At 41.4% G+C, this 72,089-nt stretch overlaps 1 long non-coding RNA gene across 3 annotated transcripts; it reads left to right on the top strand.

Annotated features, from left to right (window-relative positions):
• The first annotated feature begins 13,666 nt into the window (after positions 1 to 13,666).
• LOC103791554 (uncharacterized) lies at positions 13,667 to 48,353 on the top strand. Of its 3 annotated transcripts, none has more exons than XR_004739857.3 (4): positions 13,667 to 13,694; positions 18,198 to 18,305; positions 41,356 to 41,474; positions 42,290 to 48,353. It is a non-coding gene; the product is annotated as an uncharacterized LOC103791554 (long non-coding RNA). The 3 variants fall into 3 exon arrangements; XR_004739856.3 differs by having other exon boundaries at positions 41,325 to 41,407; XR_013532604.1 differs by having other exon boundaries at positions 41,325 to 41,474.
• The last annotated feature ends 23,736 nt before the right edge of the window (positions 48,354 to 72,089 follow it).

The following is a 72,089-nucleotide window of genomic DNA, read 5'->3' as shown; positions in this document are numbered from 1 at the left end:
TATAGGTTCAATGCTATCCCCATCTAGCTACCATTGACTTTCTTCACAGAATTAGAAAAAACTACTTTAAATTTCATATGGAACCAAAAAAGAGCCTGTATAGCCAAGACAATCCTGAGCAAAAAGAACAAAGCTGGAGACATCATGCTACCTGACTTCAAACTATACTACGAGGCTACAGTAACCAAAACAGCATGGTATTGGAACCAGAACAGAGGTTTCAGAAATACCACCACACATCTACAGCCATCTAATCTCTGTCAAACCTGAGAAAAACAAGTAATAGGGAAAGAATCCTCTATTTGATAAATGGTGTTGAGAAAACTGGCTAGCCATATGCAGGAAGCTAAAACTGGATCCCTTCCTTACACCTTATACGAAAATTAACTTAAGATGGATTAAAGACTTAAATGTAAGACCTAAAACCATAAAAACCCTAGAAGAAAACCTAGGCAATACATTCAGGACATAGGCATGGGCAAAGACTTCATGACTAAGACACCAAAAGCAATGGCAACAAAAGCCAAAATAGACAAATGGGATCTAATTAAACTAAAGAGCTTCCGCACAGCAAAAGAAACTATCATCAGAATGAACAGGCAACCTACAAAATGGGAAAAAATTTTTACAATCTATCCATCTGACAAAGGGCTAATATCCACAGTGTATGAGGAACTTAAACAAATTTATAAGAATTTGTACCCAGCAACCCCATTACTAGGTATATACCCAAAGGTTTATAAATCATTCTACTATAAAGACTCATGCACACACATGTTTATTGCAGCACTGTTCACAACAGCAAAGACTTGGAACCAATCCAAATGCCCATCAATAATAGACTGGATAAAAAAATGTGGCAAGTATACACCATGGAATACCATGCAGCCATAAAAAAGGATGAGTTCATGTCCTTTGCAAGGACATGGATGAAGCTGGAAACCATCATTCTCAGCAAACTAACACAGGAAGAGAAAACCAAACACCACATGTTCTCACTCAAATGAGAGTTGAACAGTGAGAACACATGGACACAGGGAGGGGAACAGCACACACCAGGGCCTATTGAGGGGTGGGGGGGGGTGGGGGGCTGGGGGAGGGATAGCATTAGGAGAAATACCTAATGTAGATGGGGGTTGATGGGTACAGCAAACCACAATAGCACATGTATACCCATGTATCAAACCTTCACGTACTGCACATGTGCCCTAGAACTTAAAGTACATTAAAAAAAGCCTGGCAAGCCACCAATAAAAATGCCACTAAACAGAGTTATATAGTATTTTTGCCATGCAGATACAAAAGAACTAAACCTCAAAAATATAGATAATAGTAAAATAATTAGAAGATGAGTTTTATTTATGAACTTTGTTCTTAATATCACAATTGTTTAATTTTAGTAATTACTGTGTCACAAAAAATTTCAGAAATTCTCACAGAATTTCTGAAAATTTAACAATTGGATTTTGGGAGGTGGCAAGAATTGGCCCTGACCCTTCCTGCATTCACCTCTGTTGCAGCCTGTGCCCAGTGCTCTGCCAAAGCTGCTTATACTGTTGGTATCCTCTGCCACCTTGCACCTTGGTGACCTCCATCAATAAGCACAGCAACACCTACAAGTAATCAGCCACCTCCTCTGTGCCATGTACCTTGAATGTCCAGTCATCCTCTACAGCTGTGGCCTTGGGTAGCCTTTCAGCTGTTCTATGTCTGAATCTCCATGTCCTGCAAAAGCACTCCCCATGCAAGGTGCACCCCAATTCTTCCTGCACTGCCCCTTCTGCCTAACTCAAATCCTTGCTCTACTCTTCCCGAGTTCCTTCCTACTGGCCATGTCACTGCTGTTTTCTCAACAATCAGAGAATTGAAAATAATTTCCAATTATTTTTTCTGCTTTAACTCTTAGGTATTATGCTTTGGGACAGAATGGCATCTGTTGTCCTCTCAGTTCCTTTCCAGGGCATCCTTTACCTTTCTTGGGGGACTCATTATCACAGTGCAGTGTCCCTGCCCCTTCCCTTCATTTTCAATTTGAGATGCACTACTTAACCACTTTCAGGCGACATGATTAGAGGTAACTGGCTCAGCTTTCTATGAGGTATGTAATTCAGTGATATACCAAGACTCCCCACGTGTGTGTTGCAGGGGGAAAAATGGCAGAAGACACCTGTCACCATATTAGGCCAAAGTCTTTTGGTTACAAAACAACTGGCTTAAGACTAAAGGGATTTATTTGTTCATAAAATTTAGGATACCCAGAAGCGAAGGTGGCTTCAGGTAAAGCTGGATTGTAGGGTTCAGATGAAAATGTAGTAATTTGCCTTCTCTATCTCATTTTCTATCTTTCTTTTGTCCATGGGTCTCATTCTTTCCTCCTGCAACCAAGCTTTCCAGTGGGACCAACAAAGGTGCATATACAGCAACTCTAGGCTGACATGGTCTCACTCAGCAACCACCATGGTGAGACAGCATCTATCTTTCCATGCACAGAAACCAGAGGACTTGTATTGGCACTGCATGGGTCATGTGCCCAAGCCAGCCCAATCACCTGTGCTCTGGTGGACCCAGCATCTAGCAGGGGAAGACAGCAGCAGGTGGAACAGATGCTGTCAGGACTCCAACAACATCCCCTTGTCCTTTCCTGTTGTGGTGCTCACCTGCCACACAACCAAGTGTTGGACTCTCTCTTTTCCTAAGGGCTCTGCTGCCTGGCCTGTTTGCAAGATTGGTCAGAAGAGCCTGGGATCAGCCCTCCATCAGGGAGTTGGTATACAAAGACCCCAACTTTCTTGCCCCTCATCTGGGCTAGCAATAGGCTCATACTTTACATTGCTCCCCAGGCTGCCCCAGCAGGTTTGAGCTCCATGCTCACAGTGGTAAACAGCTTCAAGAAACAGCCTTTATTGGACTTCTTCCTACTCCCGTGTCAGGCCTCTGCTCTTTTCCCAGTGTCTACTTGCACTCAAATCCTTGTCTCAGGGTTTGTGTCTGGGAAGACTCAAACTAGAAGCAAAAGAACCCAAGTTCAGCCCCTCCAGGGTCATGTGGAGTGGTGTGAGGCACTTTCCTCAAGAAAAGAAGGCACTGAACAGAGTAAGGTAACAGAGGCTTACAATCCCTGCAGCCATCCTTACGGTCCTGGCACCAAGGCCCTTCTCTTCCTCTCCCGCTTTCAGGTAAATGATAGGATCCACTTCCAAGACAATCACTTGGTCTTTTATAGCATTCCAGGTTCCTAGACAATGGCTTCCAAATTAGTTCCCACTCTCCCTTCCCTACCATGGAGATACTGAAGCCTGGAGAGGCTGCTCCAGTCACCCACAGGAGTCCTTCTAGGCTCACCCATTCTTTTACTCCAACTTCAGACAATCAAATAAATGCTTGATTTTTCAGATGTTCTAAAGCATATTTTTTAGGAAATAGATAGGGAGAACTCATAAAACTGCTATTTAGGAAATGTGTCTCTTAGTACTGTGTTTCCCTTCACATTGCCCTGTGATTGACTGAGATACCCCTAAACTGTTGGTAAACCAAGACTCATTGGTAAAGTGAGGACAATTCACATACATTTGCCCCTCTGTGTTCTATGACAGAACCTAGGGTTGTTTTTTTAAAAAGAAAGACATTTCTGCTTATTCTTTCCAGGGATTCAAAATAATTCATTTTTAACAAATATTTTTCTATCAAAATTTTCTTTCAAGTCTCATTAGCATTCATCAGAGAAAGCAAAGCCCAAAGCAAAAAAATCAAAACCAGCCTATGATTTAACTTTGGGTAATTTCCTCCATTTCTAGACCTCCGGCCTTTGATACCACATGATATCCCACATTGGTTCAAAGAAATTCAGAACTTCCTGCATACATGCAATGTTCAGAGAAACATGCATCCCTTGTAGGGGACAGTGCTTCACATAATTATACTTTGTAACAGAACCACTTCCCTTTCTGGCCCAATGGAAAAAAGTGGCACATGACATGAAAGGGTCTTATGAATTTTTGCTTAACACTCAAAAGAACTTTTTAGAATGTGATAAGTGACTTATTAGGAGTCATATTACATGTACAAAATACTAGGTGTGTCAGAGGCTGTGACCCTTTTGACTATATATAAGTCAATGATGATGTAAAGGTACTATCTGTGCCTTTGGTGATATGGTAACTTTTTAATTAGCTATATCTACTGTCTTTGGGTAAGTTGTATTTGGCATTGTGAATGTAAAAATTTAAATTAAAAAAATTTTAAGACAATTACATTATTTCTTGGAAAATGCTTTTCAAATATTTTGCATTCTTCTCTGCCTTAGAAAGAGGATGATGAATGCATTTGGACTTAGTTTGACATCTTGATGATTTAGGGTTCTGATAAATAGCCATTATTATCACCATCATCTAAGCTATAAGACAATGATGTTATCAAGCACTTTCAAAGTAGGTAGAATTGTTTGATGCTCCCCTTAAACTGTTAGACTAGTGTGCTTTTTAAGGTCCCCTCTTTCTGCTTCTTCTTCCTCTTTTTCCTATGACTCCCTAGGTGACTGTTTCTAAAAGCCAATATTTTCCTTTGCTCTAACTCAGCAGATGGTACTCACCCACTCTGTGGGTAACTCTCCCACTCTGACCAACACTATTCGAAGTACTGGGACTTTGGCAGTGAACAAGCAGAGCAAGTCTTTGCCCTCATGGCATTTACATTTTGGTAGATGATGCCTACCTATCTTTAACTCCTCTCTTTTCCTTGTCCTCATATTCCAAACTAATGAAACAAATAGAATTATGTTTACAGCATGAGTGCATAAGCACTGAACAAGGACACAGGGTCTCATCTGTGACTCATTTCATACATTTCAGTGCATGGAGCACATCATATGAATTTTTAGGTACTAAAAAAACTTCGATTCTTTCTGGTTTCTCATTAGTGTGCTGGATGGTTCGATTTCTGGGACAATAGCCTTTGAATAAATAAGCGTCATTTAATTTGATTCACCCTATACTTTGTAACACAACCACTTCCCTTTCTGGCCCAATGGAAAGACAGTGGCACACGACATAAAAGGGTCTCATGAATTTTTGCTTCATATTCAAAAGAACTTTGTAGCATATGTGATAAGAAGTGCACATCTTATTTGGCTTTGCTGGTGCACTCTGAGTTGGTTTGGCATTGAGAAGATTCTAAGGTGGAATCATGAGGTCCCCAAAGTTACCTTGCAGCCCAGTCTGACTATGCCTGTGCTGCAGCTTAGAGAGGAGAATCAGGCCCCAAGATCAAACTGTACTCTTTAGATTGTCCCATTTTGGGGAACAGCCTGGCAGCTGCCACCTGGCCGTCCCTCCTTATTTGGCGCCTGGAACAAGGCAGCCTGCCAACCTGCCACCTGAGAGCTGCTTTTCATTGCTGACTTGGTCACTGATTTTTTTTAATTCCATTTTTTTTTAATGTGTTGAAGTTTGGCCAAAAGGAAAAAATAGTCTTCAGTTATCCAAGTGATCATGCTGTGTACATAGTAGAGAAAACCTGAACTTTTTTTTCCTGGCTGGCTTTCTGACTGCTGTAAATTGTCCTCTAGCATGCACAGAGAGAATGGAGCCAGAGTTTCCAAAGAAGGACTCCAACCAGGAAAAGCTGGATACTTCTTGCTTTTTAGAGAACTGCCTCTGCTTTTCAGGCCAAACCCTGCCAACTCCACATCCATGGAAAAAATTTGACTTATTATGGTTGTTTTAAAAGGGACACTGTTGACTTCGGACAGAAGCTAGACTGCAATCTAAGGACCCAGAAGTGAGAACTTCTAAGAAGTGAGTCAAAAGTAAAGGAGACCACACACTGTCAGTGACAAAGTAAAAAAAATAAAAGCCTCTTAAAAATATGTTTGAAGTCACTCATGACATTCTATTTCTCCAAACCATTTACCTGTAATTTTTAAAAATCCCCCCCAAAGAAAGTATGCAGTTTAATCCAACAATATGAGAATTTGAGGCTTTAATATGGGAAGACAAAGGAAGGGAAAAGGATCATAGGATTCTATTTTCCTCCCTCAGAACCTAAGCTGCGTAGAGACACTCACTACTTCAGTCAAGAGGGATGCAAAGATCCCCCTGGCTAGCTTTCTGAATCCATAAGAATTCTTGGTAGTTCAAGGTATGTAACTTTTTCATGAGGGCTTAGGAAAAGAAAGGGCCTTGTGCGTCATAAACTTCTCTGCAAATACAATTAAGTTACCAAAGACAAGCACCCGTTCTGAGTTAAGACAATAAATCTTTCATCTAGGTCTACCTATATAGCATGGCAGGAAAGGAGCCTCCTACCCGGCTAACAGTTTAAGGTCCAGTAGTCTTTGAGCATGGGAGGCTAACCTTAAGCTCTTTTAAGGCCCAAAATGAAGTTGATGAGATGGATGGGAGTTCCTGCTTGCCTTACACGAGCACATAGGTTAGGGTGAGGTGGAAAAACTTTACTCCCAGGTTTGTCTCCAAATATAGTTTTCCTGAAACAGGTTAAAATACAGCTTTGCTAAGTCACATTGTAATTACATAGAATACTAAAATTTACACAAAAAATTCTGTGACTTGAACTAACATCTTATCAAGAAATTGTGTTTCTATTCATGTAATTAACGAGTATTGACAGTTGTCTCAGTTTTAGTTGCCTTTGAATATCTTGGCTTTCACTATTAATTGTATGTCTCATATTTCCTAGAGGTTAGAGCTCTTTATGGTTTCAAATACATGTTTTCCAGAAAGAAACAATGCTAACAAAGGTTCCAAGTCATAGAATTCATATTGATGAACTTTAATTTTCTTTCCATTTAGAGTATATTTTGTTTCTAAGTACAAGAAAAATGCTAAAATCTTTTAAAATTTTACCTTATAGGTGCATATCTAACTCAATAAATGGAATCTCTGGTGTAATCTCCATTTGCTGCTTGACTCTCATGGCATAGCCTAACAGTGATATTTCTGAACCAAATTATTTGTCAGTAATTTGAAAATTGTTTCTACTAAGAAGTGAAGAGGGTATGTACTAAAGAATCTTTCATTTCTTTGAGCACTGCCTTAAGCCAAACCCAATTCCACATCAAAGTTTTGTTTGGGATCTGTTATAATAGAGTTTTCTAGAAGAGGTAAGTTAGATAATTATCAAAGTGATGGTGTAAATAAAGTTTTGCCAACCAAAATCTCAAAGCCTTTTCACCTTCCAATGCTAGATCTGAGAATTTCAGAGCTTCAGTCCCTTCCTAGCACTGAAAAAAGCAAGGGTGGAAAGCAGATTCTAGGTTGGCAGATGGACAAGGGTCATCTGTTGTTCAGAAGATACGTTATGGCACATCTCAGTTATGGCTGTGCTTGCAGGGTTAGGAACGCACATGTGTAAGGAAAGCCAGTGACTTGGTGGATTGTGGTTGATGCAATCATTGCCGGTAAGGGAGGACTGCAGACCAAAAGCAGAAAAAAGCTGCTCATCCATGGCTGCATCTTCTCATTCTGGCTTTCGATTTTGTAAAGTCTCCTCTGCCTCGCTGTCACACCCTCCCTCTGCCCCCCACATATGCAACATACACATTCCCTCCATTTTTACCATCTGTGCAAAGACATAAAATCCAAATGCTTTGAGAAAGATTAGAAAATCTCTAAAATGCTTAATAAAAGTACTTAGCTATTTAACAGATGAATAGGACACTTGTGAGAAAAACACGGCTGGCATAGGACTGTCATTGCATCCCTCACCATCACGATTTTGCACCTGCTCATCTGCTCAGGCGATGCTGCTTGCAGTTGGCAATGCACTTGGGTGCAATTTGAAAGACCCACAAGTTCCAAGCATCTTTCTCTCCTGCTTTCCAAACATCATGGTGCCTTTTTGATTATTCTCCCATCTATTCATATGGTTTAAATGCAATCTTATTTCTCTTCCCATATTGCCAAATGCTTACTTCTGTCAGTCTCCATTTAAAAGTTAAACATGAATAGATTTTTACGGCGTGCATAAATGAGAAGACACCTCAGGATGTGCAAAGACACAGGGTTAGACAACTGAAGGGAGTAATGTATAAGCCAATGGGCCATAACTGGAGAGCAGTGTAAGAGGGTTGTTACCAAATGGTTTGTAGTGGGTCTGTTTGGATTTGAATACCACCTCCAGTTTTGGCTTTGTGACCTCTGTCAAAACAGGATTTGGATTAAATTAAGAAAAAAAAGTGCTGGCTACAATTTGCAGGGCTCAAGCCAAAATGAAAATGCAGAGTTCTTTGCTCAAAAAGCAAGAAACCTGTCATTAAAGGTACTAAGATAGAAAAACTTTTTCTTCTGTTGTTCTGAGCATGGGATGCTGCTGGGCGACCAGACACACTCTCACAAATACCTGAGGACCGACCCCTCCTTGCGACCTGACACATTCATGGACCACTGGTGGCTGGGCTCTCCCTCCTGCAAAGCACTAGCTGGATATAAGGAAACTGGGTCAGGCAGCTCCTCTTTTCATGATCCTTCTGTCCAACCCATGGCAGAGAGGTGATTCCCTAGGGATTACAACTTTACTTTAAAGCGACTCAGTATATGGATCAGGGGTGGGTAAGAAACTCCCCAGCAGAGCCACCTGATGAATGCTCACTGGTTTGCCAGTCCAGCATGGGGACAGTTGCTACCATGCCCCAAGACACCATGGAGCTCTTGTGCCTGATCCCCACCCTTCTTGTGCTAAATTCCTTGTCAGGGGGTAGAGGGCCTCAGTGTTTGCTGTATGGGAGCTCAGAGACAGGGCAGAGTTTGGTGCAGGGAAACAGTGGGAGACTGAATGATGTTTGAGACAAGTCGCTAAGACCCTAGTGCATGCATGCCGCTTTGTCCCATTGGACGGCACTTAAACACAAATTTAAATATAAAATTGAGGATTTTAAAGAAATGTAGAGCATTAAACTTCAAGTGCAAGGCTCTTCTGAGCATGGGACGCTGCATAACTACACTGGCCACTCACCCATGAAGCCAGGCCTGAAAAGAATACATATAAAGCTCTTTGTACAATGCCAGAGGCAGTCAGTTGATGTTTCCTCATCAACGTTATAATGTCGTAGTAAAAATTCCTCAATTTTATATTTGAATTTGTGAAGTGCTGGCCAATAGGGACATATGCTTATATGCTATTAGCATTATTATTAACTAGATGATCTGTATGGAATAGAACATTACACATTCCAGTCTTGTGTGTAAATGTGGATATGTTGGTGTCTGAGAAAGCAATGATAAAAAGAATCCTCAGTCCTAGGAGGGTTGTGACTCAGCTTCCAAGAGGGCTGTTGAGCAGTTCTAGAGCTGGGTGTGTAGCCCCACGCTGACTTAGCAACAAGTCAACTGAAGTACCAGCTATTGTTTTAGCGTGACTTGGAAATGCGAAACAAGCCACACACACATATTAGGTACAGAAAAGTACAGAAAAGTGAATTTTTCAAAGTCAGCAGCTAAAGGCAGTTCCAGTTCAGCTCACCCTTTAAAAAAAAATCAGTGATAGGATGAATATTTGTAATCATGGACCTGAGCAAAGCCTTTTCTACGTCTTATTGTTCACGTCTGCAGTTTTCTTCTGCATTGCTAGGCAAATTGACTTTGAACTGCTAATCTACAAAACAAACATTCTTTGGGTAAAGAATCATCTTGGTAGTAAATTTCAAAGTTTGCTGGAAGCTAAGTGAGGCCAGGTGAGGTGCCAGCTGTGCACCAAAGTCCCCAACTTTGAGGGCCTGCTTTGAAGAAGTCAGGTTGTCCAAAAGCCTGTGAAAATGAGTTTATACACTTTCTAAGCACATCTCCTTAGATGCTGTCTAAGCAATGTTCATTCTGAAAGCTTGATCTCCTTTTTTTGGTGCAGATACACAAGATCACAACTGTTCTGGCTCGGTTTGCACAGGCTTTTTGAATATCTGGCCCAGGAAATCCAGGGTATCAAGTGACTGCCATCAGTCTGACAGAAAAATGATCTTCCACATCCAGAAATCAGGATATGCATGAAAAAAGCTGCCAGAGAAGAAAATCCTTGAAACATCAGGAATTTCCCTTTGAAAATACATGGGAAAGGTATCTAATGGGAGGGAAGGCCTATTTTTCCCCACTGAATAATTCATTTTAAAATAACTGTCCCTATAAATGCTCGTTAGAGTTGACATTTTCACCATTAAGTTCAATGAAAATTTCCCTTATGACTAATAGAGTTCAAAAAGATTCTAGGCCAGACACGGTGACTCATGCCTGTAATCCCAGCACTTTGGGAGGTCGAGGTGGGTGGATCACGAGGTCAGGAGATGGAGACCATCCTTACTAACACGGTGAAACCCCCCATCTCTACTAAAAATACACACAAAAAATTAGCCGGGTGTGGTGGCACGTGCCTGTAGTCCCAGCTACCCGGGAGACTCAGGCAGATTTGCTTGAACCTGGGAGGCGGAGGTTGCAGTGAGCTGAGATCACACCATTGCACTCCAGGCTTGGGTGACAGAGGGAGACTCTGCCTCAAAAATTAAAGAAGACTCTGGTCTGCAAAACAGTGAATGAAAAAGGTTGCACACAAGTGATTCTGTAGTATTCTGAAGAGCTAACCACCATAACTATAGTTGAGCAACATCTGCTATATGTCAATACTGTCTTAAGTCCTTTATAGGAATTAATCCACAATCTTATAACCAAAGAAATTGTAGCTTTGAGTAACTCACCCAAGGTAATGTCGTAGCAAAGATTTGAGCCCTCCAGTCTTAGAGTACACACTTAACTATGCAGCGTAAGTTTAAATCAACGATAGTGAAAGTGTTTCATTTAAAGACTCGGCCTAAAGGAGGTACAGTAAGTCTTCAATGTTGTTGACTTGTTCTTGGAAACCGGGACTTTAAGCAAAACAACATAAGGAAGTCAATTTTACCATAGGCTAATTGCTAGAAAGTTAAATTCCTATGTCATATTTCTGGTCACAAAAACATCAAACTTTTAAAGACCAAAACCCTCCTAATTTTAAATTTTGAAATAAATGTGACTTATACATACATATAAGAAAGATTATTTATATTAGAATATAAGAAAGAATATTTATAGAGTTCTCCATTTTAAATACACAAAATATTGATCGGCCATTATTAATTCCCATTTTTAGAATGAAGCAATACTCCTGTTCTCTCTCCCTCTTTTTCTTCCTTTCTTCCTCTCCTTTTTTACTTTTCAACATCCTAGTTCCTCACCTCTACTCAATACATTCCTCTGAACACCTGATTCCTTGTAATTCTCCTGTCCCACTGAAACCTCCAATCCATTAAAAAAGACATCAAAAACAATCACAACAAAAGCAAAAATTGATGAGTGGGAGCTTATTAAACTTAAGAGCTTATGCACAGCAAAAGAAACTAAAAGATTAATGTAAGCAAGATATTTACCCAGTTATTTCAGTTTGGGGGTGGCAGGACCCTATCCTGGCAGCTCAGGGTACAAGGTGGGAACTGACCTGGACAGACCAACACCATCCCATCTCAGGACATATTCACACTCACCGCACAGATGGGGGCAGTTTAGACACCAATTAGCCTCATGCGCTCAGCTTTAGGATGTAGATGGAAACCAGAGCACCCAAAGAAAACTCAGCCAGGGGGAGAACATGCAAACTCCACACAGACAGTGGCCCTGGCTGGGAATCAATTTTTTCTCAACATTATAAGGAAATGATATTGAACCAAACAACGTTATTGGACGACCTGCTGCATTTTTAAGCCCAAATACTATAATAAGAAGTTATGTTTTGCTGAGATTTTTTTAAACAATAAAGTTTGATACTTGTATATACCTGATATATTATCTATATAATGGTCATTTCTTACAATTCTTTTAAAAAGTAAACACTGTATAGAGTTACAGCAAAAGCTTAAGCAAGAACAAATGTTTCCAGCAGTGGTGGCACCAAGAAGCACCTCTCATTTCAAGAGCACCATCTATGATGCTGTCCTGGAGAAAAATGGCTGGGAGTCAGCCGGATCATTGCAATTTCTTTATTAGTAGACTGCAGCAGAGAATGCAGAAGCTGAGAAGATGAAGGATTATAATAATCTAGCACGGAGATAATGCTCAGCGTGAATCAAGGTGTCAGAAATAGAGGTAGTGAGAAGTGGTTGGATTTCAGACGTAAAACACATTATTGCCATGAGAATTATTTAGAAGATTGAAGTGGGGTGTAAAACTAAAGAGAAATCTTGGATGACTCCTAGGTTTTTGATCTAAGTAATCAAGGTTGAAGTTGCTATGGATTGGGAAGGGGAAAATCATGGAAGAGGTAGGCTTTGGGAGGGACTCTCAGGAGCTCAGAGTTGAGCATATTAACGTTAAGTTACCCTTAGCCAGCTAAGCAGGGAGGTCAATTAAACTCTGGAGGTCAGAGGACAGGACTTGCCCAGAAATGTAAAATATAGTCTTCAGTATGTACAAGTATTTAAAACAGTGAAAGTGCATAGTATCACCGAATTGAGTAACGTTAGAAAAGTTAAGGCAGTGCTACTCAAAATACTAACTACGGATAAACATCAGCATCACCTGGGAACTTGTCAGATAGGCAATTCTTGGGCCCACCTACACCTACTGAATCAGAAACTCCTGGAGTAAGGTCCCTGCACCTTGTTGTAACAAGCCCTCCAGGTGTTTCTTTTGCTTACTAAATTTTGAGAACCACTGACGTAGAAGTTACGGAGATAGGAAGAATCTGATAAGGATCAGCCAGAAAGGAAGAGAAAAACTAGAGGGTGTGTTGTATTGGAAATGAAGCCAGAGAAGTGTTAGAAGCAGAGGAGAGTTATCTGCTGTGTCACATGCTCCTGAAAACTATCCATTAGATTTGCACATTGTCTACAGCCTGGAGGTCGTTGGTGCCATCTGTAGGTGAACTCCGGCAGAGTTGTGGACACAAGCCTGAGGAGTGGAGTTCGAGAGAGAGAGGGGAGAGTGGAGAGGACAAATTATAGACCACAAAAATAAGTCTTGGAGGGCCAGACGTGGTAGCTCACGCCTATAATCCCAATACTTTGGGAGGCCGGGACGGGCGGATTGTCTGAGGTCAAGAGTTTGAGACCAGTCTGGCCAACATGGTGAAACCTCGTCTCTACTAAAAACACACACACACATACAAATAGCCAGGCCTGGCAGTGCATGCCTGCAATCCCAACTACTTGGGAAGCTGAGGCAGGAAGATTGCTTGAACCAGGGAGGTGGAGATTGGTGAGCCAAGATCATGCCACTGCACTCCAGCCTGGGAGACACAGTGAGACTCCATCTCAAAAAATAAATAAAAAGTCTTGGAGGAGTCTTCCCTCAAAGGTAAGGAAAAAAAATAAGATAAAAGCTAGAGAAGGAAAAGGTAAGAAAAAGCTTTTTCCCTGTTCTGCCCGTTCCTCCCTCCCCTCCTTTTCCCCACCTTTCTTTTCTTTAATTCTCCCTCCCTCCTTTTTTTTCTTTTAAAGAAGAGAGCTACAAACAGTATATCTTCATAACGTTGGCTCTGACCCACTGCAGAATGCAAAGGTAAGAGCTCAAGAGAGGAGAGGAAGCCCAGGAGAGCAACGCTGCCGAGCAGGGCGGGTATAAAAGGAGGAGCCCAGGGCGGGCCAGCTTCACAGAGCATGCGTGGGCCTCTTCCTCTTTAAGAGGCCGGAAGGGGGGTTAGGAGCGCCGGAAGCAGTAGGCAAGCAGGTAAGTGCGTTTGACGCTCAGATGAGAGTCTAAATGAGGGAGTTCTACTCGGACTTCCTTCCTTTGCTGGGGTGTTTAGGAAGCAAGGTCACCAACTGAGGGTGAGGAGCATGCAAGGACGGACCTAGGGGGAACAGGTTGACAGGCAGCAAAAGGGCCCGCTGCGGGCATTCAGGTTCGACAGACTTAGCAAGCATTAATCAAAGTAGTGATTTTTCCCCCCTCTCAAAGAAGCCTTTCAGAAAAAAATTGCATATGGTGCACGTATCTCACACACATACACACACAATCATATGCAGAAGAGGGAAGAAACTCCGAATCAAACATGGGCTCTGAATTGTCATAGCGTAGGAAGAAAGGAAGGCTTTTAGTTGAAAGCATGACCTGAAAGGTGACATTTGAGCATATTCCCCAGATGGGCGTGAGACAGGAGAGAGAGACAGGATATATATAGTGCCTGCCAGCCACACACTGCACTATGGATCCACACGACGGGCTTGGGCAGGGAGTAGATCTCAGCATGTGTAGTTTGGGGAGCAAGGGTCAGTAAGAAGAAGGAGGTGGAGACAGGCAGGGGTAACCGAGGTAAAGAAGGTGGAGAAACAGAATGGGGCATGACTGGAGAAGATGAAGCAGGGCCAGGCTCTAGATGCAGGTGTTTCCACCTGAGCCCCAGTTCTCCAATTCCCAGCTGTGTGTTCTTGGTCAGGTCACTCAGTTTGAGTCTCATTTCCCTCCTCTAAAATATACAAGTAAAACACATTAGAGCATAGCATATACTAAGTACTCAGAAAAAGCTATTAATACTATTTTGAAGCAATAGAACTAAGGACAAAGAAGGGAAGCAAGAGTTAAAAATGAGAAGCTAAAGGAAAGAGGGATAAAGAAGATAATTATTAAGATGAGGAGGAAATGTAAACAGGAGAAGAGAAAATAAAAAAAGTAAATGCGAGAAAAAATTATGTGGACAGTGAGAATGAGAAACATACAAATAGGAAAACAGAAAAGAGAAATGGAAAATGAAAAAGCAATACACAACTTTATAATCTCAAAATATAAACCCAAACATATTTTTGATAAAACATGAAGGTTCTTAGAGTATCATGTCTAGCCAATACGTTTCGACAATGTACAGATTTGAATCCCAGACTTAATGTAAATATCATTAGCAAAACATTGAATTTTAGCAGGAAATTCCAGGCTTTGATTGATAAATAGCTTTGGCATCCTAAGATGACAATATCAGGATCCAATAAGCCACTTGATGGCCCATTTATAATGTTTTCTATTTTTAAAGGTCTTTTATGCCATTTCTCAGGCAATGATCAGAACACCTTGAGTATAGGATGAAGCCATTCACATTTGCAAGGTTCTGTTAGTCTTCGGATGGGGAGAAGGTTTGGAACATTCACGTCACCTGCTTTGCTCCAGCAAATCAGCCATGCTCCTAGATGTCAAATTATGAGGAATCTCAGGGGGCTGTGCCAGCCCTGTCTCTGAACTCCTTTCAGAACAAAATAGTCAGGTTTGGGCTCCTAACTGAGCCCTAAGGGAGCTAGGATAAAGGGTTTTCCAACCTTAGCACTTTGTCTCATATGCTTACTACCATGACCTATATGCTGTTTAGAAATTTCCTAAAGCTAATAATAAATATGCCAGAAATGTAGACATGCAGGATAGGTGAATTTCTGCAAACTCTCTGAACCTATCTGAACTTCATTTCCATTTAGAGCCTCTAAAGCTCAGTCAGTGCAAGCTCCCATCACCTTTCCCAGGATTCCCACTATGTCCCAGTTGATTACATAGTTCTAAGGTGTGGGGAGGGGAGAAATGAGTCTGAGCCCTGCCTGCCTTCCTTGCCGACTGACATTCTGAAATGTATATTGTTCCATCCAAACATCTGACATCAGTGCAAACAACCAAGGGCCAAGGACAGGGGTCCCACCTCCCTGAGATTCTTAGACTCAGCTGGGACCTGCCCAGTAGTGGGGAAGGCCGGGCTGAATGACCCACTGGACTAGCATCTTCCTTCCCTTCTGACTGTCCTTTCTCTCCGTCTGTATAATTTTCCCTAGTCTGGGGTAAGGGATGGTGTCAGGGGAGTGGGAAATAATTCTAACTATAATTACATAGTTATCTAAATATTTTGTTTATGTCTTGGGCCTAGGTTTCTGAATGGGAGATGCTAAGAGTTTGATTCTCTTGTCATCCATGCTTGGGCGGCAGCATCCCTTCCTGGGGGTGATAGAGATAAAATTCCCAGGTGTTCACACTGTTGCTGAAGTGGGGGTGAGTGGTAGGAAGCGGGGAGCAACAACCCCAAGGCTGTTTACCTCATGGTTACCCACTACATGGGCATGGATGCCTCATTCTAAAATTATTTCACCAACACAATGCCCAGCAGGCTGTGATGCTGACACTAGGATGCCTGCAGGTCTATGGTGAAGGGCCCAGATGCCCTCTAGGACAGTAGGATGGTCCTGATGACAGGCGTTTGAGGCAAGAACCCCACGCAAAGAGTGGAACATATTCTTGCATGAATTCTGGAATCCTGCTCAGAGCACAGTTTCCAGTCCTGGAGAAATTTATTTGTAAGTTTCCATGTGATGGAGTCTACCTGGGAGGCCCCATCTCACTTGGCACCATCCCACTCCAAAGAGGCCCCACTTGAAAATCTCATTTTTCTTACAACAGATGCTGGGTTTCAGTCCAGATGCCTTAGACATGTTTTTAGTGTATATGCAGTGCTGAGGCTGGGATGGAAATAGAGCCAAAAAATGGTGGGAGAGTGTATGAAAGCCTCCCCGTCCTCCTGCCTGGCTCTTTGAACATAATTATTTTCTCCAAGAAGATTGGCTAGAGATAGCAAAGGCTACAATAATTGAACCTGTAAGGAGCTAAGGCTAGCAATATGGATGCATGATAGCTTCCTAGTGGAAGATACTCCTGGGAATCTTAGCAGGACTCTTCCACCTCTGGGACAGTGGACAGCTTTGTTTGGAACAGCAGTTTTCAAACTTCAGTTAGCACAGCCATCAGCTAGGGAGTTTATCAATAATGCAGATTTTCAAGCCTCACCCTCAAGATAGTCTGGTTCCTTGTCTCTGGGTTGGGGTCCAAGAATTAGCATTTTCGGTAAGCACTCCATGTGATTCTGATACAAATGTTCTCAGACCACAGGCTAAGAAGCACAGTGGTGGGACCTCTTTGGAGGCTCCTAATGAGGAAGAGGCCAGCTATAAAGACTCCTTGGTTTCTACGAAGCCACCTGGCTATTCCCCTCCTGTAGCTAATCCCTAATCTCCAGAACTCACCTTATTCTCTACAGCCAGGTGAATCCAGATGCCTCCTATACCTGCCCACCCATTTCCCATTAACAGTGAACTAGCACTTGGGCAATTGTGAATAACATTGAGTCCACAAGACATCTCAAAACAGGTTTCTAGAAGCCAGTGTAAATAAGCAATCAAAAAGACAACTTTTGGGCTTGCTTTTCTAACTCTGAAGCACTTAATTGTCAGTCCCACACAGTTTAAGACTTGCTGATATACTGCCTGGTCTGTTTGTTGTGTGTCTTCATCTTCCAAATAAAATGTAACTTCTTGGGAATAAGCCTCAGTGTTTTCTCCTATTTCCCCTACAGCATCTACTATACGCTTGGTAATCAAGATAGGATGACAGTTTCTGACTTATAATCGGGTTACTTCCAAAGGGTCATTTTTCAGCCAGTTATCTGGATCTCGTTTCTCGGTAGGGCAATATTATAAGGGGTAGTTATGTTTCCAGACCAGCCCCCAAATGTCTATTTAATTGGCAGTATAGCTTAATAGTACTACAAGACCTAAAACCATCTACAATATTGCTTTTATGGGGAAATGCATTCCAGATTCCAATTGAAGATGCCAGGAGCTTATTTTTCTGGCCTTGGTTCCAGGACAGGCCTTGACCCATGTGTAGTTAGAACTTCTCTCCTGCCTCCACAAACATACATACATTAGACTGGCTAACTTGAGGTGCATGTTCCAAAGTTGGGGAAAGGTGGCACAAGTTCCTGTTGGGAGACCGGCTGGGGATACAGGGCAAGGTGTGCTCCTGCCAGAGTCAGGACAAGGGAGATGGAAGAAAGCGCATTCCAGGAATAAACGTCAGAAGTGGTGCTGGTAGGAGACTGGAGGGGTCCAGAGGGCACCAACTCCCTTGGCTGCAGTTGCAGAGGCCAGCTGGGGCCAACTACCATTACAAGCTGTAATGGCCACATTGGCTGGGTCCCATCATAAGCCTGCAGATATGTTTTGGGGTAGTGGTGTTTTAGTTATTTATTGCTGGTAACCATTCTAAAATGTGGTGGCTTTAAAAAGGCAACCATTTTATTTGCAAATGACTGTGTCAGGCGGGCTTGCCAGTGGCCATTGTTTGGCTGCAATCACCTGTCTGGCAGAGAGTTTGGGGGTCTGTACTTTTACTGAATGCTGGGACTACTGGGTTCTCTCTCTCTTCATGTAGTTTTGGAACTTCTCCTCTATATGGCCTCTCCAGTGGAGTAGCAAGACTTCTTACATGGCAACTCAAGATAGCCAAGAAGCAAAAATAGAAACTTCTAGGACTCTAAAGGTAGGCTGGCCACTGGCACAGTTTCATTTCTGGTTTAAGTGACCCCAGGACAGCCCAGATTCATGGGAAGGGCCTCACAAAATCATGAATTCCAGGAGGCATGGTCTATTGGGGGCCACCAAGCTAACATAGACCGTATTTGTGGTCCTGTCCTGTGAGAGGCCCTGAGGCCAACAGTGTTTCGTTAAGAGTATTTCCATTATAACCACCACAGCTAGATTGCTAGCATTCCTGGAAAAATCCTCTAAATATTTTTTTACCTCTCACATCTTTTCACGTCTAAAGTCATCTTTCTGCAAAATCCATCATTCACTTTTTCCTTCACATTTTCTCAGTCCATTTTTTTTTTTTATCAACCCAGCTACCACTTTACATAGGCAGTGTTCTCAGTGATAATGTCACAATGCCTTGGTAAATGACAGTGGATTTTGAGGTGTGTCAGCATAATAGTACATAAATCCCCAAAGTTTGCAAGCAGTTTGTTATTCTTAAAAATCTAACTAATGTAGGTACAAGGTTAGCCCTATGATAATATTCCTATTTGTTTCATGTACTTACCTGAGGAGTAGAGAGAGGGATCGAGTTGGGGATAGGGCTTTGGGAATGGGTGTGTAACCTTGGCATGGCAGAGGCAGACCTGGCTGCAACCCCAATCTCCTCTTCCCTCTAGCAAAACCTCTGTTTTATTTGCAGTGGCAATGTGCCCAGGCTCTTCTCCATGTAAGTGTGGCAATATAACTAAGTTCTGAATAATGAAATTTGAAGGGGAAATAGTGCCTGGAACTTCCAGAAAGCTTGCTTAAAGGAAGCAGACTTAACTGGGAAGGGAGCCTTGCGACCTGCTTTGGATTTCTTCCTCCTGTTGCCTGTCCTATGGATGTAATGACTGGTTTACCAGCAGCCATTTGGGACCACAAAGTAACTTTAGGTTAGAAACCACCATCCAGGTTGGTAGGTTTAGAGGAAGATGGGTTAGTGATGACCATGGAGCTTTGTTCCAACCCTGGACTCTAGAAATACAGAGATAGAGATCAAGATCAAGGTAGAGAGGTTCTTTTTGTTTAAGCCCTTTGATATTTTGGATTTTCTGTTGCAATTAACCCTATCTCTCATACTTGGTCATGGCCGTACGATATATAGCCTGTTGTGAATTCCTTCGCTAAGAATACTACAGCAGAAAAAGATGATTAAGAACCAGTGGTCAAGGCTGTGGAGAATTTTCACCTGGACTATCTCAATCTCTCTCTGTGTTCATCAGCCCTCTTGTCAATCCTTTATGGACTGAGGAAGTATTATTCTGTTTGTGCTATAATGATGCCATTCTCCATCTCAAGAGCTTCCCATGCTTTTCCTAAAGATCTTTCTCATCTGCAGACTTTGTTTTTTTTCTTCTGTATCCACATTGACTAGCATACCACCTGACATGGTGTAAGTTTAATAAATAGTTGAATGAATGAACAAACTTCTGATCTCCCCTGTGTCTATGCACAGAATCTAAAATGCCTTTTCCCTTTCCTGTTCACTATCACGTTTCTATTTTGGCTGTATAGCTTGTGTTCACCAAGCCCAGGGCTGAGCTGGATAAGCTTGGTAACCAAACTCCCATTAGGACACATGAGCGATACTTGCCAAGTGGATGGTATGTTTGTTTCATGTCTAAGACATTGCTTTACTTGGGTCCTACAAGGAAGGAACAGAATCCCACTAGAAGAAGAGGGATCACTGGTTGCAAACCAGTCACTCTCCTAAGAAAAGCTGAGATGAGCATGTGATTTTAGTCAGGATAGGGATGGGGAAGTAAGGAACAGAAGTGACTAAAGAGATGACTACTCAGAGGAAGAAGCATCTCTCAGCCTTGCCATTGAGGAGACAAGGGGATATGGGGGACCTAGTTCCCATAAAGCAGGAAATCAAATGGCAGCTTCTCTATGGAGGTTTAAGCTGAAAAGCAAGAAAACTAAATTGGGTACCATACTAGGGCCCACCCAGGTAGGCATCTGTAATGGGGCCATTCACCTGGTATTTTCCACTCTTCACACATAACTTCATTGTAGTAGCCAAGAAGGCTCTCAACCTTGGTTTCTCTTTATATTTATCCCTATAGATCTTTCTTTTTTATCTGGTTTACAATTAAACCATTTTATCTAAATTATTTGAATTATGAAGGTACATATTTAATGTAATCTAGATGATAAAACTTGACAGTCCCTTTCCTTTGCTTTAATTTTTAACTGAAAACTTTATGAAGATGATAAAAGATCTTGATGGAGTGATTAGGCTCATACTCTGAAGTAAGACCTAATGTAATTTTCAAATATTAATTGCATGCAATTGATAAAAAGGTATACCCTAAGCTTTGTATCATTCCTGATGCCCTTATCACAGAGGCCACCTCTAGAGACGGCCTTTAACCTGTGGGGCTAAGGGAGCCATCTCTGTTGGTCTAGTCTGGAGCCTCTTGAATGTTCCATGGTAATCTTGCCTCAAACAGTGTTATGCATGTTTAGGTGTCTGCTTCTTGCTTCAGTGTCTTCATTATTAAATTTTACTTTCTGGCTTATAATTTGTCCAGATACAGGCTTTGAAGATGATGTCTTTATGAATTAATTTCTATGGAAGATCCTGCTTCCCTCTAATATATTCTGCAAAATATTGGCTGTCACTCTGGGATAAGGTGGCTCTCTGTTTCTCTAACTCAAAGGCTTATGATTATCTTTGCAAAAATCAGCATCCTCTGGCTTGGTACCATTTGCAAGCTCATGGGAGGAGTCCTTTAAATATTCGTTGGTTGGAAAGAGGCTCTTTCTGATTGAACTTTAAACTAAAAAGGGAGCAACACATTCCTGAGGTCCAACCCGGTGGGCAAAGGTGTGGAAAACATGGGCAGCCTTTTAACCCACCCATAAGGAAGATCTCCATGTAGTACTAACACCAGGAAAGGTGTGTGTGTGTGTGTGTGTGTGTGTGTGTGTGTGATGTTTTGTGTTACAGAGGTTGTTCCTTTTAAGCTTGCAATAGCCACCACTGCTTCTTGTACCACATCATGTATGACCCTTTCCCCTGTTCTTTATATTAATATTTTCTATTGATGTTTGCTTTGTTTATAACTAAACATGGTTTGGCTGGTAGTGCTTATTTCTCTCATGTCCATCTTTGTGAGTGCTATCTCAAGTCTTAAGTTTTTAGAAATATGGCTCCCTGTTCATTAGACTGTCATTATATAGCACAGAGCTCCATGTAAACATTATCTTAAAAATCAATTTTGATGATGATGATAATTTATTGGAAACGTTAGAGAAAGACACTGAGATGCTTTTGAACAAGGTCGAAGTTTTGGTCTAGCTCCACTGCTGGACTTTCTTCCTTCAGAAGATGTAGGCATTTTAAAAACAGATGGAAGCACAGTATAACAAGCATTTGGTCACACTTTCCAAGGGATTAACTGAAGTAAAAAGAAGCATAAACATTTCACACAGACTGGCGATGCTGCTGTTGATGACAATGATCTCAATCTTTTACTTTAAGAAATCGAAAACGTTTTTGAAAATAAACACATTTGGGCTAGAAGTCAACCATGTAAATAAGAACTAGCCTCTATTGCTCCTGTCTGAAAAGAAATCTGAAGGGGTTGGTTAAGATTTGTTGAGCATGTCTTAAGTAAGTTGTATATCCTGAGCCTTTCCCTTTACCTTTATGTTTATTTGATTTCTTTTCATAGGAATTTGCATCATTGCTCCAACATGCGCAAAAAAAATCCTTCAGGTCTAAACATATTTACTTCTCTGAGCTTGTATTACAGTTAGAGCTGGAAAGTGAATGCCAAACACAAATCCCTGCATGCAAAATACTTCCCCATCTACATGAGCTTGACCACGACCAATTTTGGGACTCAGGATGGTGGAGGCTCGTTTAGGCTATAACCTCTGTGAAGCGGCACTGGTTATGCTTTGTGAACTTTAGCTGTAGCCAGCAGAGTGATGCTTTTCTTTGTGCCTTGCTGAGTTCTGGAAATCTTTCAAAGTTACCATAAAATATTTAAGACACAAATAGAAAACTCTCAACTATTGCTGCATATCATTAGCATGAGAGCGTGGAATCGTTTTCGCAATGTTGACACTGTCCATTTTCTCATGTACTTAAACATGTTTATTTTTAGTTTCTTTTCAGTCTGCTTTCCAGAGATTACCTGGCTTTCAAATATCATTTTCTCCAGGGAGTCTTTAATTTTGCAAACACTCTGAATAAACATTCCATGGTAATTAAGGCTGTGAGAGGAAAAAGACAACACTAGAAGTGTCTCATCATCTTCACCAAGTTGTCACCTTCTTAAGAAAGGAAACCAGTCTCAAAGTGACCCACTACATATTTTAGTATATTGACCTTTTTGAAGGAACTAAGATATTCATCATTTAATTATTTCCCCAGGGACCACTGTTTGACAAAACATTTTTAAAAGGAAAATCGGTGTTTTCAGGGTCAGTTCTGCAACCTTAAACATCATTATTTAGTCAGCATCAAATACCCTTTAGAGATGAAAGGTGACCTCATCAACAGCACAGTGAGATTTAAGCTCAGCATATTTTTCCAGAAAATATGGATCTTGCTCTTGGCTTTCTAGCAGTGATCTAATTTTCATGGCTGGGTTAAAAAGAAAACACACAATAAAAAGATTTGAAGAGCTCTACTTGTTTCATGTTGGAAAAGCACTGTAATTTATGGTCATGTACTTAATCAAAATGCTTTATCTTAGTGTTAGGAACTCTAAGTTTTATTTCAAAGAGATAATATCGTAAGACTGTCACCAAATGGAAAAGCCAGGATTATCTGGGTAACTTCCAGACATGTTCTTCTGCTGGAAGAAATTACAGCACAACTGCTTTCTAATGTTTGTTCTGGTGGATAAGGCCGAAGATTATGCTCCTGAATGTTGAATTCTAGAGCAGTGGTTCTGAAACTTGAGGATGCTTCAAAATCACCTGGGGGTGGCAGAGTTGTTATTAAAACACAGATTACTGAGCTACCCTTGGAGTTTCTGATGCAGTAGATTTTGAATGAACCCTGAGAATTGAATTTCTGCTAATGCTGTTGGCTCAAGGACCACACTTTAAGAACCTCTGGCTTAGAGTTTGGACAGGCGATATTCATCAGTGGTTCAAATAAAACAGACTGGGAGGTGTCAGAACATAGAATTAAATGTACCAAGGGAATGAGGGGACACAAATTGAGGCAGGGAGGTCAGGCTTACAGATAATGAGATTGAGCAGAGAACCTAAAAAGAAGCAAACAAGCAGTTGGCTTTGGGATATCATATCTGCCAAAGCATCTCAGTCCAGTGATGAGAGAATTCAGAGGTAAGACATTCTCACAGGACAGGTGGGTATTTAGCACTAAGATAGTAGCAGTCCAAGGTTCAGGTCAATCAGCTGAAGTTCAGGGATGGCTCCAAACGTGTGGGGACAACTGATAAGAGTATTTCAGGGCCCTAATCCTCAAAGGGACTTGGAAAAACCAAGAAGATTGCAACAGGTATTCAATGTACTGGTTAAGGTAAGTCTTGCTGCTGTAACAGATGCAATAGAACCCCCAAGTCACAGTGACTCAACTCAGTAAGAGTTTATCTCTTGCTCACCTACATTTCAAACCAAAGATTTTTGATTAATAAGCACCTCTTTTTAAGGGGTGACTTAGTTACCCCTTAAAAAGGAAAGGATTGAGGCTCTTTTCATCTTGTGGCTCTCCCATCATCAAATGGAACTTACAAGGGGGAAAGCATGGAGAATCACATGCAGGAGGTTTTTAATGGACCAGGTCTGGAAGGGGCCCTTATCATTTCTGCCTAAAATCTGCTGGTCAGAAATTGGCCACCTGGCTATATTACTCGGCAAATATGTGTCCACCAGCTAAGTTTGCAGGAAGAAGAAGAAAGAAGTTTGGTGGCCAGCTAGCCCGTCTGCCACATTCAGATAAGAAGAGCAAGGCAGAATTATAGTTACTAAAATTGCATTACAAGAGAAAGTTTTGCCTACCAACCAGTGATGGACTGTATGCTCTAGCTGGGGATGTCAGCTCATCACTGCATGGATCCTATAGGTAGGGAGCAAAGGGGGTTGCAGGGCTGCAAGACAAGGACCAGACATGGATTAACAGCTTTTCCTGAATATACTTGAGGAAGGTTGCATTGTTTCTCTGAACTAAAACCTCTGATCTAAAAATATCACATCGAAGCACTTGATAATATCCTACAGCTATAAAAGAAGATGGCGTTTTTTCCATCTTACATCTTTTGATTGAATTCATCCAAAATATCCTGGATAGAGTTCAGGTTACTAGTGTAGGTACCACACTTCCTGCTTTGAATGTATTTATAAAATTTGGTTGTATTGTTTGGAAATGTTAATTGAGAAACATCATTGCCAATTTTCCTCTCTTTAGCACATTTAGAGAAGATCTTCAGTAATAATACTAATGCACATGAAAGGTTTTCAACAAACAAAAATACTGAGGACTATTCACTATTCACTTTGGGGAAAATGAAGACAGAGTGGGAATATAAGATTGCACACAAAAAATTGGGAAGTGTCTTAATTAGTGTCCCAATTTCCCTTTTCACCACTGCTCAGGAGAAACAGCCCATTCCCTACTTCAGTTTGCCTTGAAAAACAATATAAAATCTGGGAGTCTGATCTCACAAAGTATGCAAATCCCAGAATGGTTCTAAAAAGATTTTTTTAAAGGCTCAATCCTTTTAAAAGATAATATTGTCATTTTGAAATAATTGAGGAATGATTTCATGCCATGCCTGCTATGGGGTGATAGTGTGGTCCACAGGCCAGGTCAGTGGGGTTAGCAGGGTCATGGCTGAATCCATGGTGATGTCACAGCAATCTTACTGACTGCTTATGAACCTTGGTTGTTTTATTTTTAATTTTTAGTCATTGGTTACTTATTTGCAGCTTTTTTGCTTGGGGGTGGATTAATAATTAAAGCACTAATTTATATTATTGTGCAAAAATCTTACATAAAAACATCTTCATAAAATTATAGTATGTTTTTTATCTTATGCTCCCTAAACACAAGGAATATCCTTAATAGCAATTAATTCAGATCTCAGTCATTTTGATAAGCAATCTTCTGCAATACAGTCTGCTCTTTATAACCATAGGTTCTGCATCCACAGATTGAACCACAGAGCAAAAATATTTTTAAAAATAGGCCAAGTGCAATGGCTCATGCCCGTAATCCCAGCACTTGGGAGGCTAAGGTGAGTGGATCACCTTAGGTCAGGAGTTAAAGACCAGCCGAACAACATGGTGAAACCCTGCCTCTACTAATACAAAAATTAGCTGGGCATGGTGGCACATACCTGTAAGCTACTTGGGAGGCTGAGGCAGGAGAATCGCTTGCATCTAGGAGGTGGAAGTTGCAGTGAGCTGAGATCACACCACTGCACTCCAGTCTGGGAGTAAATTATAAAATAATAAATTTTTATTATAAAAATAAATAAAAATGCAAATAAAGTCAAGTATTTGTGTAGCTTTTACATTGTATTAGGTATTTTCTTCACATAGCATAAGATGCAAGGGCAAGAGGAAGTGAACACCCCTCTTCAAGTACCTTTATAGAGGTACCTAATCCCATTCACTAGGAAGAGGCCCTCATGACTTCATCACCTCTTAAAGGCTTCCCCTCTTAATACTATCACATTGGCAATATCTGAATTTTGGAGGGGATGCATTCAAACCATATCATCTCATAATAAAATTTCAGTGTTGATACCTGCTATCAGAGCATATGGCTCACTTCGCTTTCAAACACATGGACTGGGCTCCAGCTTCTGCCTAGCAATCAACACAAACAACCAAGTCTCAAGAGTGAGCATCTGTGAGTCATGCTAACTACTATTTCTCTAGGCTCTTTGAGGTTTGTGTGTCATGATAAATCACCAGGAGGTTATGGGTCTAAACTCCTAAACAAATATCTTTAGAGTTATGATTTAATAAACAGCTTGCCCTCAGTATTGATTGCAGGTCAGTATAAAAAATGAGTGTATGAAAATCATTTCTACATCTTCTATAAGCCTATATTGTCATTTTTATAAAAATCAACCCAGTGAAAACCTCCCTCAAAGAATTTGTCAGGAAAAAAAGTCCCTACCAAAGAACTTACAAGCTTTCCTTATCAGATACTGAAAACCATAAAGCTAAACATATTTCCACTTTCCCTTCTATTGTTATGAGGCTTAGAGTTTAATTTCATGCTCAGTTATAGCAATTCTATTTAACCTACGTCTCTGATGTATTTACCATCTCTGTCTTCTAAAGTCTAGCTCTTGGTCCATTTTGATCCTTATTTTATGGTTCTAATGCACCTGCCTTATTTCAGAATTGAAAGATGCTGAGGCATCTAAGCCTCACTACTTCATATTCTGACTCTTACTCTCAGGTAGCTCTCAAAGGAAGCTCCCAAAGGAGCAAGATGCAAATTGTGTTTATTTTGGTATGGTTTGGGATCTCCCACATGGGACTGGGCCCAAGAAGCAGGCTGAGGTGAGGAGTACCAAGCATCTTGGGAAAATCTTTGTCTGAATAAGGAGGCTAGGAAACTGAATGGACCAAGGTGGTAAAAGATGGGAATCCTGAAGATAAATGTGTAGTCAGGTGTCTGTTAAAATCATCATCTCTGACTTGGAATATGTAGACTGCTCATAATTATATCTTCTAAAAATGACATTTTCTGGAATGTTTATATAGCACCGTCATTAAAGCCTTACTTATTATTGGCACATTGTTTTTTATTTCCTGCTCATTAACAAATCAAAAGTAAGAGGCAGAGCTGTGGATAGTTCTACCAGAATGTGCTGCCAGGTCCATTGGTTTTGAATAGTCCTAAATCTTCTGAATTGGGGCCAAGTGGATAAGTGTCCTAGCCCATCTCTGTTTTAGTAACATGGAACCCTTTCTACAGGGGTGTTGATGGCTACAGGTGTGTGATACTACTGATAGGAAAGATGACACCTCTGTAGATTTTCCATACCTGAACTACTCACAAATAGAATTGAGGGGAAAGAAGGAAAAACAATCTGAAAGACACTTGCAAAACCTTGGGAATCGAAGCCAAGCAGTAGGAAAGCCTTTACCCTGCACTAAAGGCAAACGTTTGTAAGTTGAGGGTTTAACTTGAAAGGAAAACTGAACTTGATGAGAGGTGGATAATGCATGGGAGCAGAGAGTGGCAAGATTTTTGAAAACCCAAAGCAGAGGTTGGGGGTTGGGGGCCTGCCAACAAAAGGTTGAAACAGAAAAGAATTAGATAATTGCCAAAGGAAAGGAGATGCTGAATGCAGACATTTCTTTAAAAACAATCAACAAAGATTAATACATATGACCCAGGCAGGGAAAGCAAAAAAAAAAAAAAACAAAAAACAGGATTCCCAAAAGAATGAGCAGGTAGATGTAGATTCTAGGGCAGCTTTTAAAACAGAATCAGTAAAGTTCATCTTGCCAAGTTGTAAAACTACTTGAACTGTGTGGGTTCTGGCCTGAATACAGGTTACTGTATAGGCACAAGAGGACTTTGAGGTTGAAAGAAAATGAAATTATAAATGGAGATCAGGTATATTTTTGGTCATCAAATGGTTCTTACAAAATGGCATTTTGATTAGTAAGTGTAAATGGATCAAACACATGAACAAAGTTTCTCTTGAAGCACATAGACATTTTCAAAGAACTTCTGTAAAGCTTCTGTACAACAAAGGAAACTTCAACGAAATAAAAAGGCAGCTATGAATTGGGAGAAAATATTTGTAAACCATGTAGCTGGTAAGAGGTTAATATCCAAAATATATAAAAAAACTTACACAGCTCAACAGCAGAATAAATAGGTAAATAACCCTATTTTTAAACATGAGCAAAGGACCTGAATAAATATTTCTCCAAAGAAGGCATAAAAATAGCCAAAAGGTATGTAGAAAGTTGCTCAGCATCACTAATTATCAGACAAATAAAATCAAAACTGCAGTGAGATATCATCTCACACCTGTAAGGATGGCTTTATCAAAAAGACAAGAAATAGGAAATGTTGGTAAGGGTGTGGTGAGAAGGGAACCCTAGTACACTGTTGGTGGAGGTGTAGGTTGGTGTAGCTGTTTTGGCAAATAGTGTGAATGTTCCTGAATGAACTAAAGGTAGAACTACCCCATGACCCAGCAGTAATAATTCTGGGTATATACCCAAAGGAAATGAAATCACCACCAAATAAAGGCAGCTGCACTTCCATGTTCACTGTAGCATTGTTCACAATAGCCAAGATATGGAAGCAACCTAAGTGTCCCTCGATGATGAAGGGATAAAAATATTCTGGTGTGTGTGTTTGTGTATGACAGAACATTCTCAGCCTTTAAAAAGATTTGTGACAACATGGATGAACATACAGGATATGCCAAGTGAAATAAGGAAGACACAGAAAGAAAAATACTGTACGATGCCACTTATCCATGGAATCTCAAACCACTAAATGCATAGAAACAAAGAGTGAGACAGGAGTTACCCAGGGTGAGGGGAAATGGGAACATGTACGTCAAAATGTGCGAAGTGGCAGTTATGAAAGATAAATGAATCTAGAGATTTAATGACCAGCATGAGGGTTACAGTTAATAATATTGTATTGTAGGCTGGGAATTTGCCAAGAGAGTAGATTTTAGGTACTTACCACAAATAAAAAGGAACAAAGAAAAAAGGTAACTACATGAGACGATGAGTGTATGTTCATTTGCTTGACTGTAGTAATCACTTCACTACGTATATTAAGATACCAAAACACGTTGTACACCTTAAATATACATAAACACTTTTCCAAATGAAAAAGCAGTAAAAGTGCTCACATAATACCTTTGGAAATATGATAAATGGATGAGATGGAAAACAGTTTGAGATGTTCTGCTCAACCCAAACAACTAGTAGGATCTCACAGTCCTCCCTTGCTATTTTCGCAGTAGGATTTCTATCCAGTCTCTGTGTCCATGTTTTGGTATCTCCTGTTCACTCAATGACTCCAACATTAGTCTAAAAAGTTTCCCAAAACCTTTCTTTATAGGTGTCTACTAAAGATACTATTTCTTAATCTGAGATTACAACAAGGGCATTGCCTTGATCTATGTCCACTTAATATCTAACTCAAAATTTGTAGCTTTCCTTATATCTCTTGGAAACAGTATCTGTGAAAAACTGCTCCTGTCTCATCCTGTGACATATTAATTATGTGAATGTCTTTGAATCATGCTTCTGATGGCAGAGACAGAGATGCCCAGGAAACTGAGGGCTGCAGATCTCAGCCTGCTGCCAAGAGGGGGATGCTGACGCATAAAGTATTAATTTTCCCCAAACGTCATGTGAAATTTCTGGTCCTGGTGATTTGGGCAGAACTAGGGACTTTAAATACCAAGCACTCCTTTTGCTTGGTACACTAAGGCCTGAGGGGAAAACAATACTTCACCAAAGGTTCTTAGATCAGAGCCATCCAATAGAAATATGATGAGTCAGTCACATAGGTGAGCTACATTTTCTAGTAGAAAGTGAAATGAATTTTAGTAATATATTTTGTTTAACACAAATGTCAAATATTACCATTTCAACAATTAATCAATATTAAACATTTATCCTGATATTTTACATTTTTAAGTTGGTACTAAGTCTTTGAAATCTTGTGTATATTTTACAGTTAGAGCCACACATTTCCACTTTCCACTATCCACATATTGAACAGCTTAGCCCTGGACCTAAATTTTAACACTGGCCTTGAGGTTGCATCACTGAGGAGGAAAGAATAAGATGTTGAATTAAAGAGAACAATGAAGCTGGGGGAAGAGGAATCCATCTCTTTAGAAGGAGTGTTACTCAGAGTGAAATCCTTGAACCTCTTATGTCAAAATCACCCGAGAGGTGTGTTAAAAATGCAGAATTACGGGTTTCACTCTACCTCTGCCTAATTATAACCTCCATGGTTGGGACTTATGACTCTGAGTTTTCTAGGATAATTTTCTTGCACAATCACCACTCTGATATCTAGAAGAGAAATAATGAATATGGGCCATTTGCTATTCACAGAGTAGCTGTATTTTCTTTGTCCCTAATGGGTTTTTTTAAATGTTTGAGTTGCTGTTTTAATATCAGGATTATATACACACCTGATGATGCCACAGATATCACATCTGTGGAGGCTCTGGTTTTTTTCGTTGTTGTTGTTTTTGTTTGTTTTAAATAAGCTCTAAAAAGCCAGAAACTCTATAAAGCTAGTGCCTGCATTTTCATATGGCAACAATGGGCTAGGGGTGAGCAGTTAGGCATTCTCTAGATAGGACAAGAGCTGACCGGTTTGTGATAGGCCCAACCTGGCCCACTTCACTCCTCCATATTACATGCTAGCTGCTATAGACTGTTTCAAATATTTTAAACATTGTTACAGGAATTTTAGATCTACAGAAAAATTGCAAAGATAATTCAGATATTTCCCATATTGTATTAGTTTGGCAAATACACTATGTTTATGTCAGATGTTAACATTCTTTACTCATCTCCCCGATGTGAACATCTTACATAACCATAGTGTATTTGCCAAAATTAAGCAGTTAACACCAGCATAATACTATCAACTAAACTACAGACTTTGTTCTGATTTTACCATTTCCTCCTCAAAAGTGCCTTTTCTATTCCAGCATCCAATCTGATTCCATGTTGCATTTAGCCCTGTAGCCTTTTGAGTTTATGACTGCTGGTGGGGAGCAGCAGACCTAAGCTGACTACTTCATGTCCCCTTATTTTGGACCTTCCCCAGGTCCTGTCAGGCTCATCAGGGGGAGGTGATTCTTCCCAAGCAGCATGTAACCCCAGACACAATTTAATCCCAACAGCTGCACTGACTGTGCAGTAACAGCTGCAGCTGCAAATTGAAGAACAGTCTTCACACATCCAGTGTGGAAAGAACTCTTCATTACAGGGATCTTTTAGCACACCTGCACTCACTAATGGTAATGCCAGTAGCACTGTCTTCTAATAAGTCAGACAGCATTATGATTTATCTATGAAGATTATTATATGACTATAGTGTTCAGGTGGGACATGAGCTGCTGGATTTGTGGCCACACGAGTTTGTATGCATGCACTTTTTCCAAAGGACTACCTAACCCAATGCTTTTTTGGTACGTGGAAATGCTGAAGTACACTGCATTTGAATCTCCCATCCCAAGAAGTAAAATTTAGACATATAGAACTTTTACTTTTCTTTCTGGCTCTGTTTAACATGTAAATTTTCTTTCAGTCCAGTAGGACTGAAAGAGTCCTTGAGAAAAGTGCCTTTATTTCTTGGCCACCTTTCCTTGAGCAGAATTCCAATTTTGCAGTGCCTGAAACCACTAACTAGAATATATGCTGATTTGCCTTAACTGCAAGAACAAATCCAATTAACAAGTCCACAAGGAATAAGTTTGGAGCTGAGCCATTCTTCCAGGTGGAAACATCTTTCTGTTAGACATGCTTCTCATACTGTTCACCCCCAGCCCTCTGTCCAGATAATCCACAGCCTGATTGGGGGGATTTGGAGTCTAATAAATTCATCTTCACAAACTCTGGGGATCGATGACTAACATACTCAAAGGCTTTTTTGCCCCCCTAATATTTATTATTTCCAAGGCTGTCTCCTTCTAACTCTAACACCTGAAATAATTTCATGAACAATTTAAAACAGAAGCTTTTTGCACCTTGTGAAGTTCTAGAAAGGTTAGCTAGTTAGCTAGTTAAGATAGCCTAAAAGTGAAGGTTCAAATAAATCAAAATAACTCAAAAGGTTGGGTTTCTATGGTTGAGCCATAAAGTATCTCCCATCTTAAGCATCTGATACTGCAAACATACACAGTCACTCAGCTTCCTAGATTACTGTCTAGCAGTTTCAGCACTGGGTTTTGTTGTAGCTTAAAAAAAAATGAGACTTCCTAAGAATGCATGCACTGTTTATAGATCTCACTCTTCTTTCTTTCTTTCTTTCTTCTTTTTTTTTTAATTAGAGATGGGGTCTTGCTCTGATGCCCAGGCTAGAGTGCAGTGGTGGAATCATAGGTCACTGCAGCCTCACACTCCTGAGTATAAGTGATTCTCCCTCCTTACCTCTAGAGTAGCTGGAACTGTAAGTGCACACCACCATGCCTTGCTAAAATAACTCTTCTTTTTAAAAGAACTTCAGCTCACTTCCAGTGTATTTGTTAGTACCTGATATCCCTTGATAGGTCATATCTACTTTACACAAGACCACGAAATTGCCTTAGCATGTAATAGTTCATATTTGTAGAAGACTCAAATTTTCAAAATCCTTTCAAACTATCGTTTCATTCTATTCTCTCAGTAGCCTTGGAGGGAAGAATAAGATGTAGGGTAATGATTATCATGTCAGTTGGAGAAACTTCACTCTCATGAGACATCAACTTTCCTAAGGTCATACTTCTTCCCAGCAACAGGCTGGAAATAGAAAAACTGTCTCAAGACTTCTTTGCCTTATTTTCTCTAATGGTGCACCTGCTGTGGGCCCCCAGGGCCTTTGTGAATTCTCCCTTTTCCTGGCAAAATGCTTCACTTTCATTTAAATGGGCACATTTAAAAGTGTTGCCCATCCTACTGTTATTTGTGTCTTGCTGGAATTCAGGGCTTTAGAATGAAGCTCCCAAGGCAGGATTCACAGCCAGCCAGTAAGTAGAAGAGGAAATGGAAAAAACAAACACTTCTGACACCACGGAAATTACATTTGTGGGGCCTCTGGTTTCTTTTGTTTGTTGTTTTTGATTGTGTTTTGAGTTTGGGAACAACAGAAAGGGCTTCTCTTCAATGCAAGGCATCAGGATAATGCTGGCCTGGTGCAGATATCCTGATTTTCTATCTTTTAGAACTGGATTCTGGATGGGGTCAGTGACATCTTGATTAATAAAGTTCTTATATTTGCGAAATACATTAAAGAAAACTAATTATCCAAAGAATTTGTCACTTCCAAGTTAGCATTTGCCTTTGTTTTACTGCTAGCTGAGCAAAGTCATTATGCTACCAGCATACTACTAAATAAAGTCATTTTTCAATTTTCTGATAGAATGAAAAGTTAATGGTACTACCCTGATCTCAAAAATATGCTTTCTAAGCCAAATAGTCAAACAGTATTGAAATTAAAAGAGAAAGCGGAAAAAGTGCAGAACTTGACTATAATTTTCTGTCACATTAACTCACTGTTAGAGGAATCCTCCTATGTCTGCTTGGCTTCCTCTCCTTAAGGGTTTCCCACGGGTCCTCAATTTTCCAAGACCTCCCAGCACCTGGGGTCCCACTTACCCCTCCTTTTCCCAGCAGTGTCTTAGGGGCCTTGAGGGTAGAGGTAGTACCATGCATTTAATCCAGAAGCTAGTGACCCTCATGTGGTTTGCATGTGTTCATAATGACATGCTCAGAGTATGTCCGCCAGTACCATCTGGGGTGCCTGGAGCAGTGTCTGGGAGCCTGTGACAACTCAGTCTCAGGCCAGAGGATGGGAAAACATTGGATGATTACAATTCCCTTTTAGGCAGGGAGACTCTCTGGCATTAAGATGTCCACATCTGCTAAACCCATTATAAAGTCTCTGTTCTTCATGAGTATTACAATAAGAATAGCCATTAATCTGGCTAAATCACTGCTTCTTTCTGGCCTGATCCAATCTGTTCCTAACAACATGTTGGGGTGTGTTAGTCTCTAGTTACGGCTCCTAGCCAGTCTTCTGCCTGCTTATGTTGGAAGAGTTGAGCCAGGCCGCTTGGTACTAAATTGACAGTCCCTGAAAAAGGCCAAGAATACTGATGTCACCCTGGGGACTATTTGCTGGGGAAAAGTACATGTATCCAGAATTCAACGCATCTGGCCTTCATAGGACTTAATCTCTGAACCAGTGCTTCTCAATCCTTAGAATGCATAAAAATTACCTGGAGAATTTGTTAAAACATCATTCATGAGCCCATCCCCATGAATTCTGATTCAGTAGGGTCTGGGAGGGGCCTGGGAATTTGGTGAACATACCTTGAGTAGCATTTTTCTATCCTGTTGCAACTCAAAGTGTGTTCTTCATCCCAAAAGCATTGCCATCACCTGAGAATCTCTTAGAACTGTAAGTACTAGGGTCCCGCTTAGATCCATTAAATCTGAATCTATATCTTAACAGGCATTCTTTGCACCTTAAAGACTGAGGCACACCAATCTATATCACTCATTTAGTGTCTAAAATAGAGCAGCAAATCATGGACTTGGAAGAACCCTCAGGAGTTCAAATGCTTTAGGTCATTGCCTACAAAATGGTATGTTATTAATTCTATATTGCTTTTTATTATTAACTTTATATGAATATCTGTCTTTTACCTAAATTGTAATAAACTCAAAAGGCAGTGGCCGTGTCTTAAAATTCTTGCACAAAATATCCTGCATATAGTAGACACATATCGAGGATTCATCGGTTGATTGGTTAGTTGTAAAAATATTCCAAAAATATCTCATAAAATGAAGGGATGGAAGGGATGGTCCCTGTTTCATTGATAAAGAAAGGTATAGCTAATATTCAAAATCTACAAAGAATTAAAACAGGTATACAAGAAAAAAACAACCAACCTCATTCAAAAGTGGGCAAAGGATATGAACAGATACTTTTCAAAAGGAGACATTTATGAGGCCAGCAAACATATGATAAAGTGCACATCATCACTGGTCATTAGAGAAATGCAAATCAAAACTACATTGAGATACCATCTCATGCCAGTTAGAATGGTGATCATTAAAAAATCTAGAGACAACAGATGCTGGAGAGGATGTGGTTGAAGTTAGGTCAACAACAATGGTTGAACTAATTTACACTCCCACTCCTACACAGTTGGTGGGAGTGTAAATTAGTTCAACCATTGTGGAAGACAGTGTGGCAATTTCTCAAGGATCTAGAAATAGAAATTCCATTTGACCCAGCAATCCCATTACTGGGTATATACCCAAGGAACTATAAATCATTCTACTATAAAGACACATGCACATGTATGTTCATTGCAGCCCTGTGTACAATAGCAAAGATCTGGAACCAACCCAAATGACCATCAATGATAGACTGTACAAAGAAAATGTGGTATATATACACCACGGAATACTACGTAGCCATAAAAAAACGATGAGTTCGTGTCCTTTGTAGGGACTTGGATGAATCTGGAAGCCATCATTCTCAGCAAACTGACACAAGAACAGAAAACCAAACACCACATGTTCTCACTCACAGGTGGGTGTTGAACAATGAGAACACGTGGACTCAGGAAGAAGAGCATCACACACTGGGGGCAGTTGCAGGGGTAGGGGAGGGACAGCAGGGGATGGAGAGGGTGGGGAGGGTGAGGAGGGATAACATGGGGAAGAAATGCTGGATATAGTATACATCTAAAGTAAAATAAAAATAAAAGAAAGGTGTATCACCAGTTGTGGACTGTGCTTAGTTTTAAATTTACAAAACACTGTTTTAATTTTACAGATTTACAAAACAGAAAGCTGGGCAATAATCTAAAATTGCAGCATCTGAACTCACTGGTGTAGTCTGCCTGTTCTGAGAGTTTGTTGCTTATTGTTTTATGGGGAAGGTATCAACAGTAAATAAGGACTCAGCTGGGAAGCTGTTGTTCCTTTCCATTTCATTCAGTGCTGTATTTGGAAAGTTCTGCTTTAAGGAATGATGAAAGGAAGCATGGGGAGAAGGGAATAAAACCTTCAACAGGAAAGGGATCATATCAGGCCTTGAAACCACTGTGGGAAGCTAGTATTGTTCCCTAAGAGCACAACAAGGTCCTGATAGATCTCAAGCAGGGGGAGTGATGATCTGATTCAGACTCGGTATATGCTGCTGCTGCTGTTGTTTTAATCCATAGGCCTCGCTCGTGAACTGGATGTAGGGCTCACCCCAGCTGGGTGAGCAGGGGCTGAACAATAGAGAGAACTTGAGAATAATTTCTTGATTTGTGGAAGATGATAGTGCTATTGCCAAGGTTGGGAAGGTAAAGGCAATATTGTGGGTGGAATCAAATGTTATGTGTCAGATGCTCTGAGACATCTACATAAAGAGGTGGACTTGGCAGTTACATATAAAAATCTGGAGATGAAGGCAAATCATGACTAGAATTTTGAATTCTGTAGCCTCTCAGATGCCATGTTGTCCTCAACTTTAAATTACAGGCAAAGGGCTGTTTGGTTCTAGTGATACTGAGCCATTTTCAATATGCTCAGTATCCTGTGGAAAAACTAAAGCTCTGCATTTCTGAAGAGCCATGAAGTGGATAGTCCCATTGCTTGGGAATTGCTAAGAAGTAAATAGAAATGGACTCTAAGCATACAAGGTTCTTGGATCCTATATATTCTTATTTTACTTATTTATTTTTAAAAATTGAGACAGAGTCTTGCTCTGTCACCCAGGCTGGGGTGCCGTGCCACCATCTTGGCACACTGCAACCTCCGCCTCCCAGGTTCAAACAATCCTCTCACCTCAGCCCCCCAAGTAGCTGGGATTACAGGCACCTGCCACCACAACCGGCTAATTTTTGTATTTTTAGTAGAGATGGGGTTTCACCATGTTGACCAGGCTGGTCTCAAACTCCTGGCCTCAAGCAATCTGCCTGCCTCAGCCTCCCAAAGTGCTGGGATTACAGGCATGAGCCACGATGGCTGGCCTAGATGCTGTTTATTCTCAATTTAGGCTTACCCCTCCTAAGTATGATTATTCACTGCCCCAGACCAAAGCAAAGGAGAATCATCTTGCTTAACTGCGGCTTGTTTGCTGTTTGACTCTCCCGCCAGCAGGTATGCTCCATGTGGGTAGGTCTGTGGTACTGCAGTCTCCATCTAACTGTCTCCTCTGCAGATAGAGGCAAGCCCTGCCACACAGCGAATGCTCAAAACGTAGTTCCTGAATACAAGGCCGAGGGTGGGAAATGGTTGCTAGAGACAAACGCAAAACAGTCACAGGTAAAAACCTGACATTTAGGGAAGAATTAGAAAAGTTGTAAAGGCTCAATAAAGCTAAGGCCCTGAGACCATTTACCTAGGAGTTTTCCCAGTGCAGCTCTTAACTCGACAGGCCCTGACGTCACTGTTTATCTGTAGCACAGTGAAATTATTCATGCTCAAGGTGAGGACTCTGAGTCATCAAAAAGAAGTTGAAATATGTTCAGTCACTGGATGCAAAAATGGCAAGAAATACAGAATTACATCTTTAAAATCATTTCATCTAAAGTAGTCAAGATGAATATTTTGGACCTGAAGTCTTAGGATAATCCTACAACACATACATGGAAACCCTTATCACCCATTGATGCTATCTGTACAAAGGAGGCAAAACTGCATTATTCTTCTTAAACAATTACTCTCTGATCTATAGTTAATTTCAGTTGGTGATGAGTATATGGTTCTAATTACCTATAATATTCATCTGAATATTAACAGAATTTTTTTCTGGAAGAATTACAGACTCTTGTTACAGGCTAACATTTTCCTGCTATACAGTTAACACTGCAAACAGAATGCTATAAGTATCTGCCAGATAGTAAACAAATGTAAAACACCACATGAGGACAGGTAAGCAAAAGAATAAAAGCCATGTGTGTGATTACCATCTGGAAAGCCTATTGCCAGTGGACTGATTCTCAGACCCCTCTGGAGCAAAGGCTGTGTTCATGTAGATGCTCCCAGTGTGGGAGGAATACCATGTATGCTGTACCTATATTAGATGTTCAATAAACATTTTTTTAAATGCACATATATATATTTATTTCCCATTTCTTTTGGAAGGATAAGGATTATAGTCAGAGTCTCAGACAGCTCCAATCCTGTGAGCTTTATTGTATTTAAGGGATCAGAGTATCTAAAGGAGGCTATTTCCAAAGAAGCTACTTAAAACTTTACCTGGCATTATGGAAACGTGTGTGGTGAGTTTTGGAAGATAGTCTAGACTCCCAAGTTAGCACACAACTGAAATACGTTGAGTCTTCTTGAAAGACAGCATTTGTTCACTGTGTTCTTTCCCTTCACTGGATGAATCACATACACACACGTACAACGCACACTTCTTTGTTTATTAGCTGTCATCTCTATTTGAACCTAAATTCCCTGAGGGCTGAGACCATGTCTTCTACATGAATATGGGGGCTGTGAGGTGAGGTATGTGTGGGTTTGAGGAGGAGTTGGGTTTTTTTCTGTTCATCTGACTTCATGACAGTATTTGTAAGATAATTTGGACGTTTAGATTCAGTAACACCAAAAGCCATGTTTGTATATTACAGGGCAATTACATGACATTGGGATGTATTTTGACCACATCCCTGCCAGGCTGGCTTTTAGGTGCAAACAAAATCTAAAAACGTGCATAATATGCAGTTTAGAATGACTAGTTCTCTAGCCAAAATGACTCACTTAAATCAAAAATAGAATCTAGAAAAGAAGTACAATGAAGGGGAAAAGATCTTTCAACTCCCAATAAATGAGGCCCACTGAACCATGAGTTATAATCATAATGAAAAGGAATGATAATATCCAGTAAAATTTTACAGAGGATCTCTGTGCCAGCACCATGCTAAAGCACATTCATGGACCAGCTCATCTCATCTTCACAACCCCATGTGGAGGGCCCTGTTCAGTCTCTACTTACAGTTGAGGAGACTGAAAGACCAGGAGATCAGCTAGGAGGCTCCTGCAAGGGTTCAGATGATGGTGGCTGGAAGCGGGTGCTAGCAGATTGGGTGGTGAGGCTTAGAGAAGTCAGTGACTTGTCTAAAGGACAGGTGAGTGGTGGAGGCAGAGACTGCTCTGACCATACTCCCCATGTGGGCCCAGGCTGGGCACATGGTGGGACTCAGTCGTTAGTATATCAAACGGGTCCATTTTCTCCAAGCATATTCCTACTCACCAAAGTTAAGTAAAGTGAAATATGGGAAGACAGACTTAGCAGGGCAAAGAAAGTCTTTTCAAGTCTTCTTGTAACAGCTGGGCCAAAATGTCAGTTTCCGTGCACATAAGAATATGGTTCTTTGAATATTAAAATACCACCAGATGCACAGACATGTCTTTATGGCTACTCAGAGGATAGAAGTTTGATAAGACAGAGTCACCACACCCAGGAGGAGAAAAAAAGTCTGAAACTGTAAACTTTTGTGAAATTGGCTAAAAGCCAAATGTCAGCATTTTCACCTCTTTTCCCATATGGCAGGAGGCATTTCACACCGCTTTCCATCATTTTAATAAATCTAGTAAACGATATGAGTACTCTGCATGCCAAGAGACATATAATATGTGTATCAAAATAGATGTCTAGGTCGATTTGTGACAAGAACCAGATTTCAGCAACTGCAGAGAACAAATCTGGCCTGGCTTTGGTTCAGTGAATGGGTGAGCACTATCCAGGATCACTTTCTGCTTATTTTCTTTTCCCTTACTTTTTGTATAATATTTCTTTTACATTCACTTCTTCTCTAAAAAGCCTTGACCATCTAAATAGTTTCTTTTTGTTGACATCCCCACCTACAGCTTTATGGGGCATTGCTGCCAGCTGAGGATACAGAGCATTAGGACCAGGAATTCATTCATCCATTCAATAAATATTTAGTGAGCTCCAGCTCTGTGCCCAGTGTTGTCTTAGGCACTGGCATATGGCCGTGAACAAAAGAAAATTCTTATTCATAGGCCAGATGCAGTGGCTCACGCTTGTAATCTCAGCATTTTGGGAGGCCAAGGCAGGAGGATGGCTTGAGGCCTGGAGCTCAAGACCAGCCTGGACCACACAGTGAAATCCCATCGCTACAAAAAATGTAAGAATTATGCAGACACAGTGGCACCCACTTGTAGTCCCAGTGACTCAGGAGGCAGAAGCAAGGAGTTTGAGGCTGCAACGAGCTATGGTTATACAACAGCATTCCAGCCTGGGGGACAGAGTAAGACCCTGTCTCTAAAAAATAAAAATAAAAAAGAAAGAAAGAAAAGAAAAAAAGAAAATCCCTGCTGACATAAAGAAAACTAAAGCAGGGCAGGACAGACAGCGATTGGGGTGTCAAAGGCCTCAGTGACAAGATAGTAGTTCACCAGAGACTCTGAGGAAAGAAGTGAGCACTCTGACAGGAGAAGACTCAGTGTTCTCCTTAGAGAGAATGGCAAGTGCAAAGACCCTGGGGTCCAGGCTTGTTTTTGTTCAAAGACTTGCTAGTCTAGGAAGCCACTGGGGTAAGAACAGAGTACAAGGTGGGAGGGCACTGGGAGATAAGCTGAGCTGTGTGGGCCCTGCTGAAAAATTTGGATTTCATTCTGAGTAAGATGAGAAGCTATTAGATGTTTGAACAGAAGAGTGAGATGGCTTGACATATTTTCAAAGTTTATTCTGGCTCCTGTTGGAGAATTGACTAAGATCAGCCAGGGTGGAGGCAGGAAGGCTTTTGCAAAGTCCCCCTAACAAGGATAGCGACTGGGCAGTTTTGAACACAAGAACAACATAGTTGCTGATGGATGAGAGATTGAATGTGAGAGAAGTTAAGATAATTTCACATTTTGGGAGAAACTTTGGTTATAAACTCAGAAAAACATATATTGCTTATGACAAAAAGATATCCATCCTCCAGCTGAAGACTCTTTTTGTGTCATAGTTTGTGCAAACATATTTCAATATATTAATAGGGTGAATGAATCCTAGAGCATGATGTAACCAGGCTCTCTCAGGTTGTTCCAGAATCTTCCTAGAAGACATGTCCCTTTCAAGTTTCTATCAAGTAATTATTAAAAATACAAATGGGTGACTCTTTTCTGGAGACATTTGAAAGGGGTGACTCTGCCTTGAATGGCCCTGTTGTAACACTGTTGCTATAGATAAGTCAGGGAAGGGAAAGCAAATTTTCAAGGAAATTTGCAAAATTGCCAATTTGCGTGTCAATCAGGCAAGCTAAGCATTACAGAGAAGCTGCTTTTGTTTCTCTAGAGAATGACACTACTTTTTGATTTGCAAAAAGGAGCAGAAGGAAGAAGAGGTGAAGACCTTTCCAGTGCTTGTCTACGCCTTAAGTGAGTCTGCAACTTGGAGGCTTGTGGTCCATTTTAACTCAAGCAAGTAACTTGGAGCTCCTTAAAGGTGGGGCTTGTATCACAATCATTGAGAGCACATTAAAGGTGGGGGCTCTATCATAATCATTCAGAGTGAACAGTTGTTCCAGGTAGCCTTGATTTTCCCTGTGGGTGATTGCATACACCCCTCCACATGCTTCTTCTCTAGGTGGTTACCATATGTTTTTCGTGCCGATCTAGACACCAGGAATATAGAGAGAAAACAGAAGTGCCGGGCAACCACCGAGCCTTCCCTGACTCCAGCTAACCCCTGCTGCTGAGGGTCAGGGATGAGAAGGTCCCTTGCCCTGGCAGTTTCTCACTACCCACACCTTCCAAAGATGACTGAATAGAACCTTAGGAACAGGTTCCAGAGGTCCTTGGGGCTGGACTTTGCTGCCTCCCCAAGTGAACAGAATAACAAAGGTAAGGTTGCAGAGGGAAGCTGTCCCCAAGAGAGCTTAGAATTTTAGCCACACGCCCCTTTCCCTTGATCCACTTTGTGTTTTGTCTTAGGAAGTGCAGACATGGATTAGGAAATGATGGAGCTTCACAAAATGTCATGGGACACCCTTGGGAGATAAAGCTGGATGTGGGAACAGTGGTTCTCTGGAATGTGCCATGTGCTGCTGACATGGAATCAGGGTTGGTTCCACTATCAGGTTCTGGAACCATGTTTGACCACAGTGGCTTGAGAAAGAGATGGTGGTGGTTGAGTATTTGGAGGTGGCTGAAGAGAGGATGACCGGAGACAGCCGACAATGGACTTCTGACAGTGTGAGTGTCCTGGAGGACCTTTCATGGCTATCTGTATCTCAGAGACCCTTGTTTTTACCCAAACAGGCATGAAGGAGATTCAAGAGAGCTGCATAACCCTTTGCCCAGCATCTGAATAAAAAAGTTCTAAGGATACCTCAACTCCAGGTCCTATGCCTGATGTCTGCCTTCTGGATCACTTTCAAGTCTTTTTGTCTTCTGAGGTCAAGCTCTTAATGTTCAAATAAAATGGGTTTATCTTTCCTTATCTGACATACTACGGCAGCCCAGACCACCACATAGCCCCCTCCTTCTTTGCACCAGTATTCTTTCCATTAATAGAGGGGGATTGGTCTCCTGCTTAGTCCTGAGATGATTCACATCGTGACCTGGTTCTCTGCTGTCTCCTGGGTCCCAGGCACCATTCTCAGCTCCTACAGCTGCTGCCTCCATTTGGTACCACTTTTGCCAACTCTGCACACTTCTCTTCCTTCCTCTCCCCCAAGACCCTACTAAACACTAAATAAGGTGTTGTGAAAAGCAGACACATACTAACCTGTAGGGTGAGGGGCTAATAAAGATAATTATAATGCAGAAAAATTCAAGATGGAGAAGAGTCAAGCTCACCAGGGATGCCCTGTGACCCAGGCCATGTTTTAGCTTGTCCTGAAGCCCTTTTCTTCTGAGAACCTTCTTTCTCTGTTTTACTTTGTCACCTGCCCAGACCCCCTCAGCTCGCTCACTCAGGCTGCCACCTGAAAAAGCCAAGGTTCTGTTACTTTAGTGAGAAAAACAATTAAGCACTCTCATTCAAGTTGGATCTAAGCTCTAGCCAAGGAGGGCCTGGGCTGTTCATTGCCCGTAACCACAAAGGCTCATTAAGCTGTGGTGGACGTGGATATGAGTGTTTGTCTTGCCAGACTCACAGTGTGAGCTCTTAACCACTGCCCCATACTGCTTTCTTTCCTTCCCCACACTTTCCAGGCTCAGCAGGAAAATGGCAAGGCAACAAAGGAAGGCTAAGGGAGGAAATTCCCTCTTTCCCCATCTCTCTCCATAAGGCAGAAGTCGCCAGTGAGAACCAGCATTTCATCCAAGGAAACATACTTAAGCTTATACATACTGGTTAGGTCTCTGTCTGGGTCTTTATTTGCCCTGACTCCAGCCCTCATCAACCCGAGGGGTCAGACTGGGTCTAGTTCTGGTCTTTCTTGTGTGAACTACTCACAGAGCCCAGACAACTCCAGCTGAGCCTTTAAAGTTGGAGCTTTGGCAGCCACGGGCACCCTTCACGGTAATCCCGCCACTTTGTCCCATGAACTCTAAGAGGCTTGTAAATGTTTACCATGCACAGACTAAGCAAATGTTTACAGTGAACTTTTACACAGAACCCAGAGAAGCTCCCTAATCCATAGAATCATCCAGCAGAAGCAAGCCCACAGAATTCAACGTATGCCCACGCTGTAGCCTACACGCTGAATGGCTCCTTTCAAAGGCCATGAGGCCTGGCTGCGGCAGGTAAGTATCCACGTTTGTGGTCTTTGCAAGGTTGCCACACTGAGGACCTTCGTTCAGACAAAGTACAGTAATCTTTCATGATTCCCATAAATCAGAAAACTGCATATGTCAACGAGGGTTAGGTTGCTCTGGGGGCTCCTGTCTAGAGCTTAAGAAACAGAAAAAAAGGTGCACTAGAGGCAGTAACAGAATCAGGAGGGAAGGAATGTTATGAATTTTGTTCTGAAAAATTCAGCTCAACAGTTCTAATAGGGCCAATATTTAGGCTACAATATTTGGCTGGATCTGCTACATAATTCATCTTCTCACAAGCAAACCCAAATGATCTGACTCAGAGCCAATTTATTTTTATGGAGTTAAATTAGTCACTATTTATAAACCGAAGAGGCTCCAAAAGGCTCTTTAAGGAGGGTGTCACTACTTTTTCCACCAGTATGTTTGCCTTTCGATCCTTCTGGTTTGCTTTGGTTTGATTGTGGTTTCTGAGTAAAAGGGTGGGCACTATGTACATGCTTGGTGAAAATAGCTTCAGCTGAGTACGTAGGTCATTTATCTTGAAATGGGAATGATAGGTTGGGAAACTGTAGGCAGGGCAGGAATGTGTGCGTTGGAGGCCCGAGTCAGCTGTGCAAGTTCAGCTAAATGGTACCTGGATGTAGGTTTTAGTTAGTGGCAAAAATGTGAAGAGGACTTTATTTCACAATGTGGCCTGGATATCTTTCCCATATTTCTTTCCCCAGTGGTACTAGATCTGAAGAAAGAGATGCCAAAGGAATTACTTGACCAAATCTGTGCTATCTCGGACAGATGTCAAAGTTGTACAAAGACCCCTCCTTGGCCTCCCAGCCAGCTTTTCCACAATGACCCATCCTTGGCCTCCCAGCCAGCTTTTCCACAATGACCCATCCTTTCTCATTCCTCTCCATCAAACACCATCTTCAGCAAACCAGTACTGGTGACCTGAGGGAAGTACGTCAGAGGGTCATAAAATGTTCAGCTGAAGGATCTTAGAGATCATTTGTTAAGGAACCTCCTTTTACATAATGGATGGCAAGAGAGGTAGGAAGCTTGTCTAAGGCCATATACTGAGTGTCAGTGTTAGGGCTAGAACTCAACTCTCCAGATCCACGGCTTCCCTCGGATCTACCCAAGAGGACACAGCCAAAGATGAGCCATTGGTTTGAGAAGGTAGGAGCTGGAAGTGTCAGGCTGATCCCACAATGCTGGTAGTAGACTTTCTCACCTTGCCATTCTCCATTCCTGAGAAAGGAGGAAGCCCTGCCAAGATGACAGCCTCCTCCTTCCCACTTACCCATCCACCTACAGTTAAAGACCAGTTTACAGATCTTCCTTCCCAGGCCTGGGTTGCTCCAGGAATCAGAGTTTTTGGAACATTTCTTCTTGCTCATGTCTCTTCCTGGCTCCTGACTGGACAGCTTTTCTGCCCTCCTAGTTAGTGCCTAATAACCAGAAATCACTTGTGTTTCTACCAAAATGGCTTATTTAATCTGCTCCATTTCTGTCCTGGGCAGATCCGTTCACCCCTCCGTAGGCAACCGGGGGGTCCCCTGCTCCCAGAAGGTCACCATATTGATGCTGAACTTAGTATGGACACCTGATCAGCATAACTTTCTACAGCCCAGAACTCCAGGGCTCATGCGATCCTCCCACCTTAGCCTCCCAAGTGGCTGGGACTAGAGGTGTGCCACCATGCCCTATTAATTTTTTATTTTGAGCCAAAGTTTCACTTTGTTACCAGGCTGGAGGGCATTGGCACGATCTTGGCTCACTGCAACCTCCACCTCCTGGGTTCAAGCAATTCTGCTTCAGCCTCCTGAATAGCTGGGACTACAGGCATGTGCCATGATGCCTAGCTAATTTTTGTATTTTCAGTAAAGACGGGCTTTCACCATGTTGGCCAGGATGGTCTCGAACTCTTGACCTCATGATTTGCCCACCTTGGCCTCCCAAAGTGTTGGGATTACAGGCATGAGCCACCGCACCCAGCTGCCTTATTAATTTTTTAAAAATTTTGGTAGAGATGGATTCTTGCTATGTTACCCAGGCTGGTTTTGAACTCCTGGCCCCAAGTGATCCTCCCACCTTGGCTTTCTGAGTAGCTGGGACTACAGGTGTGTGTCACCATACCTGGTAATAAAATACCTTATTTGTATCCAGATATTGTCACACCATCTAACGACATTCATCCAAATACTTGTAAACCACAGGACTCATGGAGGAAGTGTAAGATAACTTTTTTGACAACAGACAAAAATAGCAAGTGCCCCTGTCACTATCTTCCTCCTAGGCTCCTGCTTTAGCTGTCTTAGTGTGCTCTCCAGGTACCAGCTGTGATCCTGGATCCTTTCTCCTGCTCTCTCCTCAGAAGCCTCACATCTTCCTGCTTCTACCAGACAGGGATCCAAGAAGCTGCCCCATTTGTCCGCTCAGAGTTATGTGTCAAGTTTACAAAATACAAAACAAAGAGCCCCTGTATCTCCTATTATGCATTCCAAAATGCTGATTGCTAACAAAAAATCTGGGAGCCCTGACTCAAACCAACTTTGTCAGAAAAAAATGGATTTTAGTTCCAAATTTGCCACTAATTTTCTGTGTGACCTTCAGCAAATTACAACCACTTTGAATTATAACTTTCTCACCTATAAAATGGGGACGATGATAGTTTTTACACAGCAGCATTTATTGACCAGATATTATCTGGTCTAGAGATATATCTAGAGACATGTCTCTAGACAATGGGAAACCCACAGGAACACGGTGAGATACCGACCTTCAGGAAGCTCCATGGTATATAGTATAGAACTCCGTTTAGAAAAGGTACGCATTCTTGCCCTAAACTAAGAGTCAGCCTAAGAATTTTAGAATATTGTATCTTCACGGTTTGAAAGGTAAAAAAATTAAAAATAAGAACCTATTTTTTATTTTAAGCAAAGAGCAAATTCAGAATTATTTTTAAAACGTGCACTATTTTCCAGTTATAAACTAAAAAGTAGGGCACATGTAGCAAACTTTGAAATTCTGTAACTCTGGAACTTGGGGCCAAAATATTTCTTGTATTAGATCATTGTACTTAAAAGAATATTGATTAGTAGTCAAGATTAGACTATCTCTAACAGTACTCTCCCTCAGACTCAGACAAAAAGAGAAAGAACTGATGACGTTCTTCAGGCCTTAACTGTAGAGTTGAAGATTCTAAGCAGCAGGCATTTTCCTTGTGTTTGCTGAGTGCCTAATTCCATGCCAACTATTGTAGAAAATAAGGAAAAAGGCTACACATGGCTTTACTCCAACTGAGCAAGAATCCTGATGGAAAGTGAAGACATACATACACAGGAAGTTATGCAATTCGACATGGTGGTTTTATTAGGGTCCTCCAGAGAAACAGAACCAATAGAATGTATGTAGATCTATACCAGGAGATTTATTATGGGAATTGGCTCAAGTGATTATACAAGCAGAGAAAGTGCCATGATATACTGTCGATAAGCTAGAGAGCCAGGAAAGCTGCTAGTTTAAGTCCTGGAGTCCAAAGACCCAAGAACCAGGAACTCTGATGACTGGCACCAGGCAAGATGGATGCTCCAGCTCAAGAAGAGGACAGAATTTTCCCTTCCTTTGCCTTGTTCTATTCAGGCCATCAGTGGATTAAAGGATACCCGCTCAAACTAGTGATGGTAGATCTTCTGTACTTATTCTACTGATTCAAAGGCTAATCTCTTCCAGAAACACCCTCACACACACACCCAGAAATATGTCTTACCAGTTGTATCTGGGCATCCCTTAGCCCAATGAAACTGACACATAAATGAACTGTTGTAGCTGTACAGGAAGACCTAGGAGGTAATGAGTGCTCTGCATGCCAGGGAGGGCTTCCACAGTGGTGGTGACCATAGAAGAAACAGTGGCTCAGAAGAGGAGCTAAGCCTCTAGGATGCTGAGCTATGGATATATGTGTCAAGAGAAGGGCCAGTGGCAGAGAAGTCATCCTAGAAACAGATGATGGCAGGCCCTACGAGGCCTGTACAGCCTGCTGTCCTGCTGCCTCTGACCTCTTCCTCCTGTTCTGCTTGTTCACCATAGCGCAGCCACACTGGCCTTTATACTGCTCCTCTGCATGCCAGGCTTCTGCCGCAGGGCCTCTGCACTTGGTGCACGTCTTCCTGAATGATCATCCCCAGTAGCCTCAAAGCATACTCCCTCCCTTCCTTCAGGCCCTCATTTGAATATCATCCTCTCAGCAAAGCCTTCCCTGTCCATTCCCACTTCCACTTTGGCTCTCCCTACGTGCCTTCCCTGCTTTTGTTTTTCCCATAGCATTTATTACCATTTGATGTAGTCTACATTTTAGCTATTTTTTAAATTGTCTGTCTTGTCCTTCCAGTATGCACTCTCAAGAGAGAGTAGAGATTAGTCTCTGCTTTGTTCACTGCCATTTCCCTTGCTCCTAGACACGCTGTGGTACATAGTAGTCTTTCAGTAAGTATTTGTGAAATGGGTGAGTGTTGCACTCTACAGGATTGGAAATATCCATCAGCCTTCTTCCCAACTGTTTTCAACTCGGCATACTGATGGATTTTTTCCATGGCAACAGAGCCCTGATTATCATAAAAGTGAACTGGAAAATATCATCTGCTTTACCAGCATTTGTTCTCTTTCCAAGCCTGCTAGGTGGTATCTATTCTATAAATCAAGAAATATACTTATTTGCAAAATTTCTGTAGAATGATCACTGAGAACATCACTGGCCACATAAAAGCCTGTTATTCTTAATGATTCTAAAAAGAATGTGCTTTTCCTTTGTGCAAAGGCCTGTATTCCTAGGCAATTTGGCAAATAATGCACTTTTTTAAGCCAACATAGAAACTTCCACCCCTTGAAGAAAGTTCAACAGCTTGGAATATCATGACCAAGTGTCCTAGGTTTTATGGAGCTCCTTGCAGACTAGGTCCTGCATTCTTATAGTGGATGCTTTTCCTCAAGGCAGTGAATATGTCTCAGGGCTTCCCTAATGAGTACAGATAAAGCTCTACCTGGCTCCCACATCAGGATGAGCATCTGTCCTAAAGCGTCAAAGGGTCAGAAGTGCAGACACTGAGGAAGTGGCAGGCCAACTGAAGAGGGGCCACTGGCTGTACAGGCACATGCTACCAGGACCAGGCTGTACCGGAGGAAAACCACCAGATAGTCACTCTACCTGGAAACATGAGGATTCCATGGGTCCTTGGTTTAAGAAAAATTCAGAAATCAAAAGAAAAAGAGATCCATTATATTCAATAGCATGGGTTTGTTTCATAATTCCTGAATAAAAAGTCCCATCAGTCCCCTTCCACGAACACTCTTGTGGAAGCCATCTTTCTCTCTCCTGGATTTCCCCTCTGGAGTCCCCTTCCACGAACACTCTTGTGGAAGCCATCTTTCTCTTTCCTGGATTTCCCCTCTGGAGTCCCCTTCCACGCTCTTGTGGAAGCCTGTCTTCTCCTCCTAAACTCCATCTCTCTGTATTCCCTTCTACTCAGTGTGGAAACTGCTTTCCTCTCCTGGATTCCACCTTTCTAGATTCTCTCACTTATCATGAGAATTAGCTATTTCTTTTTCTCCTCCTGTTTCTCTCTCTCTCTAAATAAATCACTTTATACAAAAAAAAAAAGTCCCATCAAGTTTCCTCTTCTCTTCCCTGAGTCCTGTTCTATTCCCTTCCTTGACCATCCAAAATCAGGAGAGACTCAAAGGCTAGAAGAACTTCAATCTCTCCCGTATGGAGTGAAGCAATTCTAGCACAAAGGACTGTATCCCCAGGAATTAATTATCTCCCAGCTCTATTATAAATCTCTATTCCAGGGAGTATTTTCAGAGGCAGTGCAAAACTTTCTGAGGGATTTATGTAAACCAGCTAGAGACCCAAGATTTCTTGACAAAACCTCCCATCCCCAGGAGGTAATACAGCTCAGCTGGGCTCACAGAACTTTCCAATCTCATCTGCTTAGCAATAGCAGAGTAAAGGAAGCCTGAAGGGACTTTATCAGCCAAGGAGAGCTGTTGGCCTCTTGTTTCTCTTTCTGGGCTCTGCCAAGAATGACATCACCTCGCTGGATTATTAGCAAGCCCTATCAGCAACCTCTCTCCCATCCGTCACATCAAAGCTGCCCCACATATGTTCCTGCTGGTCAGGGGAGCCAGTTTCCATCAGCTCTGTGCCCTGCTTTAAACATTCCCGAGATGGTCAGGAATGAAAGAGTAAACTGAAAAGGTCACTGCTAGTATTACTTTTGAACCATGGCAGAAGATTCAGCAGGATTCCTTGATAACACATATATGATTATAGAGATTTGAATATACCATAGGTCAAGTTGTTCTTCCCCAAACTAAAATAAACCAATATTTATAGTAAGCTCATGGACTGGCATAGCCAACTGGCAGGTGAGAGCCACTAAGCTTGTAAAGAGTCAGATACTCCTTCTCTTCCCTTGATCAAATGCCACAGACTATGGTTAACACTCCAGAGAGTTAGGGGGTCACTGTGTAGCTTTTCTTGGAGAGAAAATAGCAGAAATGGTTCACTGCTAGAAGGAGCTTTCTATCCTGTCATGACATCCTGCACATTTATCTGGGCTGATCAATATTCACACCAAGATGGGCATTTCACAGAATCCTAGCATAGAGAAGGACTTTAGAGAGCATTTATTCAACCGCCTCATGTTGTAATTCAGTTCAGTTTAACTACAAAAGATAAGTTTGATTCCCAGAGAGGTTAAGTGCACACTGGTCAGCTAAGTAGCTAACTTGTGGGGGTGATTAAAGCCTAGGAGGTTACTACCAAGGTAAATGGTTCAACTGATAAAAGAAAAGAAGGAAGACGTATAATTGTTTATTTTAATAATATAATCAACCAGTTAAGTCACCCAGATACCAGTGCTCTTGCCTCCAGCACATAACAGGTCACATTCTGAATTCATGAGGGTCTGTTCTGTCTGCCTGAATGCAATGTCTCACAGCAACCAGGTTCACTGTGATTGCACTTGGCTTCCATAAGGTCATGCACTTGTCCAGGTAATGCTTTTATAACCAGGACCTCATCCTCAGCCTGCTCTGCTCTCTCCTGCCCCCCGTCACCCCCAGAGAATCCACCTCCCTCCTCCAGCCAGCTTAACTTTAGATAACGTGGGAGGAGAAAAGGTTTTCCATTCTTTCAGTCAGTCTTTCTGTCTGTCTGTCAGTTGCTGGGCCTGCTACGTGCTAGGCTCTGGGAGCTCCACATGTTTGCATAAGGACAGACAGAAGCAACATTAAAACCAGGATAAACTACATTAATTTCTAGAACACTAAACAAAAGACCTCTATGGCATCACTAACCATACCTAGTGAAAAATACACTTTTTTTGTTTTATGGCTTTTAAAACACTGATAAACTAAGTCAATTTGAATCAGAATTAAATATACATATTAATATTTTCTGAAGCGTTTGGTTACATAAAGCATTGTGTTAGTCCGAAACCCCCAAGGCATAGACATCAAGATGCCGTTAAACATGCCACGATTGATGAGGATACTGGGATGCAGGCTTGACCTGCAGTGGAGGAAAGAGGAAAGAGGAAAGGAAAGGGAAGAAGGTGGGTGAAGCTTCCCAGACTGCCTGCAGAGTAACGAAGACTTGGCAGGCTGTCAGGGAGTCCCTGAGCCAAAAAGGGCCAACATGTAAGTCCTGCCATCTCCCAGGAATAGGATGCCTTAGTCTTCCTGTTATTGTTTGGGCGTTGGCTAGGAGCAGACCATGGGAAGTGTGGCCTCAGTGATCACGTAGTGACAGATTTCAAAGTACAGGAGCTGAGGCCTTTGGTCGATTGAGCTCCCCATAGTTGGACGTCTCTGAGCCACATTCTCATGGCTACCACAGACATCAAAATAGTCTCTATGTTGAACCCCACAAAGTAGAGGCTGTGTAGAACAGTTGTTGACGGAATCTGCTGTGGAATTACACTACTGTTTTCAAGTCTGGTTCTGATCTTACGAGCAGTGTGACCTTGGGCAAGTTATTTACTCTTGCCATGGACTCAATCTGCTGAGTCGTAAAATGTGGGTGACTTCATATGAAGTCATAATGATACTGACTTCACAGGACTGTGAGGATTAAATTAATTAATGAAGGCCCTCTCAGCAATGCCAAACTCAGACTACGAATGATCGATAAAAGTTAGTTTTTATTATTGCATTCCATTTTAATTGTGGTCTGTTCTGGGATACATTGCATCCCCCAAAAAGATACATTGGAGTCCTAACCCTCAGTACCTCAGAATGTGACTGTATTTGGAGACTGGGCCTTGATAGAGGTAATCGAATTAAAATGGGGTATGAGGGTGGGCCCTAATATAGTGTGACTAGCATCTTCACAAATGGGGAAATCTGAACAGAGGCAGACACACAGAGAGGGAAGATACTGTGAAGAGACAGAGAAAAGGAAGGCCCTCTACAAGCCAAGGAGAGATGCCAGGAGCAGGTCCTCCCCTCACAGCCTTCAGAAATAACCAACCCTGCCTACACCTCGATCTTGGGCCTTCAGCCTCCAGAATGATGAGCCACCCAGTCTGGAACAGTTTTGATATGACAGCCCTAGAAAACCAATACATTGTTCATTCTTGACTTTTGAAACTCTGGTCCTCTCGAAGAAAGTTTTGAATGAGTCAGTATATCATTATGACTTCATATGAAGTCACCCACATTTTACGACTGAGCAGATTGAGTCCATGGCAAGAGTAACTTCCATGGAAGTGGGTGCATTGGCCCCTGACCCAGAGGAACCACAGCATCCTTCAACACTGCAGCTGACAAATGTGTCCAGTGTCAGAGCCCGCCAGGCAGTGCCTTTTCCTCTGTGGTGGCACATGCCCTATGCCTATGGGTCCCCACCCCTAGGGCTTGCTGTTATTTTAGATCAGGTACAATTTAACTGACAGTGGCAGACTTGGAAACAGACATTTGGCCATAATTGCCATGGTTTTGGCCAGCATAGCTAGAGAATGAAAAAACCACTGTGCCTTTTTCAAAGTGGATGTCCCGCACAAAGACTGAATTACAAAATTCAAGATGAAGTTTTCTGAGATTTCATGTGAGCTTATCCTGAAACAATGTGGCCAAATAAATTCAGTGAAGAGAATTGGGGAGACTTTGAAAAACCCACTCAGAGTCCAATTTCTCCATCTGAAGTGCAATATGATCTTATTCCATGTGAACAATTGCCTCAGCAAAGAGGTAGGGAGGTGAGGCGGGGGTGGGGGACAAAAATGGAAAAAAAGCCACATTTTTCTGATGTTATCTGTGGTTGTTCAAGAGTCAATGCAAGTTTAATGAGCTTTGATCTGAGTTTCAACCAATTCAATTCTTTCCATTATCTAAATGGAATCCATTTCTAACTGCCTCACAAGGACTCATTGCTACCTATGTTAGTTAGACTTGAGACAGTACCAGAGCCATCATAACTGATGGCAGGGCAAGAACCACCCCCACGGGCTGTTGCCCGCCCCTCCCTTTGGCTTGGTTGGAATTGAGGAGCGTCTGTTACCTTCAAATATCTGGTGAGTAAAGGGTCAGCCACGTCTGGGCTTGAGAAGCTGATAGCATCTTACCAACAGCAGCTCATGCGGGCCTCTTGAATTGACAAGCACTTGCCACCCCAGATGGATCATGGGTTCTGAGGGGGGGTCCAAATGAGGTCCTCCTTTAAAAAAAAAAAAAAAAAGATGGATTTTCAAAGGGTTCTTAGAATGCATGGGGTTGGAAAGCATCCTGCAAATGTTGGATATTTCCAGGATAAAAGAAAATGCCTACAGGAGCAGTATCTCTCAGTTAAGTAGGTTTTGCCAGGGGAGGGTGAAGCCTATGGGAACAGAACTCTCTCTCCCCTCCCACCTTTCTGTCTCTCCTGATGGGGATGCACGTTGCTAAATTTATCACTTCTTATATTATCTGAAGCCAGAGAGTGGATGAGTAAGAAGCTTGAACCCTGAGTCCTAACAGATCTGGGGCAGAGGGTGTGGCGAGGAGAGAGTAAATCATTGGTTCTCAACGTCAGCTGCATGTCAGAATCACCTGGAGAGCATTAGCAAATACTTTTCCCAGCTGTGCCTCTAGATATCCTGATTTAAAAGGGCTGGGCTGGGCTGGGTTGGGCTGGGCTGGACTGGACTGGACTGGACTGGGGCTTCGGCAATGGTAGTTTTTAAGGCTCCCCCAGGTAATCCGAATGCACAGCCTGGGTTGGAAACCAGTGGAGTCGACCCTCACCTCAGGCACCTCTGGCAATAAAATAGCAACCCAGTTCCTTCACACCTGAGTGCAGTCCAGCCCATTGCCCTCACTGATGAAGAAACTTCCAGAAATGAAGGGAGTCAAGGTGAGGGAAACTCTGGGACCCTGAGGCTGCCTGGGAATGTCCCTCCATCAAAGTCATGCATGAGGCCACTGGAATCACAAAGTCTGTGGAGGCTGCCTTCCCAGGCAGGGATTTGGGGAAAGGGGAACATGGAATGTGTTAAGCAAGAAAAGAGAGGCCCAGGGGTTTCTGCCAAAAAGAGGAAGGTAGAAGTGGGTGTGAGGGAGCTTGAATCTGAAGCCAGGAAACTGCAGAGGCAAGAGGGTGTGTGGTCCTCTCCGGAGCCTGAGGAGAGAGGCACTGCCCTTGGACCTGTCCTCAGGCCCCGCTCCACAGCTCCCAACTTGATGAGGGGGAGTCACAAATCACAAGGGGATGGCAATGGTGGTTCTCTTCTCTTTATTGAGAATAAATGTAAAGACCCTATTTTTCCTCTTTACTCCAAGGACTTACTTACAAAGGAGGCTCTTTATAAGCTGGACCTATAATCCTTGTGCTTCTCTACCCTAGTGAGTGAGCAGAGAAGGTGTCCTTCAATCCCTGACTATGGTGTGGGAGAGGGACAGTAATTCACCTGGGTTAGACTGACAGAAGGAATTGCATTTTCTCACATACTTAAACTTTGCTTCTGGGGATAGTTCCTTTTACCTTACCTGGATGGAAAAATTTCTGAAGTGAGAAATGCTTTGCCATCTGCCATGCCTAGGTGGTCTACCTCAGATGGAGTCATCACAAACAATTGTGTGAGTGTCTCCTGATGTCTGTCACTGCCACAGGGAGAGAGGCCATCACCCCACCGGAGCCCTCCTCCTGGAGGCCATCAGTGGCCCCAGTGCTGTCTGTAGTTGGGCTAAGGCTAGAATAAACAGGTGATACACGCATAGCTGGAGACCAGCTGCAGCTGCCACATTGCAGGTTCTCCATCCAGCAAGTACAATCTTAGAGCAGAGGAAAACTTTCCAGAGGCATTTGTTATCACTGGTTGGAAGAGACACTCCAAAATAAATGTAAAAACTATATAAGAGGAGGGGTGCAGGTCTGAAACGGCCAGTAGCTCCTTTTGTGAAAGAGACAAACTTGGCTTTGCTAAACTGATGGGCTCCTGTTGGCTACTGTCACCTACTACTCAGAGTAGCCACAACCTCAGAGGGGAGAGAAAGGACAGTGTAAATGGCAGCTCTGGAAAGGGTATGGGTCAAGAGGGTGTCACCAGGGCAGAGAGCCACTGTCTTCCTCGCCTGCTTCCCTGCAGTAGGATTCATGCCATACTTTGGCCATGTGGCCCTGACATGCACTGGAACCTGGCCGGATGCACCCCCTGCTCCCTTTGTCTAGTTCATTTTTTCTCCTCCTCCTTCAGATTCCAGGTCAATCTATCTTAAGTTCTTCAGAGACCTGTCTTGATCTCTCTGATTAGGCTCCGTTCCCATACTAATGTCCACATAGCACCAGGCACCTCTCCTAGTGTAACAACACTAACCACAGTTACAGTTTTACTATTCATTTCCCTCAGCAGACTGCAAACCCCAGGAAGCCAGGACCAGTGTCTGTTCCTGCTTATGGTTTTATGCCCATCACCTTCCACAGTGTCTAACTTAACATGTAACCAATTTACTGCCTACAAGAAGATTTGTGTGCATGCGTTTACTTTATGAATGCATTATTCCTCAAAAGTAACAGGTTTCGCTACTGTAAAATACATTGACAGGGCCCTCTCCCACCCAAACATACACCACTTCCCCATATAGGTTGGAGAGCACTGATCTCTCCCTTGTGGGTGAGTTCGGGTCATAAATGGAGCCCTTGCCAATGCCTTGGGGACACTGTGCCTGGAAACCAGATAGCCTTTACCCACCTGGCCCTCCACTACTGCCCAAACCTCAGAGTCAGCCAATAACCCTTTCAGACCACAAACAGAGGAAAAGGGAATGGCCTCTGGAGATGTTAAAAAAGATATGAAACCACATGACTACATTTGGGAATGAAAAGTATCAGAATAAATCCTTCAGGATCTAATCTGACCCTTGGAAACACTTTTCTAAAACCATATAGGCCCCTGACAAGTGTTAGCTCCACCCCCACTTATTAGAGCCATCCGCTGTCCATTTAAGGACGGACGACTCCATTCTGTGCACTGTGTCATTAGGTTAAAGGCACGGGAAAACAAGTACACTTGGACGCAGGCCACAGACTATTTCCAGACAGTGGAACCTCAGGGAATTGGCTCCATCCAGATCCTCCTGGGAGACAGGAGGCTGCAGAAGTGCCATTAGTAGTTCCATGCAATTACCGTGGATGACTGAGAGACGGGAGAGGGCAAGGCTTGTTGAATTTAAGAGCAAGGAGTCTGGTCGTATAGGCCAGCATAGGGACTGGGCTCCAGAATTTACAGAGCAGACTAATTCAGCAAATTAATTAAACTTACTATCTTCATTTTCCTTGTATAAAATAGACATGATAATGATATCTATGTCATAGAGCTGCCATACAAATTAGCGAAGTAATTCATGTAAAGCACTTTGCCTAGCACATAGAAAATAATTCATATTAGATATTAAGAGTGAGGCAAATGTTAGAAAAGAATCTGCACATTTCTAAATACACAGGTTAGCTCCTTTCCAAGCGATCAGTAAGTGAAACAGTGTACTATTATGTATCTCCTTTCATTCAAACATCTTTTCCAAAATATAGTTGCCACCCCGGTGCCCACTGGTCTCCCTTGCTTTCTTTCAGGATCCATGGTAAATGAGGTATGGTTTTGTCAAAGCCGATTTTTGTGTTGAAATTATGAATTTAAAAGAATTTTTGGCAAGGAGGAGCATTTTTGGTAGTTTGGATACCATGAGTCAAGAGAAATTTGAGTTCACAGGATTATTGCCTTTTGTGTGATTGAAAATTCCAACAATTCATGAGGAAGTCTCTTTAAAGGTATATTCAAGTCTGGAAGGACCAAAGCATAGTTTCTCTAAATGATATGTCTTTTAGGACATTCCTTAAGTGATTTGCTTTGTTTGGGGCTCTTTTAAGAAACCACATGTAATTACATTCAAGTATTCAGAAGGTTAAGCCTCAAACTAGCAAATGCCAAGAAATTCAACGTTCTGATTGCCAGCCCATCTCTAATTCAGCAGGCAGGCCTTTGTTCCTCCCCGAAAGCATGATGCTGTCAGAAAAGAATGTGAGCTGGAGTGTCCATGGCTTCTGGCTTCTCTTGTGGCATTCCTTTCCATTATTTGGGCTGGTCTTTTGATATTAATCAATTCTAATATTATTTATAAATAGCCTCATCTAGGGAGAAAGGTACATACATATCTTAATTCAGGGACTACATGCTAATGACAGGGCATTGTGAGGTTTTTCAGAGTCTACAGATGAGTCGGGTCTACAAAAACATTCTGAAATCGAGTTCCCATGGGTTTGCGATACCTTCTTTTTACTAACTCACTTCTGACAGAGGTAGTCATGCCTTGTGCGTGCAGAAATGTTGCTTTTACTAATCATGGACTAGATCACCATGGAATCCAATATTCTTCTAATTCTTTCAGACCACTGAGATCTTAGATGTTTTTCTTTCCTGTTATTTCTTAAATGATCACCAGTCTATAAGGTAGAAGCTGAAGAAATAAAGCTATGTCTAAAGGAAACCAGACTTCATACAATTGTGTCTTGCAACTAAAGACAAAATGCATAACTGTTCTCTATGACTAGTTTCTATGCTGGATTCTCTAGAAGTTTTGGTGCTCATAGAACTGCCAGATGAATACCTGTAACGGGAATGGAAAAGCAAAGAAAGGCCATTGAGAAAAGAGCTTCATCCATTCATTCAGAAGAAGAAATTAGCAATGTCTAGTTTGAACCAAGTGGTGTTCCGGGCTTAGAGGATATACACAAAAATGCTCAGATTTCAGTGCTGGGAAACATACAATAAATGTGTGGTATGTGTAGAACATCAGTAGAAAATGTATGGCATGTTGGGTGGAAGTAATATGCATAAAAATAAAATGGGGATGAGGAATAAAGAGTTCTGAGGTCAAGGGCACGTAACTGCAATTTATAGGTACAAAGGTGGCCAAAGAAGCCCCATTAATATCTGAGCAAAAACCTGAGAGAACTGAATCAGTAATTCATGTGGATGTCTAAAGAAAAAAGCATTCTCAACAGAAAGGGCCCTACCTCAGTCTTGCGTAAGGAAGAAACCAGTATGACTGGAGCAAGGGAGTGGGAGTGGCAGGAGTCGAGGTCAGAGAGGAGGGAGGGGCTGTTGATGCAGCACATTGCAGGCCATTTATAAAGACTTGGGCTTTCACTCTGAGTGAGATAGAATCATTGCAGTGTCATGAGTAGGGGTGACCAGATCTGCCTTTTGCTTTGTAAGAACCACCGGGATGCTGAATTCAGAATGGATGATCTGAGGGAAAGGCAGAAACAGAGAGGCCAATTAGGAAGAATGTTGAAGACTTGGACCAGTGGTCTGAGAAGTAGCCAGATCCTGAATTATTTCAAAGGAAAAACTAATAGGATTTGCTAATGGGATTAGATATAGGTTTGAAAGAAATACAGGAGTCAAGAATAACTCCAATATTTTTTTTTCTTGAACACCAGAAGATGGAATTGTTGTATTTTAAGATAGACAAGAGAATGTGTGTGTGTGTGTATGTGTGTGTGTGTGTATTTAAATATTGATGTGTTAAGTTTGAGATGCTTATTAGACATCAAAATAGAGATGTTGAGTAGGCAGCTGGAGTGAAAAATATGGAATTCAAGGAAAATGTCTAGACTTGAGACATATTTTTAGGTTTTATCTGCATTTGGATGGTACTTAGAGACATGTGACTTGCTGAGGTCACTCACATACTGAACATAGGTGGAAAAGGGAAAAAATGGATACAAGGATCAAACCCTGTGATATTCCAGCATTTGCAAGTATATATCTGGTATAACTCTGGACAACTGCATTATTCATAAATGTCTTAATCCTGCTTGGTTCAGAAAACCTCATTTTGTTAAATCAAGCAATTGAATATTGTCTTTCTCCAAATTTTCTCAACTGCAGTTCTCCTATAATATAGTAATACTTAATTATAGAAACTCTAAAATATTTTTTGTGCTGAAGGAATTCTTAGTCATCAACCTTCCTAAATAATTTTTGAAAGCTTCTTTGTCAATGACAAGGTGAGTGCTACAAATCCAAGCAAAGACAGATATCCCAAAGCCTTTTTTAATTGCTTACATTAAATCAAGTGATAGTCTTCAAATCAAAAGTGTAAACTCAAGTCTTATGTTTTATTTAAAAAGAATGTTTTTGATATCTATTACTGCATAATGAATTACCCCTCAAAACTTTAGTGGCTTGAAACAAACATTTATTATCTCACAGTTTCTGTACGTTGGAAATCCAGGCATGGTTTAGCTGGATTCTTTGGCTTAAGGCCTCTCATGAGGTTGCAATAGGCTGTTAGTTGGGACAGTGGTCTCATCTGAGGGTTCAACTGGGGGAATAATCTGTGGTTGATCAGAGGCATCCCCCAGTTTGTTGCCTCATGGGGCTCTCCAGCTTAATTCATGAAAGAAAGCATATGAGAAGAGCCAGAAAGACAGTGCTATCATGAGAATGAATGCAAGCAAGATGACAGTCACAGTATTTTGTAAACCAAACATAAAAATGGCACCCTATCATTTTTACTATAATATATTAATTGGAAGCAGGTGAGTAGGCCCAGACTATACACAAGAGGAAGACACTACATATGAGTGTGAATACCAGGAGGCAGGAATTATTAGAGACTGTCTTAGAAGTTTGCCTTCCACAGAGAGCATGAGTAATTATTTTTTATAATTAATAAACTATTTTTAGGACAGTTTTAGGTTCACAGGAAAATTGAGCAGAAGGTACAAAGATTCCCATATACTCCTTGCCCCCTCAGACACATAACTTCCCCCCATTATCAACATACCTTCATCATAAAACATTTGTTATAATCAATGAACCTACATTGACACATCATTATTACCCAAAGGCTATAGTTTATGTTAGGATTCATTCTTGTTGTTATACATGGATAATATATCCATATTTTATGGATTTTAACAAATGTATAATGAAGTGTATTCATCATTGTAGTATCATAAAGAGTAGTTTCACTGCCCTAAAAATGACCTGTACTTTGCCTATTCATCCCTCACTCCCCTCAACTCCTGGCAACCACTGATCTTTCAATGTCTATAACTTTACTCTTTCCAGAATGTCATAGAGTTGGAATTAAGCAATATATCTTTTCAGATTGGCTTCTTTTACTTAGTAATATGCATTTAAGTTTCATCTATGCATTTTCATGGCTTCATAACTCATTTCTTTTTAGTGCTGAATAATATTCCATTGTTCAGATGGACAGATTATTTATTCACCTACCTATTGAAAGCTGTTTTGGTTGCTTCTAAGATTGGGCAATTATAAAAAAAACTACTATAAATATCTATATACAGGTTTTTGTGTAGACAAAAGTTTTCTATTTATTTGGGTAAATACCAGGAAGTGTGATTGTTAGATCATATGGTAAGAGTATGTTTAGTTTTGTAAGAAACCACTCAACTGTCTTCCAAAATGGCTGTGCAATTTTGCACTTAATGGGCATTCCCATTGCTGTATATCTTCACCAGCATTTGATGTTGCCACTGTTTTAGATTTTGGCCACTTTCACAGGTATGTAGGGATACCTCACTGTTGTTTTAATTTGCAACTCTCTAATTACATATGATGGTGAATATCTTTTAATATTCTTCCTTGCCATCTGTATATCATCATTGATGGTATGTCTATTCAGGCCTTTTAAAATTTTTTAATCAATTGATTTTTTAAATTATCGTGTTTAAAGAGTTCTTTGCATATTGTGGATAATAGTCCTTTATCAGTTGTGGCTTTTTCTAATATTTCCTCTCATTTTGTGGCTGGTCTTCTCATTCTCTTGATGCTGTCTTTGTGCTAGGAGGAATTTTTTATTTTAATTAAGCACAGCTTATGAATTGTTTCTTTCATGGTTTGTGCCTTTGGTATCTAAAAAGTCCTTGCCATACCCAAAGTCATCTAGGTTTTTCCTTATGTTACCTTTTAGGAGTTTTATAGTTTTGCATTTTGCATTTAGGTTCATCATCCATTTTAAGTTAAATTTTATGACAGGTGTAAGGGTCTGTGTTTTGTATCTAGATTTCTTTTTTGCATATGATGTCCAGTTCTTTTAACTATTTCTTTAAAAACCTATCCAACAATAGCCACTGTCAAAGATCAGTTGACTATATTTTTGTGTGTGTGGGTCTTTTTCTGGACTCTCTGTTCTGTTCCACTGATCTATTTTCCTATGTTTTTACCAATGCCACACTGCCTTAATGACTGTAGCTTTGAAATATGTACTGAAGTTGAGTAGTGTTAGTCCTGCAACTTTGGTATTCTCCTTCAATATTGAGTTAACTATTCTGGGTCTTTTGCCTCTCCATACAAACTTTAGAATGAATTTGTCTATCATTGATGGGCATTGGGGAGTTGGGTAGGGATAACATGGGAAGAAATGCCAGATATAGGTGATGGGGAGGAAGGCAGCAAACCACATTGCCATGTATGTACCTATGCAACAATCTTGCATGTTCTTCACATGTACCCCAAATCCTAAAACACAATAAAGTATATATTTTAAAAAAGGATTAATTTGTCAATATTCTCAAAATATCTTGTTGGAATTTTGGTTGGGATTGCATTGAATCTATAAGTCAAGTTTGGAAGAACCAATATCTTTATCAATGGAGCCTTTGTTTCTATAAACGTGGACTATCTCTCCATTTATTTAGTTCTTCACTGATGCTTTCATCAGAGTTTTATAGTTTACCTCTAACAGATTTTGTATATATTTTGTTAGATTTATAAGTATTCAGATTTGGGGGATGTTAATATATTTACATTATAATGTAATATATGGTACATTATATACAATGTACATATATATCATAATACACATTACATTATATGTTACATTATATTACATACAAATATATTTTATTACATTGTAATGTAATATGTATTTAACTTCAAATTCGACTTGTTCATTGCTGGTATACAGACAAGTGATTTACTTTCGTATATTAACCTTGTATCCTGCAGTCTTCCTATAGCTGCTTATTAGTTTCAGGAGTTTTATTTTGTTTTTGTTTTTTTTGTTGTTCTTGGTTCTTTCAGATTCTCTTCACAGGCAATCATGAATTTCAAACAAAGAAAGTTTTCTTTCTTCTCAGTCTGTATACTTGTATTTCCTTTTCTTGTCTTTTTGCATTAGCTAAGACTTCCAGTATGATATTGAAAAGCAGTGGTGAGAGGAAGTATCTTGCCTTATTCCTGATCTTGATGAGAAAGATTTGAGTTTCTCACCATTAAGTATGATGCAAGTTTTTTATAGATGTTCTTCACCAAGTTGAGGAAGGTTTCCACTCCTAATTTGCTTAGAGCAGGGCTAATTTTTAATATTGATGAATTTAGATTTATGCCATTACTAGGAGGATAGATGCATTTTTGAACTCAAAATATCATTTTGTCCTTTGGAATTCCATTTTTTTACTATTTCAAGTTGTAACTCCTTAGTGAGTCATAAAATAAATTTAGTGAGCATGGCCAGCATTAAAAAAAAACATAAATAAAGCAGAAACTACTATAGTACACTGCATATGCAAAGGCTTAGAAGATGTACTACATTGTGAAGTAAATTGTATTTTTAAGAGTCGTGGTCAAAATTAGTGATTTCCATAATATTGTTAAATATGAGTGGGCCACTAAAACATATTTGTGAGAAACAACCACCCCCAAACTACATAAAGGAATGAATGTCAGAAGAAAAGAAATGCACTCGAGTGAACTAACACAAACATGAGTTTGCTTGTTCATGCTTCTCATCCATTCCCTTGTGGGGCCTGTAAGAAATGATTAACAAAAGAATTATGAAACCCTGAACAGGCATGACATATATGACATCTTGCCTCTGCAGAGGCAAAGCAGACATACCGCAACCTAATAAAAATACCCTGCATAATCCTACCCATCTTGAAGGGTGAGAAGCAAGAATTTTTTTTTGACAAAAAATAGTAGGCCTTCTTAAGACAAATGATGCCATTTTTCAACTGGAGCACCCCCTTTCCTCTCTAGGGAGGTGGCCACCAGACAGTCAAATTTCCCAGCCACAGATAGAATGCTGTCAGTACTTTTCTCAAGGCCTTGACCTATTTGAAGCCTGAGATCCCGTCCCCCTGTGCCTCCAGCAACTCCATCTTTAGCTCCTGGCCCAGCTGTCCAGCCAGCTCCAACTTTAGCAGTGATTACCAATAGGTAGAAAGTAAAAGACTGTCCAGTTTAATTACCTCTTCTGTCTGAAAAGTCCCTATTAAGATCAATGCTTCTGCCATAAGACAGCAAAGCAAAGTCTTCTTCTCTCATCCATCCTTATCAGCCAGACAGCAGACAAGCTAAGTTTCAGTTACAGAATCCAGATTTTAAAAATACATCATATGCCTGATGTTTCACATTTTCCACAGTGCTGCACTGCAGATCTTCCTGGTTTCATGTGAGTGCTTTTCAGATCACATGAAATCAAAGCCAGGAACTGGTGAGACATGCTGAAAGTCAGGGTGTCTTGGCAATGCTGACTTTGTAGAGGAGGTTCTGTTAACAGCATGTGTAATCTATTAGTTTTGGGTTTTGAGGGAAAAGGCAAGGAGAAAGGAGGAGAGACAGAGGTGGAAGGACTTACTTCATGGTTTTAGTCAAAGCTTTCAGGTCGCTAATTTTTAGAGATGAAAAGAGTTAACCATTTCAGAGGCTTTGCATAAAGTGAATTTGGAAGGATCTCTGCATTTTCGTTTAGCATTTAACAACTGTAGTCTAAAAGATTTCATTTAAATTTGTATGACCGGCCGGGCAGAAAGTCCTATTGTTCTACACATCTCATTTGTTACAGACATAGAATCACAACACAGAGTGTGAAAGTTAAATACTGTTTGCTGATGTAGTAGATTATTTATTTGTTAATTCTAAAATAGCTTTGAAACTAATTTGAGGGTAATGTCTAGGTCTTAGACCTACTAGAAGTTTGGAAAAAGGATATTTCTACTTTTCTTAAAAGTGAGTTGCATCCTTAAAAGCTTTTTATGTGATAAAATCTGAGAAATGTATAAGATGTACCTATTTATTTTTGCTATGAAGTAAGATGGAAAAGCCAAATCATCCTTAGCTATAAAGACATCTAGGTTAGCATTGTTATAATTGCTACTTGTGGTCTCATCAGAAAAACAAGATAGGCAAAAGAGAAAGGCTATTACCCCTTCTCAAGTCTAGGTCCCTTAAAAAATATTTATATTTAGATTAAGATTAGATTCATCTTAGATTAAGGTTAGCTTCACATGAAGATTAGATTTATATTTAGATTAAGATTAAATTTGATTAAGGGTATGTTTAGATTTAGAGTAAGACGCTGGGTAAAAACAGCCTACCTAGCGTTATCAGTTAGGAATGCTTTGGGCTACAATTACTAGCCCAACAAATGCAGACTTAAGCAAACAGAAATTTACTTCCATAACAAAAAAATCTCGGGTAGGCAGTATCCATAACTGGTCAGTATGCTAACAAAAGCCAGGTTATTTTCACTGTCTGCTTCATCATCCTTGTCACATCAGCTGATTGCTCCACAGTTACAAGATGGCTGCTGCATCTCTAACCATCACGTCCACATTCAAGGCTTAAAAAGTAGGAGATGCTGACATTAGCAGCATCTTGTTCCTTTTATCAGGAATGTTAACAACTTCAAGTTGTATCTCACTTGCCCCAATTCAGCCTCCTGGCAAAGTCTGGCTTTGGGGGAGACTGAGAAAGCAAGTATTTAGATTTTCCATTCTTTAGAGTGGAGATGGATAGGAGAAAAGGGTCTTAGGAATTGATGTTGAGTCAGGAGAGAAGCATTAAGAGAGAAACAAATGTTTACCACAACAATCCATTAGCAGGAATGCCAGGGACTCAAGGAAGAATAGCAGTCAGCTCTGAACAACAAAGGATGGAATCTCACTTGGGACCACTGCTAACTCCCACATGGGTTGTAGACATTTGTACATGATAGGCAGAAATATAAGTAGAAATCTGGACTTTTGAAGATCAATGGCAAAGCTCATTACTATTTCTGTATTATTGTATAGGACACTCAAACTATGCAGTCTAATATGGTAATAATAACTATGTCAGAATTACAAATTAAACGCTAAAGAAGTTATAGGCTATCTATGTTAAAGGAAACAAAGTAATGTTTGTTATTATGTGCTGTAAATCAGATAGACATGTTTTCAATGAGACCTGGTTTAAACCCTGACTTTTCTTATAAATCATCTCTTACACGTTGTTATCTATGCATTTATTTATTCAAATGTCAATTGATCATTTAATCATTCAATTCAATCACTGAAGTTAAATCATTTAAACTTCGGCAAGGCTCTGGTCTAGGAACTGAGGAATCAGTGGTGGGCAGAAGCAGCCATGGTCCCTCCCTGTCCTCAGCTTTAGTTACATTCATAATCGGTGTCATAAAATGCAGGATGTCATGAGAATGCCTAAGAGCAAGATCAAACATAAGGAAAGGGATAGGGGTGAGAAATCCATCCTGAAAATATAAGGCATACTCTGAGTCCTGGGAGATCACCAGGAATTGGCCAGGCAGAGAGGCAAAGCAAGAGCAGTCTCCAGAGGGAAAAGGACTCTGCCAGGGCTTGGAAACCACGCAGCAGTGTGGCATGATTCTGGCTTCAAAGAGATTTACTGAAGAATAGTTATTCAAACTTATTTGGGGATGTTTATTTCTCCTACACCCAAACTATGATAAAAATGATTGAGAGTGTTATGTCAAAAAAATCTATAAATATAATTTTCACATTTCTAACTCACATGAAAGTCTAACTCACTGAAGATGAAAGCTACTTTATTTCAAACTAAAGCTCTAACTATAAGTGTGGTTCCCTAAAATTGACATCATTCATATTTTAAGCACAAAATGGAAACAAGTTAATGAGTTAATTATCTCAGAGTATTTACCTTGACCATACTATAGGGCCTTGAAGAGAAAGTTTCATTACAAAGTCAGTATGGATCTTAACAAACTATCCACTTAGGGCTTCTTAGTAGGGTCATTATGGGCATCTCAGTATTTATATAGTTACTTTTGGCCATTTATGTTCATGCTGGTCTAGCAGCAAAATAAAAAGTTCAAAATCTAACAAATGAATGATACGTTGTTGATCATTTATGTGATAAGAGCATACTAAAAGCCAAGGACATCTGACCCTGAAGATGCGGGTGGAAGGAGAGAAGTTTGGATAATTGGAAAAGAAATATGGGTTAATTACTAGAAGAATGGAGTCGCCATAATCAGAAAATATAGACATTGTGTTTAAGAAAATGGAAATGGAGGAAACAAGTGGAAATCAACACTGAACTGAGAAGATCATGAAAGTTTTGAAGGGAAGTGAAGTAGAAGGGGCAGGAATGAAGACAACTGACACCAAATTGATTCAACCAGTGATTGTCCTGGGGCAGACAAAGAGAAATAAAACCACTGAGAGAGAAGAGTTCTTAATTGAGAGCATGGGGTCTACTGTACCCAAAGGGAAAAAAGTAGAGGGTTAAGAGGACCCCATGGTCTGTAGGGCTGAGCTCTAGTCGTGGTATATGCAATGCCAGTATTTCTGGAAGATAATTGCTGTTGGATCTGCTGATGACTGACCTCTATGCCTGGATCACAGGTGGCTTTTCAGGCCAGCCTAGGAATCAGGGCAGAACACCGATTCCTAGGATCATGCTACTGAGAACTGTCTGGGTTCATGCTACAGAGCTTGGGCCACCAGTTCTTTGGCAGTGTGGATTACCAACTCTTTGAGACTTAAAGAATGAAGCCACCCCCACCTCTAAACAACTCTGTTGCCCATTTTTGGCAGGGCCTAAGTGAGAACACTGTCCTTTTCTAAAAGTTTAATTGAGCCTCTAAAAGCATAATTTCTAAGTCGTAGCCAGTTCTTGCGTGTTGTGCGTGGCTCAGCAGCAGGTCAATTTCTTATTCCCTGCAGGTTCAAATAATGCACTCGGAAGAGAGAGCAAGAAAGAGATGGAAATAAATCTAATTTCCATTCTCAGAGAGAAGGTCATGCAAATTTTGAGGCAATTAGAAAAAAGATTTCCACTTTCTCTGTATGCTTTTAGCCTCTACTGCATTTAAGACTTAATACATGTTTCTGAAAGGTCTATTTGTATGCTTTTGAACCATTACCAGTTAGACAATAAGAAAAATAAGAAGATAGATATCTAAGTTTTATTGATGGGAAGATCTCCGTGTAGATGACATGAATGATTCCTGATGATTCCATGAGACTTAGAACACCAAAGCTTCCTTCTGGAAAGATCTAAGGAATATGGAATGCCCAAAACTATCACCATAGACTCTCCTGCTGGAGTCCCTTGGATATCACTGAGAGCTGAATAACGCAAACTTAAGGAAATACACTATTTGAAAAAAAAGATTAACCTTAAAGACAAAGATAACTTCATCGGTAGGTTTGGGATTGCTCAACAAGTGTGTGAAGATTGTCATGCAGGTTACAAAAAGAGGTTCTCCAAGAGGTGAGGGGAGACATGAAGGCAAATACAAGAGCTCGACTCTGTTAGCTCCTTGAAGACCGTTCGTTTGTAATCTGGTCAGGGTCATACCCATGATGTAGTGCTATTTCTTCACGTATTGCTATTCCCTTTGGTTCCCTCAGGACTTCACAAAATCTGATGAATCCACACAAAGGTGGATTATGCTTTTGTCAAGGGAAGTAAGAAATGGGGCCCACCCTATGCTGCCTGCCCCCTCCATGGAGACCTCATGGTGATAGTGGAAATGTGCCCTGGATACCATATCCATTATTGGAGGCAAGATCGTCATTGAGGGGCAGTGGCCTGCAGTGGAGCTGAGAAAGATACACTCTATGGAGGAGCAGCTGGCTGTTAGGTGGACAATTTGGGAGCTGAATTGAGATAGCCTCCCTTTTCCAAGCATGTCAGAGGGAGGTTATCCTTAAGGGGAAAAGAGAATTTATCCTTGGTGTGGTCTTTTTAAGATAAGGCTACAAACCTCTTGACTTTCTTCCCACTGAGAAGTGGCATCAAAGTCCCCGCCCCATAAAGCTGGGTGAACCTGTGCCTGCTTGGACCAGTGGATTATGGTGGAACTAATGTTACATGACTCCCAAGGTCAGGTCAAACAGCTCATGTACCTTCTGCCCTACTCACTGGAATATTTACTTATGGAATTTTGATCCACACAGAGAGGCCATGTGTAGGTGCTGCAATGGACAGTCCCCCAGCCTACGCTTTCAGTCATGCCAGCCGAGATAGCACTCTTTGGAGTGAACACCTCTGTTGTTCCAGCTGTTCTAGGTTATCTCCAGATGAGGCCACAGACATTGCTGAGCAGACACAAGCCATGCCCACTGTGTTCTGTTCAAATTCCTGTCCCACGGAATCTGTGAGCACCATCAAATTATCACTGCTTTATGCCACTGACTTCTGGGATGACTTCTTAGACAGCAATAGGTAACAGGAACACTGGGGTTACAAATGCGACTTAACTCCCTGCTGTTCCCTAGTTTCCCATACTTCACCTTCTCTAATAGTGAATGACTGATTCAAGCCCCAGTACACTATGACTAACTTAGCCATTGTCTCATGTAATAATCCTGCTAAGGGCATACAATCTGTTTGCACTAATTTCCAGTGAAGTGTGTACTGTTCTAAAAGCACGTTAATAAAGTGTCATATCAGCATAGTGAAGGGAGGAATAAGTATATTGGTCAGACCAAACCTCAGAAAGCCTGGCATGCCCATAACATCCTTCTAAGAGGTTGATTCAGCAAAAATAAACCCCACGTGAGCTCCACTATTTTGACCAATAATGATTAAATTAGAAACAAGCACCTGACCTAAGAATAGCTGACAGCACACCTCAATTGACTGACAGTGTGTAAGCTAGAGCTGGCCAAGAGGAATGACAATAACTAACTGGTCCAATGGGAGTCTTTCTCTATGGGCATCTGGATTCAGGAGACAAAGAGAGACAGACAAAGACACATACACACACACACACACACACACACACACACACACAGAGGACATCTGGGAATTGATAGTAGAAGGTAGATATGTAAAGGCACATAGAGAAAGCAGTCAGAAGTCCTGAGATAGTAAGAGCCCTAAGAAAGAGACACTGAAGTCATGAGTAAGCAGGAGCTATGCGACAAGTGTCGGCAGGTCAGCTGCTGACATCAGGAGCAGTGGAGCAGAGTGGGAATATGGCACTAGGAATTAGCAAGTGCTGATTGCAAAGGAAGCTGCAAGATGCAGAGGACACTAGAGCTGAGGTTTGTCCAAGTCTTTACTCAGTGACATTCCTTTCAAATACAGAACTGTTCTGAGAGGAAAATGCATTTCCTTTTGCTTGGTTAGTGACAGCATGTTTATTCAGGTATAAAGCACACACTACATGTTTCCCACCTTTTTTCCCCCCTAGTCATCCTATAGAAAGATTTAGTATGTTTCTGCTTAACATCTGCAGTGGTCGCTGGGCCCACCCTCTTGCTGATGTCATTGTCAGAGCTGAAACCCCACAGAACTGTGAGCTGGGAGGAGCACTGGATCCTCACTCAGTAGGCTCCTTCATCTCTCCCTGCTTGGTTTCTGTAAACCCAGCATAGGACTGTCACAAAGTGGCCACAGAAGGAAGGGCCACAGAAGCCTGGGATGCCTCCTCAAGCCCACTCTGTGGTGATGGGCAACAGCCAGCAGAACAGAGTTGGACAAATGCCTCACAGCCACTCAATCCATTGGGATGCAGGGTTGGCAGTGGCAGCAGAGCCATCATAAAGAGACTTAAAGAGGATCATTTTGAAACTATGGTGAGGACAATGTTTGCACAAAACCGAGATCATACTGACACCTCAGTATTCTGACTCATCTCTGAAGATTTTCCTTATGTAGCATTCCAAGTAATCCATGAAATAGCTTCCGCCTTCCCCCAGCAGCTTTAGCATGAGTGCTCACAGAGTGGAGGCTGGAGCAGAGAAATCCATCTCTGCCCTGGGGCCCATATTCCAGTGAGTGCCATAGAGATCATAGGCCCTCTCCAGAGGATGCCACAGGGAGGAAATTCACCTGTGAGCTGCCTCCACCCCATCTTAACTAACGGAGATGACACTGACTTCATAGAACAGGACTGTGCCTTCTACTCACTCTGGATCTGATCATAAAAAATAATATGGCCTCTTTTTCCAGGCCCCTGTTGTTGGCAGCCATACACCTCTCATCAGAGTAATCAGTCTCCCAGTCTGAGGATCACACGGGGTAAGTCTGTTAATGCTCAGTTAATGGATGAGAAGTATTCCCCCAGATATGCTGTCAATCAGACAGGCATCTTCATGTGAGTGAGGAAAAGAAGGTTCGGAGCAGAACCAGCACTGCCAGGGTGGATGCATGAAGTCTAGGAAACAAGAAGGAATCCCTGCCTACCCACGTGCTGTGTTTCCATAAAAAACGCCATTTAATAATAACAGATAGATGCCCCAGGAAATAAAGCAGAGAGGGGCCTGACAATACAGCTGCAACACACAGGATTAGGAGTGATTAGTAGGAACAGAGGAAGGGCCAGTTAATGTTTTGCGCAAACAAGGTGGTTGGACAGGTGCAGAGTACCCCGTGTACATACAGTGGTGGCGAGGGTTAAGAGTGGCTTCCACACAGCATCAGGTTTAGTCATGTAAGATGTGCTTCCAGGACTAATTGACATTCACTATTATATCCTTTGGCAACAGTGCCGCCTTTGTTAATGTGCTTGGAGGAAATAGAAAACCTTCTGGTTTTGATTTTGCTTCATTGACCCTTCTTTGCCCTGAATCTGGTCAGGGCAAGGCGGTGGGTATCTCAGATGCACTTTTAGAAGTCATGACCTGAGACTAAACTTAATCCTGGTGAAAAAAGGGGAAGGAAAGTCATGCTGTGGGTTTGTGACCTTTATATCAATGGCTAGGGAGACAGAGGCACCTCAATGCTACCCTAAACAAAGGGCTCCCTGCGGTCCCACGCATTTGTTCCGTGCCACCACCTGCTTTGCCCTTGGGAATAAAGCTCTATCCCTATGCTCCTCTGCAGTTTCCCTTTCCATCGGGGATTATCTGACATGCTCTTCCTTGGAGGACAGAAACCCACCTTTTGGGGTACTCATGCTATAGAGGTTACCCTTCAGAGAGCACTTTCTGAAAAGAGAATTCTAGACAGGAATCTGTTGTATTAATCTGCCCCAACACTTGTTTCCCTCGACATTTCCTTCTGGTAGATTTCTGCTATTAAAATGTGGAGCTTTGTTCTGGGAAAGAGGTCATCTGCTTGCATAGGAACACTTGTTCACAGCGACAGTCAGACAATGTATTCCTCGGATTTTTCTTCTCCCTCTCTGCTCACGTCAAGGCCAGAAAGGGCTGGTTTTCTTGACCTTTGGCACTGAAGGCAACAAAGCCTCTGGTGTCCTTGCCAGATTCTGCGGCCACAATCAAGCCGAAGCTGTTCTTGAGATGCTCTTTCCATTCCGGCACACAGCCCTCCCACCCCTACTTCCTGTACCCATGAGAACCTTCTCCCACCACCTGCTCAGCCCAGCCTCTCTTTCTAGCACCATCTAGCCTGCTCAATGCAGAGGACTTTATCAGGTCATCTCTGATTCATTTCAGATGGTTATTTATACCACCTGCATTTATAATTAACAGCAAAGGAGAGTTCTTCAGGAGTTGAAGTAGCAACCCAAAGCAGATGTTAAAGACCCCAGAGAACAGAGGCTGAGGGCAGCTGACCTAAGAGAATCACGCTATGTTTAGGAAGAATGAAATGAGGGAAATGAA

This window comes from Callithrix jacchus, chromosome 2 (genome assembly GCF_049354715.1).
Source record: "Callithrix jacchus isolate 240 chromosome 2, calJac240_pri, whole genome shotgun sequence".
Classification (NCBI taxonomy): Eukaryota; Metazoa; Chordata; class Mammalia; order Primates; family Cebidae; genus Callithrix; species Callithrix jacchus.
The sequence above is the reverse complement of the archived record's forward strand: the minus strand, read 5'-3'. Positions and strand labels throughout refer to the sequence as shown.